Source organism: Lytechinus pictus, chromosome 14, assembly GCF_037042905.1.
Source record: "Lytechinus pictus isolate F3 Inbred chromosome 14, Lp3.0, whole genome shotgun sequence".
NCBI lineage: Eukaryota > Metazoa > Echinodermata > Echinoidea > Temnopleuroida > Toxopneustidae > Lytechinus > Lytechinus pictus.
In genome coordinates this window covers 18,717,517-18,789,605 of record NC_087258.1, presented here as the reverse complement: position 1 = coordinate 18,789,605, position 72,089 = coordinate 18,717,517, and the positions used below count along the sequence as shown (strand labels likewise).

At 35.5% G+C, this 72,089-nt stretch overlaps 1 protein-coding gene across 1 annotated transcript; it reads left to right on the top strand.

The window, feature by feature from the left end:
- Window positions 1-47,621: 47,621 nt before the first annotated feature.
- LOC129276523 (transcription factor HES-1-A-like) lies at window positions 47,622-69,207 on the top strand. The gene is made up of 4 exons (XM_054912902.2): window positions 47,622-50,438; window positions 54,879-54,971; window positions 61,814-61,907; window positions 66,914-69,207. Exons 1-4 carry the CDS (start codon window positions 50,373-50,375, stop codon window positions 67,876-67,878), a joined length of 1,218 nt encoding a protein of 405 aa, XP_054768877.2. The 5' UTR covers window positions 47,622-50,372; the 3' UTR covers window positions 67,879-69,207.
- Window positions 69,208-72,089: the final 2,882 nt, after the last annotated feature.

The following is a 72,089-nucleotide window of genomic DNA, read 5'->3' as shown; positions in this document are numbered from 1 at the left end:
GTCATCAGCCCACTCAATGCATTTTTATGACAACGAAAATTCATAACCTAAAATGCCATACGTATTTTGCTTATAATTCAATTCGTTCTTAATGAAATTGACAGTGTGATAGTTTTTTAATTCGAATATTATTCATTCAAAGTTCCAAACCATATTATTTTCAGCCTAGAGTAATTCTGTTATATAGAGAAAAAAATACAAATATTGTCATATCAACTGTGTGAGTAGTAAAACACCAACATCGTGGGATCAGACTATACCTGTTGATATGTATTTCTGACGATCTTATCTTGCATTATATTGATCTAACTTGATGCGTCCCGCCAAAATTCGATCGATTTCATGAGTGATATTGATTTTAATTTATCGATTGTGATAACGAGCGCAAGTCGGAATGTAACGAAATGAACAAGAAAGAAATATCGTCAGTTCTAATCTCAATATTTCACAATTAGTCGTAGTCTTTGGTATTTCCAATAATATCGATCACAGAGAAAAGATGTACCATATGATAATTGAATGGATTTGAATTTTAGATTTTGTTTTGTGTCATTGCATGAACTTAACAGTACACGTCGTGTTAAAGAATATTTAATAGAAGTGTGCGCTAAAAATGGGGAATACAACTTCTATCTTCCCATATTAGATTTAATTTGAAATATACAAACATAACATAGGCTAGGAAACCCGCCAAACAAAATACCGAGAAAGAAGGAGAAAAAATAGGAAATGTATGTGTGTGTATTTGAGTTTTGTCAGACGCGTATCAATCAGATATGATTATTTACGTTTGGGACCGACCTTTAACGTCACCATCCGAAAGACGTGACCGGGGCTCGAACCTCTGCATCAAGTTGTAACTTCCCCACATAGCTTGGATTACAGGCGCACGCCACAACGCCCGGGAAAGGAAAGAGAGGAGAGTTTAAACATGACCAATTTTAAAGATAATAGTATCGTTTATCTTAACCCTTCCGTATTATGTAATTTCAGAGTAAAATATTCAACGTCCAATCCTAGAGTACCCGAAGAAATTATGGGTTTTTTTTTTGGTAAGATTTATATAAATGTTCAAGGGTGGGGTTTCATAAAGCTGATTGTATAGTTACACATGAATGTACGAGCGACTGGAATATGTTCTTAGATACTTAGTCAACTACATAGGGATGTGTCATTTAGCACAAGAAAGGGTTACCAGTCTTGTCGAAAGCAACTTTTATCTCACGAACAGCTATGACGCACATTATTTCATAATAAAGCGCGGGAACTTCAATGTGTAGATGCAGATGTGAGCGGGGGGGGGGGGGTAGGAAGAAAACTCGTGAAAGGGAAAGAGAGAGAGAAAGATGGGGCGGTATGGAGCAAACTCGTAAGAAGTAAAAGAGAAAGGACAGATAAACTTTTGAATCTTGAACACGTTGAAAGTCTATTATAGCAATCAATATCAAATCAATACGCTTAACATCGACCAGCTGTATTAACTCGCGATATTCTAGACTATATTAATAGCCAATTGTATTTGAATACAATGGGGATAGGTCTTTTCTTTTGTACCGTCTTACGACATAAGCGTGGTGTGCGCATGACGAAGGGTAAAACAGATCGAAGCTCCACTTTGAAAGGCCTATTGTTCGATGAAAACAGATCGATATCGAATGCCCCGCCCTGTCCACACTCCTGCTCGTACCAGCGTCCAAATTTGAACATCAGCAGAATTTTGAAAGATACCACCAGAGGGAGGGGAGGGGAGGCATCACAACCCCCTCAAAAAAAAATCGTAATAATAATAAATAACTCTAATTTTCATACCTAAGAAAAATATGTCTATAGCTTCATTCAAGCTCTTTGGCATAATTGTGATGGGCAGTCTTATGTAAATTATAATGACAAAGCACGAGTGTGCGCACCACAAGTAAGATATCACAAATTCAGCTGTATGTTCTGATGGTAATAACTCTAACATCCAAACCATATCTCCTCTTTTCCCCATCAGATGACACATTGTAATTTGTACTAAAATAACTTCTTAGCAACATCACTGAACATCACAAGCGTGGCAAGTGACGCCATCTGTACATTTCTGCGTTATTCCTGTTACACGCGGCGTCGCGGCATGTTTTATTCCAAAAGCTACACTGTAGAAACGCTGTTTTAAAAGTTAAGCACTTTATTTAAGCCTGTCACTCCGACAAAAATATTGCTTAAACTTGTTTTAAATTGTCTTTTTTTAAACAACTTGTTTAAAACTTTAAAAGAGTTGTTAGAGTGATGAACAAGGCACTGGGAATTATATTTTAATAGGGGATGCTGGCTTGAAAACAAAATGACAACGAAACAAAAGAATTTTGTTGGATTTTTTTGTACAAGCAAGAAAAAAAAAGGGATTTCACTCCAAAATGAAGGTGATCGGATTAGATTGATACTTTTAGCATACCAATCTGATTTCCAGGGGGTGCTGCCTATATAACATTCGGTTACACGTCGTAATTCCGAAGGTTCTTTATTCCGAAGGTTCGTAATTCCGAAACACGCAAATTGCCTATACCTCGATGTTCGTTAATCCGAAAACGTAAAAGGGTTCATTAATCCGAACATTTGTGGCGTTATTCCGAAGGTTCGATAATCCGAAAACGAAATAAGGTTCGATGTTCCGAAGGTTCGTTCATCCGAAAACGAAATAAGGTTCGTTGTTCCGAAGGTTCGTTAATCCGAAAACGAAATAAGGTTCGTTGTTCCGAAGATTCGTCATTCCGAAAACGAAATAAGGTTAGTTAATCATTTAGTTTTCGGACTAACGAACCTTCGGAATTACGAACCTCATTTCGTTTTCGGATTAACGAACCTTCGGAATTACGAACCTCACTTCGTTTTCGGACTAACGAACCTTCGGAATTACGAACCTGATTTCGTTTTCGGACTAACGAACCTTCGGAATTACGAACCTTCGGAAATACGAACCTTCGGAATAAAGAACCTTCGGAATAACCGAACCTTCGGAATAACGAAGCTTCGGAATTACGAATGTATGCGATAACATTCACAGCACCCATGCACCCCTGCTCCCTATATAGGGTGATGGTGATGGGCCTTTTTAGCGTTTTTACAGTATAAATTTTGCCGTTGTAAACACGGGTCGTGTGGTCCAGTGGTTAGAGCATTAGACTCATAATCGCTAGGTTGTGAGTTTGAATCTCCACTCTGCCATTGTCTCCACTTTGATAGAAAGGCCCGAGAGTAATGTCCGTAATGTCCATCAAGTCAGCTACTATGACTGATTAACCTAGACGTAAAATGTTTCCTAGGTAATTGGTTATATACCAGCTTGGTGTTTACCAGTAAAACATGGAGCTATGAGTAAAAGCTGCCTTGACGAGTTCTTGCGGGAGTTACCATGAACATGATGAACAGATACAGAAACAATAAGAGAAAGTACAACGCTATAGTATTGCCACGTCAACGAAACAGACTCTACACCGACCAAATCTATTACTTTTTTTTAAACAAACAAGTTCACACCGAGTTACCAATAATGCATATAGCATTTCCATTTATTTGAAAGCAGGATAAAAGAGCATTAGATTAAATGCCTTGCTCACGGACATATAGCTGCTGCGGCCGGTGATCGAACCCCGGACTTTTTCATGTACAGCCAGGCGCCTTAGACCACTCGGCCACAGCACCTCCACGTTAGTTCAAATGGCGTACTATCGATCGATTTGGTATCGGTGCCATTGGTGTGATGACTGCACTGTAAAAAACGCTGTTTAAAATTTTAAGCACGTTGTACAATCCCGTCTCTCTCTCTAACAACTACTGTTTAAAAACACGTTGCTTAAAGTTTACAAACCAATTGTTTAAAGTTGTAAACAAGTTGATTTAATTTTTTTAAATAAAAAAGGTTAAAACAATTGTCGTTTAAACAACTTGTTCCTAAAGTGACGGGCTTAAACAACGTGCTATTTTTTAAGCATCAAGACGCACTACACTGCAAAAACTCCGGTGTTGATTTAACACCAGCCCGAAATCTATATATGTCCACACCACAGAAGTGTTAAACAACAACACCAGATATGTGTTTATACATCACCAATTAGTATTAAAACAACTGGTGTTATTTCAATACTTCTCTGGTGTGGACATATATAGATTCCGGGCTGGTGTTATATCAACACCAGAGTTTTTGCAGTGTACCAAGTGAACAGCGCTATGTCCCGTGCTATGTGAATACAATATTGCGTCGATAAATGTTTTATGTGACCCTCATAACGAGGGCTTTTAAACCTATTGTACCCCCACACAGATCCTATATAAGAAGAGGGAATGAGGTCTTCTGGGATCAAGCCAAATCGATATTTTTCGTTATCAAGAGGTCTTTCGATACTTGAAAGTTCAGCGACATCGTTTCGCCTTGAAATAGAATTTGCTATTGGTATAGATTTCGATTTTGAAGAAATTCATATTCTAATGTCCCTCTTCCCCTGTCTCTTTAAACTTTATTCTGTTGTTATTAGACAAATAGTACCGGCAGGAAAAGTATAGGACGGAATATATCTAAATTTGTTGCATAAATACACAAGTACATTTTGTGCTTTCCATGAATGGTGTAAATTCGATGAAAAATAAGTGATTATGTGTGCTTTTGAATTGTAGAATTGCTCTCCCAAGGACGAAGGATTGAACAAAGTCTTCTTCAATTCAATTCAATTCAATTTATTTTTCATTCGTCAACATAATACAAATAATTACATAATAAATTAATTCAATTCAATTCATGAAAATCGACAATATATGGCCGCGGTTCCATGACATTTGCTCCGGTGAAAATTGCTCAGCTGTAAATTCCACACATTGATGGAATGACTAACTTCAACTATTATATGCCCTATCCTAAACCATGGAGCTTTTAACACAGAGTAGATGTTCCATGCCTAAACCTAACCCTAATAGCTCCATGCTGAAACCATGGAGCTATTAACACAGAGTAGATACTCCATGCCCAAACCTAACCCTAATAGCTCCATGCCTAAACCATGGAGCTATTTACACAGAGTAGATGCTCCATACCCAAAACCTAACCCTAATAGCTCCATGCCTAAACCATGGAGCTATTAACATAGAGTAGATTCTCCATGCCTAAACCTAACCCTAATGGCTCCATGCCTAAACCATGGAGCTATTAACACAGAGAAGATGCTCCATGCCTGAACCTAACCCTAATAGCTCCATGCCTAAACCATGGAGCTATTAACACAGATTAGATGCTCCATGCCTAAACCTAACACTAAACCTAACATAAAACTCTATTTCAACCCTAACCCTATGTCTTAAGTAAAACCCGGAGCAATTTTGGCCAAAGCAAGTGCCGTGTTGGCGTGGCGGCATGGTGACGACACACGTTATGTCAGGCATGATACGAATATCTCGACAGCTCCCTTGTCGAGTATGAATTGAATACTGCGCTTGAAAGTGATTTCAATTTACTTGTATCTGCTTTAAATATACAGATTACACTGAAATGTTTGTTTCAGTTTTACTTTCTTATAAGTTAAACCCACGTTTCGCTTATTATCATGTATCCATTTATCATGCACATGATGTAGATGTGCATACAGACTAACAAAAGGCGGACCCATCCCCCAGACCCTTTGCTTTCATAAATATACCCCAATTATTCCACTAATTACCGTTTATAACCTTTTAATTTGTTGTCCGCTTTTCCTTAGCCTTTCGTGACCTGTTGCGTTTTATTTTCCTTTTCTATAAAAATCATTCTTGGGTGAGGGCGGAGTTTCTTTAGAAAGAAAATTCAGGCTTTGGCAGGCGCGTGGAATGAGCTGGCGATATGACCAAGGTTTTCTTTGATAATGATGATTCACTATTTCACCAAGGGCAGTACCAGGTTGGACGGGATGGGGGTGGGGAAGGTGACCTAAAAGTGACGTCACTTTTTCTCAAGTGGATAGTATAAATATTATAGGGTTACAGTACCAGTGCTTTGCTTCTTTAGAATCTTCTTTCAGAATCATCCCCCTTTCTTCCCGTTTCGTAGTCTTTATGACTTCCCTTTTTTTAACCAACTCTACAAGCCCCCTGCTAACATTTTCGGCAATCTTCAAACATTCATGATTGCATTCTATATACTGTAACAAGTTTCTAAACCGTCTTTACATGGCCCCATGTTGTGCCGCAAAAGACTAAAAAATTACCATTCTTGTTATCAGAAGAAGTGGTTTTAATCAAGGCGGTTACATGAAAGAAAAAGTGTCTATATGTTCTTGATCGAGAGACGTTGTTTGGATTGATTTTTCTTCTAGATTAAAGGATTACATCTTTGCAGATCTACTCTGATCTAAGTTCAATTCTTAGATGGGTTGACTTTCGGCAAGAGCAAACGCGCGGTGGAGTGTTCTTTTATATCAGTTTATCTGCCAGCGTCCCTTTCTTCTTGTTGGACAAACTCTTCGTCATCGTTTGTGAGGGAAGGGTTCTTTGAAGCATGGACAATAGCTGAAAAGCCAAGCCATGCTAAATACTCCTCAAGTTGATTCATTTCAAAGTGAACATGAAACTTGGATTTCGTCTTCCAACATGAAAACTTAGTTAAAACCATTCATGACAGTCACGATCATCATGATTATGATATTGTGATTTAATACCGAGACAGCGTGATTTTGAATCTTTGAGTTTCTTTTCCCCACTAACAGCGGTTTCAAGCTATCCGAAACATTAAAATCAAATTCTTAAAATGGTTTTGCACAGTAAAATCGCAGTTTAGAATATTGATACAATGCTGTTTACTATACGAACTTTACAGTAGTTTTTTAAAGAGTTTTAAAAGCGGTTTAAAGATGCAAGATACCATAATCAATGTTTTTGTCATCGTTTCAATCAAAATTTGAATCGAACAATATTTTATTCGAGTGGTAAATAAAACACATGACGACATGAGCATGGCGAAATCGAAATAATTATTTTTAGATAAAATTGAAAAAAAAACCCAGTAATTTGTTCGTGCAATATTCGCCATCCGATCATTCGAAGACAATTTATTGATAATTAACATCATTCACTGGTGCTTCCTTTTCATCGAAATCTAAGAACTTTCCATTGTTTTCTACAGACCTGCGGCATGTCAAAGAAATTTAGGGCAATTCTTTTCACCCCCCCCCCCTCAGCTTGAAATACCCCTAACATAAGATCACAAAACAGGTGGCACAAACTAAACTTAAAATAAAACGTCCAAACTTTCTTTGACGCTTTCATTTTCTGTCCCCTTGTTAATGCAACAAAAGAGCAAATCTTCCCAAGCCCTTAATTTTAAACGTTTCTTTCCCCAAAAATGCGAAGTCCCTCTAATCAACTAGCATTTCTTTTTCAATTTCAGAATGAATTGCAGCTCAAATCGGCTTTTTGGATCAAGTTGGGCCAATATTGTCTCTGAATTGATCGATAAATTTAAGGGTAAACCGTGGCTTATGGTGGCGAAATAAAAGAGGTATTGAGACTTTTAAGAAGGATGATTCGGCAACAATGAAGTTCGGAGCGTGGGGCACAGTAGATTATAGAGTTAGAGCTTCATAGATGGATTTTCATCCCAGGAGAACGCGGTGGACGAATAATGAAACGACCCATTTTTATTTTGAATGTATAGCGAAATAGACGCTTTAAAAAAAATGTTAATCTTCTGAAATAAGGATGGTTGAACACCTTTCTTATTGTGTATTTTCCCATTAATCATTTTCATGACATATCAGATTTCACGAAACACATGCAAACGGTTCTAATGCGAAAATTGATTTCCGCTCATTATATACCCTGTATCATGTATAATCGAAATCATTTAAAGGATTCCGTAATGATATACCATAAATCCCTCATATTATCAGCTTAGATATTTGGGATCTATTACGGATTAGGAATGTATCCCAGAAGAACAAATGAGATGAATTACTTGAAATGAATTGAAACCGTCTGATCCGTAAACACTTTTGGACGGAAATAGAATTTAATGTGTGATAATATGAATAAAAAAAGATATGGCGCGAAAATCTGGAATTTAACGTGGCTAACCATTTCCAAAACACAATGCGATTGAAATGAAGACAGATAATCTTTCCCCTCCCTAAATCACATTATACCCAACTATATCCCCCCCTCTTACCCCCTTTGGGAATTGTTGATGAGCATTCTATTTGTGATTGTCATTTTTAATTTAGTTGTTTATCTTTTACAAAGTAAAAAAAACCCTGAGCGATATGGCGTGCGTCTGCAGTCCAAACAAGGCATAACATATAAGGGGGGTATAAATTGATGCAAAGGTTCGTGGTTCGAGCCCTGGTCATATCTTCCGAAGGATGACAAAGGATGGTCATGGACAATTATATCTGATTGATTCCAAATTAAACATAAATAAACACACACAAACATGTACAATTAAGAATAAGAAGGCGCTCCTAACATTTCTGCTTCTTTCATTCATGATATTGGACATACAAGTTAGAGTCTTCGTTATTTTCTAAACCGAAGCAGAAATTATTGTTCTGGTTTGGTTCACTAAACTTTTAATCAAGCCATGAAGTACTTATGAATTATGGCAAGCCAAACGAGGTTTTCACTATATTTTATTCAATAAGCTTATAAATAAAATATAAAATTAATTATACAGATGTTAATAACCAACTTTCTTACTGTTCCAAAAGCGTGACTTTGCTTTGTCCTAAATTGAATGATGTTTAATATATGAAACACATTATGCATACCCTGCTAAAATAACATTTTACTGGACATCTGTCATCAAGAGCAATGGAACTAACTGGATCGACAGAATTTCAAAATGAAACCCATTCCTGTCATGACTAAACATTGTTCGAATTTCAGAAGTAAAAGTCAATTTTTTTGTTTTGAATAATGGAGGCCATGGGAGGATCCATGGTTATATAAAAGTCGTTAGGGCGTCAACACCCTACTGTCTATAACTGCAAATTATCTCAAAAGTACATTGCATTCTCAGATAATTGTTGTTGTTGATGTTTGTGTTTTTGTGTTTGCTTTGTTTTACGACGCGTTTTGATGTGTCCTTGTTACCAACGTGATGGTTTGTTTTACCGCTTTACCAAGTTTGGGCATAATTGGTACGTCCAAACGCGGCAAACTTCAGACATATTCGAGAACAATCGCGGCAACAATAAAGAGACGTTGATTGCAGCCCTTCATTGGTCAAAAGTAGGTAAACAGATTACCCAATCGCTTAAGCGCTTAAATCGTATTATCTGACAAGAACAATGTTCGCTGGATTAATTCTGACCCCATCATGCAAGAGTGGGTGGACTTCTGCGAAATCGATTCTGGAGCTTTTTTGTTCATTTTTTGTCAGCTGAGAAGACCGCATGTTAGTTGCGATTGAATATCCCTATTGAAATACTTGTATTTCATATGGCTTATATCAAAACTATCCACCAAACTATGAGAATATGATTTTTTTATTTACATGTAGATAACGAGGAAAGAGCCTTACAGAGTAACAAATAAGAAGTCAGATGTAAGAAATGAGAAGTAATAGGTAGCAAGTAAGAAGTAAGTGGTGAAAAATAAGAAGCAAGAAATATTAAGTTGAATAAGAAGTAAGAAATAAAAATTAAAGAGAAGTAAGGCATAAAGATAACTAAAAGTAAGAAATAAAAAAGGAGCAAAACGCAAGAGGTATTCGTAAGAAGCAGGTCTAATACTCATGAAAGTAAGTAGGTGATAAACTAAGAAGCACACACTGTGAAGTAACAACTAAGAAGTAGGAGACAAAAAAAAAGAAAGAATATATACGAAATAGAGATGGGAAATAAGAAAACTCCAATTAAAAGTAAGTTATAAAAATTAAATAAGAAATATAAACGAAGAAGGAATTAACCATCAGAACATGAAAAAAGGAAATAAAGACCCCCCCCCCAAAAAAAAAAAAATCAAATATGAAAGGAGGAAAAATACTTGAGGTAAGAAATCCAAATCGAAATTTTTACGAAAAATGATAAAAAAGATACATATATTTTACAGATGAAATAATGACAAATGAGGACGGGGGGGGGGGGGGGTGGATAAGAACAAAAGAAAATCACTCTATGCAAAAAATTTCTGCATATTCTAATGTTTCGGGGTTTTTTTAATTCTTATTTTGTAAGTTCCTCATGTACTTTGCGGGGCTTGCATGGATCATGTGGGTAGGAAGGGGTGGGGGAAGGGGAGGCGGCTTATGGTGGGGCCGGGGAAGAGAGGGGGGGGGGGGGCGGGGGGAGGAGGGAACCTGAAAGATAAGGAATTATTATTTTTTGTGGGATGTGCGGGAGCGTTTATTATTCTTTTTTTCTGTATAGTCTTAATTTCTTTCAGCGAATTGGAAAATGAATGGATTAATTTATAAATTCATGTATATAATATGTTCATGAATGACTTATTTACTGGTACCTTGATGTATTAATTATGAAGTTATTATGATGTATAATTTATGAAGTTATGAAATTTATGAAGCCAATTTATATCTGTATTCACTGAAAGAAGCAATAAAAGAATACTTTAAAACAAAAAAATCAACCTTTGGGTCACTTAAAATTCTCCGACCCTCTTTTATCTGCTTTTATGGTGTTGATCCGAGGCCATCGATCCTCTTTTTCTTCATTATTTGAAAATCTGGTTAAAAGTCGTGTTAACAGATAACAGATAATGAATGACCACTGATTTATCGCTCAGCAAACGGCTACCGTATAATCCTGTATATATAGCAGAGCTATATAAAACGCAAATGATTGCTGGCGGATTTGGTGACGATTTTGGGCTTGTTTGCACACAAAAAAACGCGCCAAAAGGAGAATAGATTCGGAAAGAAATGTGACATTTCCTAGCCAACATACATTACATGATCTGTATAACAAACACAGTTAAATGTCAGGTGAATCCGTGTAATTTCTTTACAATCTTAAACAACTTTTTTGGCCTGTAAAAACGATGATTACAATTTTAAGCAAGTAATTGTATAAGCCCGTCACTCTAAAAACTATTGTTTAAAGTGGTTAAAAAAATTAACAACTTTGTTGATAAAAGTTTACAGTTTTTTTTTTTAGTTTAAACGATTGTTTAAAAGTATACGCAACTTAAAATGTAGGACTTAGACAGCGTGACTGTTTAAATTTTTAAATGGCGTTTTTACAGTGTTTAGATAAACTAGCTACATGTAGGTTTATGAAATCGTCAGTTACTTTTATACAATTATGATATCACATTTCTTGTGAAATAAGATCTATACCATAGTCAACTAAACAATGCGAGAAAGGTGCGAATAGTTGTAGCCGTTTTCTTCAGATGATTTATTCATTTCATTCCATTTTGTTCGTAATTAGAATATGCTCTACGAGTAGACCAACGATAATTATGACGAATACCTCCATGTGGAACCGGTATCAAAGTTGGCATAAGTTACCATTGGCTTTGGGATATAAATCAGGGTGATTTTGAAGCCCAAATCACGATAAATTCCGACCTATGTAGATTTATCAGGTGCTTGTTTACTGCATCATATATACTATCAATTACCTTAATTCTTGATATCAGATTAATGACTATTATCTCAAAGGTGATAAGCGAGCGGTCATTTTGATCTATTGTTTAAAAACAAGCCGAGATCTTGTTGGCGCAAAGAGGAGCGGCGTCTATTCCTCTTAAATTGATACTGAAAAGAAAATTTAACATGGTCAATGATGTAATGATTCAACAATTTTGCGGCATTATGGTGTATGCGGGAAAGTTCTATTTGAAAAAAAAGTTGAGCGAAAATTCTTACCTTTTTAAAATAAAGTAAACTCTAGAAAGGTGTAAAAGGACACTTCACCTGTCCAAAGTTACGACATTAAACATGTTGCAGAATAGCCATGTAATTTACTGTATATCACAATCAAGAATAAAATAACGAAACCAAAACTAACGAATCATTTAGCAGCGTGGAAACGCTTGGTGATTTCTGCCCACTTAAAAAATTGCCGCCAACAAAATGAAATCTCACCTTCACACGTTTTATATACGATTGACAAATATTTTATTATTTTCTTATTTCATTAAATTTGACTATACTCTACGGGAAAAGATCCCCAAATGACAAGAAAATCATACTTCATGGTGTCGCCAAAACGCCGACCGCATCAGACAGAAAAAACAGTTGCAATTAAATCGCAATTATTCATCGAGAAAATACAACAAAATAGATCCACATCTGGAGACCACACCGTTTACCTTAAGGGAAAACGTGTGGAAAGAATGCCATAAAAAGTTACAGTATTATGGGTGACTAATTTGTTCGATGGAGTTAGGGGCGGCAGTCTCTATGCATTCATTACTGGGGCCAAGGGCTACGATTAAAAAGGGATCATTTACAATTACTTTTTTTTTAAACAGTCATGGCTCAAACTTAGACCTTATCGCTCACGTACAAAGCAACCCTTATATACCACAACAGTGTTTCATTCGATTCCATTCATCAATTACATAAATGGCAACAACAATGACTTTCAACTGGATAAAAATCTCGATAACCTTGATAGCGAGTTGCTTTCTAAAAGAGACCGACATTGGGCGATAAAAATCAAGATAATATTGCAAATCTGTAACCACACAATTTGGACGTGCGCGCCTTTTTTTTTTTTTTTTATTATTCTTTTTCAACCTGCTCGAAAATGAGCATAATTTCTGTGGCGTCTACTGATATTATAAGGGGCGGTTGCATTGAGCTATTAAAGTCAAATTAAAGTCGACAATTTTCAATGGATCTTAAGTAAACAGATAGAAATCTTTGTAACTTCACGAATATAAATATATATAAAATATTGCCTGCTTTGTCGTAGCAAGTGCTAAATAGTCTTTCATCTCTCGAGGATCTTGGATCCACGTTTGTGATTTATGTTTCTTTGAAAAACCAGTCACGGATCGGGGGGAGGGGGGTTGGAGCGCAGAGCACTGGTGTCCCACTCCTTGCCTGAATTTGATATGTGCCTCCCCTTATACTGGAAAACACCCCCTTTAGAAGTGGACAGCACCCACTTGTAATAATAATGAATATTGAGCAACAAAGTTCGGGGTGAAGGACGAGAGGAGGATCGCTTATATCTGTGACCCCTCTTAATTTGATATTAATGCCATAACGTAGTTAAGAAGCTAGAAACAAATACTATGAAACGTTTCTTATTGTTTCCCTCCACACTTAAAAAAACATTGTATTGGGCAACATACTGTATACTGTGTTGGGTAATGTATGTTGGTAAATATATATATATATATATATTCTGGGCAATTGTTGTCCAATTGAACAAATTTATTACCCAATTGTTAGTTTTTATTACCCAATTTGGACAGATTTTAACCAATAGTTGTGTGGACATTATGTTGCCCAGGGTTGGTTAATATTTGGGCATTTTTTGCCCAACTATTTTAAGAGTCCTTTTGAGGAAGGCAAGAAAGAATAATCACTATTGACTGATTCATTTATTAATTGTTTCGTTTTTGCGTTTTATTCATTCATTCATCCACTTATTCATTAGATAATAATTAAGCTAATTGCTTAGATCACTAGTTTACGTATTAATTCATTTCTGTATCCATTTTCTTCCTCTTTTCATATATTTTGTCTGGAATATGGATTATGTCGGTGTAGACTGCAGCGTACGTTTATAGACTCTAAGTTCTGTTCTAAAATTGTGATACATATTTTTAATCCCTTTACTAGTGTCCATTTTATCTCATTGAATGTTATGACGACCGGACATGGTGGCTCAGTGGTAGAGCGCCCGCCTAATGAGCGGGAGGTCGTGGGTTCGATCCCCGGCCGAGTCATACCTAAGACTTTAAGAATGGGACCTTCTGCTTTCTTGTCAGGCGCTCAACGTAGAGAATGGAGAAGGCTAAAAATAACATATTGGCCCAAATTCACAAGGGTGGACTAAAGTTATACCCGGGGTATAAAACGCGTCATTTGACGTCATTTTAATCCATGGACTAAAGTTAGTCCATGGATTAGTTAGTCCACCGTTTGTGAATAGCGCGGTGGACTAACTTTATACCCGGGTATTAGTTAACCCCTGTATAACTTTAGTCCACCTTTGTGAATTCGGGCTATCACGTTATGCAGGGCCCGCTGGAAGAACAGCTTACAGCTGAGAGTGGCTATACCCTGGATAAATAGTTATACTTTCTTTATTATTATTATTATTAACGAAGCAACTACAAACGTATTTTTTGGTTTTTATTGCCTTTTGTTACAATAACTCTGATCTGTTTTAATAAGTTGTAAATATTGCAATTTTACCTTTATTATGATTTTATGATATAATGAAATTTACAAATATAAAAAACTACAAACGTAATGAATCTATTAAGAATAACAAAGATGTATGGAATAAGAAAAAAATGTTACTAATAATTCAGGTCTGTCTCTGATGCATACAACGTTACTGCATGGTTAATAACATGCAGCAAGGAAGAGATCAGCAGTTCAATAGGAGAAGGGGCGTCAAATGATTTTGAGGATACATGAACGGACACCCCCTCCCCAAAAAAGAAAATTAAAGAACCTAACAACAAATTAACGTGATGAAATTACAATTCGTAAGGACACCGTCATTTGTCTTAACTTTCTTTAGCAATACTCCAGTTGTGGCGGCGGTAAATGTCGATTCGTCTATTGCCAGCTCGTCCACTCATCACATAGTCTACCTTCATTTAGTCTAATGCAATTCAAAATTTCGTCTAATAGGCAATTGGTCCAATAATCACTTCGTCTTATCATCAGTTCCTCTATGACAATTTCGTCATATGACCAGTTGGTCCAATAACCATTTTCTTTTCTTTCATTTCGCTCAATTAACACTAAGCCCAAATGGTATATGGACTAAATGACTATTGAACCAACTGGTTTATTTGACTAAATGGTGAGTGGACGAATTAGCAATTAGACCATGTGGATAGTGGACGAACTGATGGTAGGCCAAATGATAGTATACGAGTTGGCAATTGGACGAATTGGCATTAGACCAATCGGCAATAAACCAATGTGAATCGGAGAAAGGGGTCGGGGCAGAAAAAATACAGAAAAGTTGTGGTTGCCATAACGCGAATGAAATATGAACTGTTGGTGCAAGACAACACTTGGCCCTCAAACGAAGTATATAGACTACTTGATGGAATAATATTTTTTATTGATATAACAAAAAAAGTTTCATCTATTGAGCCAGTTCGGAAGTACTTCTGATAATTGATTGTAATCCTCCGCCACGCAATTGAAAAGACCTATTTAATGGTTTCCTTTATAGCTGTAATTTTCTTATAATTAAATTAAATTGCATTTTTAAATGATGTAATTTCCTCTTCGTAGAGCAATAATTGAATACCCATCTTTAACCTTGTTAATGATATATATATATAATATTCCCACGAGAAACGTAGATATCCTTAATTCATCTCGATTTCATTCCATTATTATACATTTCATTTTCAATTTATTTCGTTTTTAAAAGACCAATTCGAAATCAATTTCCTCCCCTAATCGTTCTCGGTGGGAAATGAATGCATCTTCGTATGTTGTTCCCGAGGTTTTCTTATTCCACAAACTGTGTTTTGATGAGGCTGGGTTAGCAAACAACCGCATTTAGCAACAATGAATATCATAGCTTAACAATACATACCCCCATTCATCACCGTAATATCAGAGGGTAAATTAGCCGTGACGTGGACCCTTGATGATGTTGATTGGGTCATTAGGAACGGTCCCCATTTCTTTTCACGCATTCACGTCCGTGCATTCCAATTAACGCGCGTGGATATGTTTTTGGCGGACCTTTTTTTTTTTTTTTTGCAGTGCCTACTGCTACGGTTAGCTTGAATTCTTGGCTTATCTGCTCAAAAATCTTTTAGATAAAGACAAGGAGCGCCTGAAGATAAATTGCAAATTAATTTGAAGAAGAGGAAAAAAACTGGTGGAAAGCGTTCGTATTTTGTTGGCATTTGATTTGCAATGGGGAGGGCAGGGGTGGGGAGGAGAGAGAGAGAAGATGAGAAAGCATATCAGAGTGAGCGAGAAAAAAAGAAAAGGAGAACGAGAGGGGAGAAATAGAAAGAAAGAAATAAGAGAGGGGGACAGAGAAACAAATATGAAAGAGAGAGAGGGGTCGATCCATAGGCAGAGAGTCTTAAAAGGGATGTATTTGTAAGTACATTAAGTATAAACTTAGAAGTTTGAATTTGAAACTATTTCTTCTGACTGATTATGATACACCGAGTCCCCTCCTTGTACATAATGATTACTGGCGTTTTTAGAATGTCTACAAAAGCGAGAAATAGTCTATCAACTTTATGCTTTGTCGGCCTCTACTACCTGCACCTAGCAGGGAGAGCGCGTGGCTGGCCAGCGCATCAGCTTCATTTTATTCGTGTAGCGATAACTTGATCAGTTGATAGATATTACCTTGATAACTGATCACCTTGCTTACAAATCTCTGGTTATTTCTATCTGACCTGCCTAAATGATTGCAATCAGGGGCGGCGATCCGGGGGGGGGGGTGGGCAATGCCCTCCACTATTTGAATAACTGAAAAGTGCCCCTTTTTTACGCAAGAAAAATGCCCCCCCCCCCTCACAAACGTGTACTGTCCTCCTTTTACCTGAGAAAGACCCGTTTTAGTTGTTACCAAGTGTCCTTTCTCGAATAAGAGCCAATATTTACCAAAGCATGCCCCTAACGGACGTGTTCTGTGCCTCTTTCACCCGAGAAGGACCCATTTTATGTGTTAGCAAGTTCCATTTCTCGTATCAGTGCCAATTTTACCAAAAATGCCCCTCACGAACGTGTTCTGTGTCCCCTTTCACCAGAGAAGGGCCCGTTTTAGGTGCTACCAAGTGCCATTTCTCATAAGTGCCCCTTTTTACCCAAGAAAAGTGCCCCTCACGAACAAGTTCTGTGCCACTTTCATACCTGAGGAGGACCTGTTTTATGCCGTTAGCAAGTGCCACTTTTGTCTTCTTATAGGTGCCATTTTTTTTATAAATATATCAATGCCCCTTTTTATCCAAGAAAAGTGCCCCTCAAGAACGTTTTCTGTGCCCCTTTCACCTGAGAAGGACATGTTTTATGTGATAAAGAGTGCCCCTTTGCCTTCCCATAGGTGTCTAGCTGTTCTTCATAAAAGCTGTTCTTAAAAACCACTCTTTTCGTGCCCGATGAGCGCCCGGTTTATTTATTTAGCGTTCTTCTTACTTCTGCAAGTGCAACCTTTAATCGCATAATCCCGTTCAAAATATGACATGTCCCTTTCGCTACTTGTTTTTCTTTTTGATAATCAAGTTCATCCCTTTTAACCTCTTATGCCCTTATCTACTTTTGATAAATGCCCCTTTTCTTTTCTAGTTTGTTCAAAATGTTCAGTCTGTTCCTTTGGAACAAGTGTTGCTATTATATGATTATGGAAAAACACATTTTAAGTTGATGAATTTCCTGAAGGAAAAAAACCTGTAACAATAATCCTACGTGCCTTAAGTTTAATGAGTCATGTGAAAGGGATAGATAGGTCATTTCCCCCTTTGTTTTAAGATAGTGCCCTTTTCGAAAGGAAATTTGCCCTTTTCCCCCTGTGCAACCCCCTATACTTTCAACTTCGCTCCACCGCCCCTGATTGCAATTATGACTGAATTAGCAGCTGAATTTGTGGGTTACACTTCGTAATTCCGATAATCCGAAAACGAAATAAGGTTCGATGTTCCGAAGGTTCGTTAATCCGAAAACGAAATAAGGTTCGTTGTTCCGAAGGTTCGTTAATCCGAAAACGAAATAAGGTTCCTTGCTCCGAAGGTTCGTAAGTCCGAAAACGAAATAAGGTTCGTTCATCATTTAGTTTACGGACTAACGAACCATCGGAATTACGAACTTCATTTCGTTTTCGGATTAACGAACCTTCGGAATTACGAACCCCACTTCGTTTTCGGACTAACGAACCTTCGGAATTACGAACCTCATTTCGTTTTCGGACTAACGAACCTTCGGAATTACGAACCTTCGGAAATACGAACCTTCGGAAATACGAACCTTCGGAATATCCGAACCTTCGGAATAACGAAGCTTCGGAATTACGAATGTATGCGGAATTGGTTATTTTCATTTTAAATCTTGGACACAATTACTGCCTTTGGTATAGAAAACGGTTGTTTTTAAAACCATACAGTTACTCCTCAAAAGACCTTATAATTGAAAATAGAAATCTTGTTGATGGAGTTTTTTCGAAACGGTTTCCTGTATATTGAAAAAATATAGTTTGAGCCGAAAAAGACAGTGATATTTCTCATGATGTGGAAAGCTAAAAGTCCACCCGATCAACGTTTAAAAAAAAGCCACACAACAAAGTCAGAATATCTATTTATCTAATCCTGTATTTTCCTATTCTCATTTTTTTCCTCCAAATACATTCATCCATCTATCTGTCTATCTATCTATCTACCTATTTATCTATCTATCTATTTATCTATCTATCTAGCTATCTATCTAGGCTATCTATATTTATATGAAAAGTGGTTGGAAATTAATTATTCAGTTTATTCAACAGAGACTGTTTAACTTCAAATTTAATTAAATTAACAATATCAATTTAACCATCTTCAATACTGACTAGTTAGTTAGTTCTATTGGCATATTTTTATATACGAGGATAAATAGATAGAGATTAGATCAAAATCAGCTCTAATATTTTTATTCTTTTGATTTGGTTATGTTCCAGATTCTAATCTTTTCATAAATCAATTATCACAGTGAGAATGATTAGAGAATAAATAAATACAAAATCGCGGCAAATGAGGCTTGCAATAAAATGAGAAAAAATTCTGAATAGTGCAAAGGGCAAAAAAACTTGTTTACGAATTTAACCTAAAAATCCCTTTCAGAGAGTCAAAAAGGAAGAAGAAGAAAAAAGGCAGTATTAGCGTAATTTTGCGCTCTATTGCCTAGATCTATTGACAAAATCTGAAGTGACTTTTGTCATCTTTGCATAGCTGGCATAGTTTCAAACCAGCCATGGCGCACGGGCCTTTGTTCGGGTCGGTGTCATCCTTCTGTCGGGTCTGCGCCGGGTCGGCGGTGCTTTCGAAGCCGCACGCCAGAGCGTGGGAAACGGGAGGGTGCTTTTCAAAGCCATACAATGGAGGAGACACGCGAATTGGAGGTCGCCACTTTTGGTATTTATTCCCGCAAACAATCCACCTTTTTTAACATCTTTTCGTCACGTCTTTCCACTTTTAAAGAGAAAGTGGGGGAATTTGCCACGGTCGTGCCATCCAACTTTAATCGGTTTATAAGTATGCGAGAAGGTTGTCTTGATCTACATAATAATCTCAGAAATTGACGGATAAGACCTCAACCTATTTTTGTTAAGAGGGGAGGGCACAAACTTCTTTTCTTTCCATCAAATTCTTCAAGAATCATGTATTCATAAAAGTTTGGAGCATCTACACTATTAATTCTGATTTTGCTTAACTTAAATCTTCAACATAATTTCATGCAAGTGTATATCAAAATCATTGATCCCCATATCCCTTCATAGTAAAGGACATGAATGTTTGCCTGATCAATGATTAATGGACTTCGGTAAAAAAATAATAAAATCTTACATTTGCTCTGTTTTCTAAATATAATTATCTGCTAAGACATGAAATTATTAGATTTCCCGACTTATTTCTATCTCTTAATACATATATTTTTTTTATTTATAAAACGAAATTAGATTTAAGTAAATTTATTGCGACACTATATACAATCATATATCAAATATACAATAATCAATCACGGATATTGACATAACTATACCAAACTTGTCAATATTTTTTCTCAATTTAAAAAAATTTTTTATCCAAGAATATAATATATTTAGAACGAAATTAGATTTGTTCAGTGGTGAACTCAATTTGTAACCCCTGAAATGTGTTTTTAATCAGAGCTTTAAACAAAAATGACAAAGAGGATACTAAAATGAAGGGAAAAGATAAAAATGAAATACAAGGTAAACAACGTCAATAACAATAGACTGGAGAGATCCCATACTCCTCTCTGTAAATATATGCTTTTAAGTTCCGATCTATTTATTGGAATGGACAAAATAAATCCCTGAATAAAGATTATCTTTCCATCTGGATGGTTAGGTCAGCAAGAGGACAAAATAATCTTTAAAAATGCTGTATTATTCTACTTTACTTTCCATGGGCGCCGATCCACTTACGGGGTGGGGGCGCCACATTTTTTAAATATTTGAATATAAGGGTAGGTGCATGTCATGGCGCCAGTTGCAGAAAGCTTTGCGTTTAATCGCAACTAAAAAAAAAAAAACGAGATTCCCAAATGATCCTTTCTGATTGGTTACAAGAAAGGTGGCAGTTGATTCTAGAAGAGATCCTCTAAAGACCCACTTAAATTAACATATCCAACTAAACGAAAACAGACCAGAGATAAAACATTCATCGTTGCATCCTCGATGGAATGGAACAAACTCCATCTCACATTAAGACAATCCCTTACAATTGAGTCATTTGAGTTCTAGGCAACTGCCTTCATTTAATATGTTATTCTGATTTGTTTGTTTGAATTTTGAATTTGAATTTATTAACAAACTTCATTCATATGGCATGAATATTTTGTTTTAAAATATATACAATGATAACATAAACAAAAACATTCATAACTGTACATGTATGTCGTATAAATCAGTAATACATCAATACATAGATTTCCAATTATTATAAAGATATACATCTATATATACAAAGAGAAATGACGAATTGAAATTTAACATAAAGAAGGTGTAGCATAATGCAATATACATAAGTTATCTAATTATCGAATACAAATCATGAAGTAAATAAATGTATAACGTTAGAGATATATCTTTGGTAATGGTGGCTTTGGTGGATTTGAGATATTTTGAATGAAATTTAAAAAGAAAAAATGTACTTGATGTTAAAACTCACCCCTCTTATTTATAATCGCTTTGAAGAACTTACAAACATTATCAATTATGTTTTCATTATCAAGTTTCATTATGAATATAAATTTGTCTTCATCGCTAAGGTTCTTAAACTGTTTATACACTTCAGCTATTTTGTCAAAATTAGTTAAACTTGTATAAATTAGTTAAACTGAAAATGTGAGCGCTTTGGGTCATGTGGGAAAAGCGCGTTATGAATATTGAGTATTATTATTATTATTCTGTAAGAGTTGCGATTAAAGGCAACTTTTTCGGCCGCGGCCCCTGGTTCCTCTTACCGCTGTCGTTTGCCAAAGGACCAATCAATTTTAATTGTTTCTTAAGGTTGAATGTTTTATCAAAGTAAATCTGAACATTTTTGTTAACTGCTGTATTGTTATTTTGTTATCATTTCACAAGGAGAGGGTCGAATTTTCCTGAAAGGGGAACATTAATTTGTGGAAAAAGAATAAAAACGTGTGTTGCCCAAATTATTTGCTGGTATCAATACTTAAATAAAATACAAAGAAAAAAAATCACATTATTAATGTCATTTTAAGAAAGTATAGTCTCGTTTGATAGTTTGCTAACATTGCCAAAATTATCCATAATTTTGAAATCCCTGAAGAATGTTATATAATTAAGAAAGACCAATCGTTGGTTTGTTTACGAGTTTTCTTGATTTATGTATTAACTTGGACAGATTCTTTAACCAGTAGTACGTAATTAGATGTTGTTGGTTTTTTTCAACGGCTAGAACCGATGCTAACATTTATTTTCCAATTAATTTGTATGTCATCGTGACGTTTTATGTGAATGTCTTTGACGACAAGCTCAACCTTCACTCGTATAGGGATTTAAAATAAACCAAGGTGGGCTGTAGTTAGGGACCAATCGAATTATGGATAAAGTTTCAATCATAAAAGTTTATATTTAAATCTCGAGTGATTTGAATTTGAATCATTTGAGATTTAAAATGAATCTGTACGATCAAAACTAAATCCAGAATTTGATTGGCCCCGAACTACATACACTCCATCTGGATTCATTTTAAATCCCTGCCATTTCGAGTGTTGCTAATCGATGGGTTGTTTTTGTCAAATCATTCAGGTGACGCTTAGCTCAGGTGCTTTTGTTTCAGGTAGAAATAATAGAGGACCACCTGGTTTCCAGGTCGTTGGTAAACAAATATCGATGAGAAAATTATGATTTCATAAAGGTCAGATATGAATCAGGCTAAAAACAAAAGGGATCGGGAGTATTTGCTTTTGGTTGGGACGCTCCACTGGTCCTAGTTCCTGGTTGTTTTATCAGTTTATTTCATTTCAATTTCAGAAGCTATTCATGAAATCCATTAACCAAGACAAAAGCATAGTTCGGGTTGTAAGATAAACAGTGGTGGAAATGGTTTCTCATCACAATGATAACATTAATCCATAACATTTCTCTTTGTGTCGTATTCCTTTGTAAAGCATTTTTTATCGTCATGATCATGTTAATTTCAAACATAAAAAAGAGCAATGGGTAGAACAACTGTAGATTATGTCAAACTTAAAGGTCAAGTCCACCCCAGGAAAATGCTGACTTGAATAAATAGAGAAAAATCAAACTAGCATAGTGCTGAAAATTTCATCAAAATCGGATGTAAAATAAGAAAGTTTTTCACAAAACAGTGATATGCACAACTAGGTGAGTCAGTTGATGATGTCCATCACTCACTATTTCTTTGATTTTTTATTGTTTGAATTATACAATTTTTCATTTTTTATAGATTTGACAATGAGGACCAACCTGACTGAAACATATAGTACTAAGCAATGCTAATTCCACATGTTCAGGGAGGAATTAATCGTTGTATCAATTGACAATGAGGAGAAAATTAGAATATTTCATATTTCATATAATAAAATACAAAAGAAATAGTGAGTGGATGACGTCATCAGTCTCCTCATTTGCATACCAGCCAGGATGTGCATATAACTGTTTTGTGAAATTAAGCGAAACTTTAAAATGTCATAACTTTCTTATTTTACATCCGATTTTGATGAAATTTTCAGTGGTATGCTTGTTGGATTTTTCTCTTTTTATTCAAATCAACTTTTTGTTTGGGTGGACTTGTCCTTTAAAGGGGAATCCAGCCTTGGTCATAAAATGTTGTGTTGGAAAGAAGAAAAATGAATAAAAAAGAATGGTGAAAGCTTGAAAGAAATCGGATAAGCAATAAGAAAGTTATGGCTGTTTTAAAATCGAGATCCTTAATACTATCATGACTATGTAGATTTCAAATTGGAAACTGAGTAAGAAAATTATGACAAGAGGCAAGGACAACTTTCACATAGGCCATGTACTTAATTATCAGGGATTTGTGGTTTTCTCCTAAGTACCCATTCCCCTGGGTCAGTAATCTAAATATGACACAGGTAGCATATTGTTTTATGTCCCCATGAAAGAAAATTACAGTTTGAAGTAAAAATTTTGAAAATAATGACATTTTAGCCATTTTATGTATTGGAGTACATGGAAGAGTAGTCCTTGCCTTACATCACTATGCCATCATACATGCGGCCAATTTGAATTCTCAATGGGTATAGTGATTACCAATATTTACAACTTTAAAAAAATCATAACTTTCTTATTGTTTGTTCGATATTTTTCAAACTTTTACCTATCAGCTCGTCTCATTTTTCTTTTTCCTCTAAAACAAGTTTTTATTTGGGTTGGATTATGTTATGTTTCATATTATACTTCAGTCCCATTCATCATATTCATGCTAAAGTTATACTGCAAATAATATTGTTACTCACTTACGTATCCCCCGTGCTTTTAATTTTGTACTTTATTGTCGTGATTGAGGTTTCCGGGGGAGATTGAAAAAAAATAATCAGATGATACATCACCTTTATCTATCATATATGTTTTAATGATAACTCTAGTTCCGTTTGTCTATTTAACATGTTTAAGCAGCTGAAATAAAATTAAGATTAACATTTACTTGCTAGAAATCAGAATTTTAGATCCCACATGAAACCATGCAAGGACATGATGAAGTGTAAACCTCGGCTTAAATTGGAAGGATAGATCAAATCGATCATGTTTTTATTATGTTGCGAATAGCATTTTGCCGACGCCATCAAAATAACATTTTGGGTTCAAATCCATAGTTCAAGAAAAGAAATAAGAGGCTCGTAAATACCTTTGAAATCAGAAGAATGCAAATACTTGATAAATAGACAGTGTGATATTTTTATTGTAGTGTAGTACGTGTGTGTGATACCTGTAAACCAGATGTGATGAAAAATCAAGTTCAGAAATTGGCACAAACAAGCCCAAAATTCCCAGACATAAAAAAATAAAGAAAGCTTCCATGTTTGCTAGTAAAACTGTTTTTAAATGTTGGAATAATGCTAATTGTTGAAATTGTGAGTAGGAGTTTATTGACACGCGGAATAGATGAAAGCGTGTTTTGATGATCTGCTTGGAAGCCCTCTAAAAGGAGCCCTCGAAAAACATATTTTTCTTCTTTGTCTGAGGTAGCTCCTAGCTTTTTTTCCTCCTCTTCAATGCAATTACTGTGCACACACAGTTGCAAATGTCTTTATAGATAAACAAAGAATAACTGGAAGTGAAAGATTTCACAGAATGGTTGATTTATTTGTCTGAAGCTCCGTGTTTGTTTCTGGGATATAAGGGTAAAAAAGCTGGATGTTTGCCCGAAGTCATTAGACTAACATATTTTATCAAAAATTATTTATTAAACAATGAACAAGGTCATAATTGAACGTACCATTTGTATGCCATGCAAACTAATTCCGGGCGTGAGTAAATAGACGTTTTTCCATTCATATATCTTCAATTATCTTTTAAAAAAATCTTTCAAAATTGATATCTCGCTGTTTTACTAAAATATGTTATTCTAGAATAAATTATATGATCGGAAAAAAACACACTATAAGCCCAAAGGTGAAGATGAAGAAAAAGAACAAAAAGAATTAGAAAAGTAAGTATAGAGAAGAAGAAGCAGAAGGGGGGAGGAGGAGAAGGAGGAGGAGTAAGAAGAGAAAGGGGAAGAAGAAAAAGAAGAAAAAGAAAGAAGAAGAAGACGATGTTGAAGTAAAAGATCAAAAGGAATTAGAAAAGTAAGATGAAGTAGAAGATAGAGGAGAATGAGAAAGAAAGAAAAAGAAGAACTAGAAGAAGAGGAGGAGAAAGAGGAAGAAGGAGAAGAAGGAGAAGAAGAAGAAGAAGAAGAAGAGGGGAATAAGGAGGAGGAAGAAGAAGAATGTGAAGAAGACAAAGACGCAGGATAAATAGAATACGATTAAGAAGAAGACAAAGAAAAATTAGAAGAAGATGAAGATGATAAATAATGTAAAGATAAGAAAAGAAAAGATAATGTGATGATGAAGAGCGAGGGGAAAAAGAAAACGACGAATATGACGAAGAGAGGCGTCATTCGGTGTTGAGCTATCGAAGTCAAGATGTTGGCAGTGGCCGGCTCTCGGGAGCATTTTCATGAAACAAAATAGTAAATGATTTGTCGCAGAAAATCACTGACAATATGCTTCATGAAATAATCTCCTGGTTTTTTTTTTCTTTTTTCTTTTCCACAACATCAACACCATCACAAACAATTGACTTGAAATAACCAACCGCATGACACGAACATTAAGTTCTTTTTGTCATGAATATTGCGAATCGGCATATCCCTCTAAATAAACAGTGATGTCTGCATTCACACATTAATGGCATAATACCATCTATATGATAATCTAGACTTTGACTATGGTAAGCCGTCTGTGTCCGGAACCCGACATGCAAGCTCTGACGTCCATAAAATAGTTGTTAATTATTTATTTATTTATTTTGGGGGTGTTGAGTGACAAAGTATACAGTGTACGGGAACACGGCCTATCCAGGAGAGGGGGCGATGCAGTTGAGCTGTACGCAAGGACGTGTTTTTTAAAAATTGAAATATTTTTGATGTTCTAACAGGGGGAGGTGCCTAGCTTCGAGCCTTACAATTGAGGTTGAAAGTTGTTTGGCTTATATTTTTGAGTGAAAATTTAAAAATATGGGATCAGTTAAATTTTGAAGAAATCGGGCTTGTCTTTAAGCAATCCTTTGTTCGATTCAGTTACTTGACATTTACATGTATTTTAATGGTACAGCTAAGTTTCATCAAGAAAAGACGTGGAAAAGATAATTAATAACGTGCATTAACTCCACCTGTCAGATTGCTAGTTTAGACATGTAACTTTCAAGAAATAAGTTCTTAACATAATGAATATGATCTCATTAACCAAAGCTTATGCCACACAGACTTGTTTTAGTCGGCTTGCCATAATTAAATCGCTGTTTATCATGCTCATGCATCAATAATTTGATCCTAAGCTCGTCGTGCGTATGGACACGATGGGACTACGGCCCAGTCACACGAACGAAACCGACTTCAGACCGATCAAAGCTATTACGTTATTTCCAATGAGATACTATCGGTCGGTTTGGAATAGGTTTCGTGAGTGTGATTGTGTCATCAGTTTTAAGGTACAATTGCACAAACGAAACGATATCCATGCAAAACAAAGCTGTTACGTTATGCAACAATGACGGTCGGATTTGAGTCGGGTTTATTGGTGTAACTGCATTTATTGTCACACAGATTGACATTTGAAGTGCAAATAGAAATCTCATCTTTCATAAAACTGACATGGACAGCTAACAAACCGTTTTAACTCTTTACAGACCAGGAGATTCAACACGACATGAAGTATTGATTTAGATCAGACTTCCGTACAAGATTGTTTGATCAGAATCATCTTAGGAAAGAGACAGAGAGAGATAGAGCGAGAGAAAGAGATGGAGGGGCAAAGTTGGAGAGACAGGGAGAGAAAGGGGGAGAGAGATGTGACTAGGGAAAAGGAGGGAGAGAGAAAGACAGACACATACAGGGAGAGAGAGAGAGAGAGAGATAAGGGGAAAATGGAGAGACAGAGAACAAGGTCAAGAGTTTGGGACATTTAAAGAGCAATCAATCAATCAAAGTTAAAGATAAATCTTCTTCATTTCACATGTCATAATCGAGCTCATCCACGTCATATCGTTTTGATGATTTTGAAGAAACAAGCATCGTCGACGATCTTCACGTGACCGACAAACTAAAGCCCGCCCGCACACTGCAATCCGACTTCAAATCGCAATTTCCATTAAATATGAATGTTTAAAAAAGAGAGAATGATTGTCTTTGAATTTCAAAATAGTGCTTGGAATACTAAACTATAAATTATCTTATTTCCCATGATTACACTGAGGAGATTGATTGGCCAACAAAACGCTGCACGTGGGTGCCTGTTTAAGGTGCGGGGGGGGGGGCAGGCATTGTCCCCTACTTTAGAATATTTTTCATACAGTATTTTCAACTTGTTCACCTCCACTCCTTAAAGATTTATTTGGTTAATTTACAAAACAAATTGGAAACTTAAGTAGCAACATAATTGTGAGCTGTAGTCGGCACTGTGAACATTTTTTGTTCCGTTGCAAGGGCCCTTTAAAGCCCCAGTCTTCCCTACTCCCTCTGACTTACGTAAGGGTGTCACTCAGAAAACTCGAAGGATCAAATAATTATTCACCTGATGTTTATGGTAAAACATTCTTGAAGGACAGTCTACTTTATAAGCCGATTCTTTTGTAGACCTGTTTGCTTGAGATCTGCTATTTTACGACTTGGCCTTCGAGTCGGTATTTGCACGTCGAGATTGAGTGTGTACAGATTACACCTTCTAATTCGTGGCACTTACGACTATAGGGGCGTCGATCTATATTTTGTTTTATATATAGGGCGGCAGGCGATTCGAGAAAAGGAAACCCCTCTCTATTATGTTCTAGCAGTACATTATCAAGACTATTTCATTAAAATCTTTGAAACGTTGGCGATGTCTGAATTATCATCAGGGTTTCCACATAACATGCATAATCGTTTTCGATAAATCATCAACTTTATCCGTACGAATTCAGGGGGACCCAATTACCTAACGAATGATTTGCAAGATTATAAAAAATAGAGATATCATATCAACAATCGGTGCAGTATACATAAATAAACAAAACAAATATTTATAAATTATGATGACATACAGGGCCATGCAAACTATAGGGGTTTGTAGGGTTTGTGCTAACTCCCATTAGAAAAGTATGTAATCAAATTTGGAAAATGTTGAATATTTTTGGAGCTGGTACCTTTTTTATCTTGTCAATGAGGTAATTATCGGCTCTTGTTTCAATTCATAACCTTTTTCCTTGTTAAATTTACTTGAAGTAAAGTCAGTTCCTGCTTTACTCATATCACTTGACATTTCTTCTGAAAAGATATTTTTCTTACGAATAAAAGATAATCTCTACCTTTGTTAAGGTGCACCTATTTTCTATGTTAGACATTGCAGGGTATTTAATTAGACACAGATCGTACTATGAGACTGATTTTCTTTTTTCTTTTTGATTTATAAAAAACCAACAAATTAAAACAAAAAAATATATTAAACGATATTGGATGGACAACGAACACCTTTTAGACCTTTTAGAGAATCAAATAGGCCAGAAAACAATTATATTTCATCCTTTCTGAAATAATCTCCTGTCCGTTTTCTTGCATTGTCCATCATGACATCTCGCCCATGCAAGAAGGATATTCAAATAACTTATTATCAATATCCTTCTACCTGAGCAGACAATAGTGAAAAAAACCTTGGAAATGAAAAAAAGAAAGAATATTCCCTTCTTTTGATTCTGAAGTTCGCAGTCTGGCGCCCGGTGCACTCGGCACTCGCCGGCGCCACCGGACGGCCACGCGATCGGCTTTGCGCTGACCTCGTAAACATCTACAGATCGGGCACGAGGGCGCCACTTTTTGTTTTACTCTTGTGGAGGGGTACAAGAAGTCAGGATGGTCTCGACATTCCGGTACATAGTACACCTTAGTCAGACCAATCAGGCAGCCCTCGATCACTTCGCTTGTTTACCTTTCCCACGCTCCAGCCCTCTGATAAGACTGGAAATAAAACGCAAAGCAAACTCTTTCATTTTCGAAAATAGTTACGAAGTATTTTGGTTAGCATCTCGTTGTGAGGTTGATAAAAATAGGAGCGGTAATTATAGAACATGGGTGTGACACCGAGCCCCCGGGTTAGGGACCGCTGTTGAATGGGGAGGACGTTCTGTACCCCCCCCCCCCTGAACAGGATTCTGATACACTAAAAGTACAGGGATCGGTCGGGGAAGGGTAATTATGAATCCCTTCGTCATGTTTGTAGAGATTTGGATTTTGTTTAGTACACTCTTAAAAATGTCGGGCAACATACTGTCCACACAACAATTGGTTAAAACTTCATCCAATTCTGGGTAGTTTTAAATCAATAATGTGTGCTTTGGGTGAAAACTACCAGAGTTGGATACATTTTTAACCATTTGTTGTGTGGTGTGTGGAAAGTATGTTGCCCAACATTTTAAGAGTGTAAGGGAATAGCTTCGTTGATAGCCATCATGGATTTGATTAAAGCCCGCGCTTTGGAATATACTTGTGAAATGTATTTTAATAACGTTGTGCTACACAGACCACAGATAAAAAAAAATGTACACAGCCCTGTTTGGAACCCTCAGACTGCAACCCGAACGTCATCAACATCAAATAGTAAAATATGTGCACTAACAGCGTCGGAATTGAATACGCACTCTGAGTGTTTCATAAAATTTGTTTTCAGAAACAGTTTGTTTAAAAAATTGCGTTTGATCAAAACTAAAAAAAGCTATCGCAAGTCCCGAATGCGCGCTTTTGATTGATTAGAACTTAAATTACAATTGAGTTTAGAGTTGTGTTTGATTGCATCTCTTTCTGTAACAGGCCCCTGATCCAAAATTGTTTCTGTAATCGCTATTAAATTGGCTGGTTGCGCAGTTATCTTGAAAAATATATTTAATATGTTTTTTTTGTAATTTCTTTATGATAACTAGGCCTACAGTGAAATATGACCCTGTTCTATCCAACAGCTGACCCAATTATATTGAAACTGACCAAAGTTCTGTCGGGTTGTTTGAATAGATCATCTGATACAATTGTGTAATGAGCCAAAAATGTCGAGGGGACCAGACACGTAGCGTATGGGGGGGGGGGGAACCACTGCCAGCGGGCAAAAATGTTACCTTTTAATACAAAATATCTAATTTTGTGGATATTTTTACATAATATTTAGTCCTTTCCTTTTAATACGAAAGCTGATTTTAGGATAGATTTTTTTGGCAATAACTTCAGATAATTTCCTTAACCTTTCTTTCTTTTTCCTCTTTTTTTATTGGTAGTGGAATGTTATTGGGAACCATGATCCCAAAGCCCCCCATATATATATATATATATATATACACAGATCAATGAAATAAAAGTAAAAATATTTGGAATTGGAATTTGACTTTATTTTACATATTTCACAAATAAACATAATACAAAAACGATCTAATATCAGAAGACTCAACACGCTATTAATTAGTCATGACATGATTATTCATATACGTTAAAGAACAAAGCGATTTGAAATCAAAGACTATTTCAAAATATGGTCAGATATGAAGGAACCTGCATAAAAAAGCTTGTTGAATCTGCAGGATATTGGCTTGCTCGCTTCGCTCGCTCACGACTTAAAAAAACCTGTTGTCCCATAGGCCTACACTACGATTGGTCCCCTCAAAATTTTTGGCTCATTACGCCACAGCCCCTGCATTGTTCAATAATGATTATAGTCTCTACATGAGGGAAAAAAGAAGAGGTCATTTTTTAGAGATAATTCTCAGAGTGAAGAGAAGTAAATATATATTTTATGTCTATCGGGACCAGACGATTGAGACCTATGACTCATGGTTTGTAGATCAATAATAGTTCAAGATTCGGTCTTAATCAGGGTGTGTCGATCACTTCAAAAGGGTTGAGTAAAAATTTACCTGATATTTGGGTAAAAAGGGAGCATGCATGTTGGGGGTAAGATTTTAAACCATGTAAGACATTTTGCAAGTTTTATGGGTAAATCTAATGCATCATTTTATCCCCAGTTACCTTTTTACACAATATTGGGAAACTTTGTACATGTCTTGAATTAATCATTCTAGTCATGGTGCATGTTTGACGATTATCTCTTCTGATGAAAATTGAGTTATTGTTATCAGGGGCTCATTTTAAGAGTTTACCACTATTTGTAACCACTGGTGTACATGTGTGTGTGTGTGGGGGGGGGGGGGCTTGGGGGCATTGGCGGCGGAAGCCAAACATTTTAGGGGGACCACACAAAAAATTGACAAGCAAAAAAAAAAAAAAAAAAAAGTTATCAACAAAAAATTTAGGGGGGATCGTCCCCCACCTAAAATTTAGGGGGGACACGTCCCCCCGTCTCCCCCACGCTTCCGCCACATATGCTTGGGGGCATCGCCCCAAAAGTTTCACGACCAAGAAAAAGGGGGGAAATAGGAAAGGAGAAGAGTTAGATATTATATCACTGTAATTATTATTATTTGAACTACTTTTCTTATTTTGTTGTCGCTTATTCGCTTTATTTTGTTATTTGTAGATTACTTGTTTTAAGCTCGTCTTCCGTGTCCGTCTCCATTTTGGTAAATAGTTTTATATATAGTTTGTTTATAATTAGTATTGAAAGTAAGTTTAGGGACTTGCCTTCTATACAAGCTTTGCTTTTCTTGACAAGTCCCTCCGCTCATTTCTACAATCTTTTCATAGATAAAATAATTGCAACTCACTTTTTATTTTGTTTAATTTATCTTCAATATTTTTTACGAAATGTCATTGATCTGTCTGTATTATACTGAATATGTATTGTTACTTCGATTATATTTTGAAAATTTTGTTGAACGGAAATAAATAAATCCATATCATTTTCTGAATATCATGCCAAAATCTATCAAAAAATAGATTTTGTATTAAAAATGCAAAAAATTCTCTCGCTCGCTTCCTTCGCAGCATCTTTTCGAGAACGTTTGCTCCACCCGCCATATCTAGCCCCCTCAAAATTGTTGGCCCATTACGGTACTGATGCATGTGTTTGTAGTCATTGAATTATCCCAGTCACGATGGTCACCAATAATAATGTTTTCCGTAACGTGCCTCTTTTCATGAAAATATTGAATTTTTGAGGCTAGTGCCATCACATCGGGTCATCGCGCCGGGTCGGGCAATCGCGAAACTCGACGATTCCAGAAAAGGGCTTCCTAAATTTTCGAAACGTCGGGTCCAGTTTACCCGACCATTTGAGAATTTGGCTATAGGCCTATATATTTCACAAAAAATCGGGTAAATTGGACCCGCCCTTTCGGAAACTAAGGGGGCCCTTTTTCGAATGGTCGGGTAACGTGATTAACCGACCAGACGCGATAACCCTATATGTGACGGCACAAGTTTTTTGACATCAGAGTGTTATCAATCGACTTGGATCTGTTTTCAAAAACAAACAAACAAAACAAACGATCACAATAAACTTTGAACCAATTTGCTCCCTTTCTCAGAGAGGACCATTCGAGAATTTGGCTATAGGCCTATATATTTCACAAAAAAATCGGGTAAATTGGACCCGACCTTTTGGGATTTTAGGGGGCCCTTTTTCGAATGGTCAGGTTACGTGATTGACCGACCAGACGCGATATCCCTCTTTGACGGCACACATTTTTTGACATCAGAGTGTTATCAATCGACTTGGATCTGTTTTCAAAAACAAACAAACAAAACAAACGATCACAATAAAATTTGAACCAATTTGCTCCCTTTCTCAGAGAGGACCATACAAATCTTGAAGTTTCACTGTAAATTACAAATTAAAAGTTTTTGACATCTCATTTGTTTTCTTCAAAATTTACTCTTCATAACATGATTTGAAAAATATATATTTCAAATATTTGACTTTACTCTTAAATTATAATTGTGCGGGGATTCTCTATATATTTCACATGGACTTTTTAATATGGCATTGCTTTCAAATTATATATATATTTTAGTTTATACTTCTATTCATTTTGTACAACATTGGTGACTATACGATAGATCGGCCTATCTTTTAGAAAAATTGAATTATTATTCGGACATGTTCCAGGAAGTGCTTTCCAATGCGAAGTCAACCAACGGGAACTGATTCCATAATCCAATTACAAAATGCATCCGAATTGGTTATCAGATGCCAAAAAACTCATTTTATATTTGAAATAGGAGGATCACGCGATTTATCGTAGCAATTTAAAAAAAGTGACAAATATTAAGAAAATTGACAAAATGTTGACATATATTAGAGTCCCACTACTGCGGTTTATTTTTCCTTAGGAGGTGGGGCTGATAATTGAATACTCTTCACTATCAACATGATCAATGAACGAAATCTGATAAGGTGAAGTGAGTGGGCTCAAATCAATAATAATCAATAAAATCAATAATGTCGTAAAATATGATATACCCATAAGAGTAATCTAACTACCCAAATGATAGGAACTTGGATGAAAAATTTAATTTTTAAAAAGTGCAACAGAATGTCTCAACTAGAAACAAAAACATTCTGTGACATTTCCTTCGGACGGGAGCCTCCAATCCACCTCTGCTCAAAAGTGGTCCCCCCTTTTTGTTATTACTGCAAATACATATTTTCCCATTTATGCATAATAGCATTTTCACCTTTGTTGAAGTGATCAACTAGATTAGGTCCGAACAAATTCCCTATTTTTTTAAACAAGGACCACACCTAGTTTCCAAGAGTGCATATAGCATTTCCATTTATTTCAATACAGGATAAACAACAATGTCGATTAAATGCCTTGCTCAGGGGCACAGGTGCCGAGGCCGGGATCTAACCCCCGGACTTTCCATTTGTAGTCAGGCGCCTTAGACCACTCGACTACGGCACCTCTAATGTTCGATGAAGTCGAACATCAATTCCGATCAAATCCGATCTATATATTTTCAGGCTGGTTGGTCAAGCTCAGTCATGTAATCGGTATATATTGTCAGTCAACATCTATCGACATCGCTCTCATTATGATATATTTTGAAAATATTGAGGTAGGTATAAGTCCTATCGACCACCTCGGTCAAGATGTGGCGAGGTGCCGTGGCCGAGTGGTCATAGGCGCTCGACTACACCATGAAAGTCCGGGGTTCGATTCTCGGCACGGCCCTTGACCAAGACATTTCTTAAACAATCTACATCGATCTATTTTTCTATCTTGCTTCAAATAAATTAATAATGATAATAATAATAACTCTAATAATAATATTAATAATGATAATGATAATAGTGATGTCGTATTGAGCGCACACACCGTCCAGAGACGCTCGTGGCGCTATCGCAGCAACAGTTCCTTTGGATATACGTCAAATAAACAACTTGAAATATAAATGTAAATTAAGTCAACAAAGAGGCTTTAAGTTACTACAGGAATGATTTTGCATCACCCACTGGAATTTCTATAGCTACACCCTGGTGGGGCCTGGCGCCCTCCTGCTTGCTGCTCCGTTCACCCACAATTTAAGGGGCAAGCCCGGTAAGCTCAGTACTCACAGGAGCTCTAGCAAATAAGGGTAAATGTAAATGTTTATGCATTGATACAAAGATGAACATTTTCACCCCGAAGACCTTGCCGAAGTAACCGAACAGGTACATGGAGATCACTGTAAACCGATCTAAAAAAATGGAACTTAAAATCGATTTTGATTCTGAGCATGTTTCATGACTTTCTAAAATGAGATTCAAAGGGTTAGAATTAATCAATTAATCAGATGAAGTAGTTAAGAAGTATTTTAGCTGAATTATTATTATTTGTTTATTTATTTATATCATTATTATTATTTTTTTTTTTTTTGGGGGGGGGGGGGGAGGGGCTCATCGTCACTTTAAACCGATCTAACAATTTATACCGATTAGTGTCCTTATTAATGAGCATGTTTCGTGAATTTTTATGAGATTTAAAGGTTTAAAATTGATGAGATGAAATGATTCACAGGTATCAGTTTTAGGCTAAAGATTTATTATTATCAAAATCGATATTAGTTGACGAAACATCTCGATCGATGTTAAGGATCGACATTTCGAACTTGGCTCGTTCCAGTCACTTATCTTCGGCATGCATGCACGACGTATTTCAATTTCTTCGTTTTTTTTTTCTTCCCTCGCACCCGCCCAATTACGGGCCTGCGGGCCGATCGTCGATTCCATTGTGCGCTCAAAGCCGAATCATTTATTGCGATTTCACGGGTATTTTGATGCCATATCCAAGTAAAAGATTTAAAAGTAATAATGACATCAAAATGATTTATGATGTTGACACTGCTCCTATATGCGATCATGTTCATAATTGAGGTCTAGTCGGCGGGCATGCATGTCGACTGCCATTATGCATACAGCCGAACACTCCTTCATTGTTAAAGATTGCTGCTGCCATCTTTCCGAGGAGGTGTGACGTTCCTCGGTGGTCTCGAAATGCTGAGACGCGGGTTCGAAGCCAAACATTAGTTCGGATGTTATTCGTTAAGGGTGAAGTTCACCCAGAAAACGTATTAGCTTTTATAAAAGCAGACAAAATAGAGAAATATATTGGCGAAGGTTTGATGAAAATCAATCAAAGAGTAAGAAAGATTTTTTTTTAATGTTTTTAATTTGTGACGTCATATTCCAGTAGCTAGAATATAAATTCCATGATTTTTTTTGATGAATAAAATATTGTTCTCACATAAGGGGTTTATGGAATAACACTGCAAAAACTCTGGTGTTGATTTAACACAAGCCCGGAATCTATATATGTCCACACCAGAAAAGTGTTAACACCAGTTTGGTTTTGGTCTAACACCAGGTAGGTGTTTATACAACACCAATGAGTATTAAAACAGCATTGGTTTGATTCCAAACTGGTGTTGTTTCAGTACTTCTCTGGTGTGGACATGTATAGATTCCGGGCTGGTGTTAAATCAACACCAGAGTTTTTGCAGTGTAACTAAGCGTTGTGTCGAGCACCATAGATCCAGCTACCAATGTAAGTTAGTTACAGATTGAGATTCGAGATTCAAGTCCTTCGTATTCATAACAATACTGTTTGTAACCTATCCAGTGCAGGGGCGGATCCAGGATTTTCCAAAAGGGAAATATTTGAAAGGCAAAAAAAAAAAGGGTTTTCAGCTAAAATTGAAGGTCTTTTCGTCAATCCACGTAAATTTGAAAAGCAAACAAAGAAGGGTCCTCAGTTGTGTATGAACGACATATTCCCATTAAAAATCAAGGCTGTGATTTTCATGGGGGGGGGGGGCACACCTGTGTAAGAACGGCATATTTACATTACAAATTTTGATTATGGCTCTCAAAAGGGGAGGGGGCAAGGTCCGTGCCCCCCCCCCCCGGATCCACCACTGATCCAGTGCATTTTATCCCGATTGTTTGCTGGTTTACATGGCTTTAGTCATGTTAGTGATGTATATACGATTTATTATCGTACAATCAATATTTAACATTGATTTTAATTCTTCTTAAAAGTGTACGCACATCATAACATTTACAAATAATGTCTTAAAGTTGGTGATAATTGAAGAATAGATTTGTTGACGACATTTACCACATTTTCACGTTGAAATTGTCCTTTATTTCTCTTTTTTTAATCTCTCATACATTGATCATCACGATTGATAATTTGAGTATACATGAAACACATTTATCATAATTTTGGTCAAATCTACCATTTTCTCTCTCATTATTATACATTGTCATCAAAACTATAAACTTATAAGTCAAATTCTGGGTCGTAAACTACACTCTAAATTTCTCCTATAAGAATTAATCTAAATATTTTGTAGACAGATATCGATAAAAGATTGTGGACATCCTAAGAAATACGATTGATTTATAATTTTTTTCCAATTTTTAAGCTGATTCTGGATTATTCCTTACTACAATAATTTCATATTAATTCCTTACCTCAGGAATTGAAAGTGTAATACTGATATTAGGAAACTTTTGGAAATAAAGTATAGGTACCTGAATGAAATAAGAGCTTAATTTAATCGTACTCTAAACATGTTGATATGAGAGAATCGAGTGCATCGGAATACAAAAATAGATTTATGATTTCAAAGTACTTGGGTGTCGACACGTGCTAATCGTGACCATTTCATATTTGACAACCCTCCATCCTTTGTTTCTACCGATTTACATGGTGTATGTATTAATGGCGTGTGCCAACTTTATGGGACACAGCTAGGCGTGACTCTGCCCTCTAAAAACGCAGTTTAAAATTTAAAGCACGTTGTATAAGCCCGTTTCTCAAACAACTATTGTTTCAAAAGTTTCAATTAAGTTGTTTAAAGTTATTTAAAAAAAGTTGGTTAATAAGTTTAAACAGTTTCAAAACTTAAACATCTGTTTGAAAGTTTAAACCACTTGTTAGAGTGACGGTCTTAAAGGGATGGTCCGGGCTGAAAACAATTATATCTAAATAAATAGAGTAAAATTCACAAAGCAAAATGCTGAAAACTTCATCATAATCGGATAACAAATAACGAAGTTATTGAATTTCAAAGTTTATCAATATTTTGTGAAAACAGTTATATGCACATCATCATGAATATTCATTAGGTGGGCTGATGATGTCACATCTCCACTTTCCCTATTCTAATGATATTACATGAAATCATGAATGTTTAATTTTTTTCATACATGGGTAAATGACGTGTCTCCATTATGAAATAAGTTGCGGCAGTAATAACTAATGCGCTTAATCAGTTGTCAATCTAATTTTTTAGTTCTTGGTAGATTTTTTTTTGAATAAACCTAATTTCATATAATAAAATACAAAAGAAAGAGTGGGGATATGACATCATCAGCCCACCTAATGAATATTCATAAAGACATGCCTCATGTGCCTAGAACTGTTTCACCGGAATAATGCAAATCTTTAAAATTCAATAACTTTGTTATTTGTTATCCGATTTTGATCAAATTTTCAGCATTTTGCTTTGTGAATTTTACTCTATTTATTGAGATGTAAATATCTCCAGCCTGGACCATTCCATTAAAGAACTTGTGCTTAAACTTTCTAACAGCGGTTTTACAGTGTGTAAATCATGAACCATAATTTTTTTTTGAAATTTATGCATTTTATATTACATAGCATATAGCTGCTTGTATCTCAATCTTAAATAGATTCTCCTCAAACCTTCACCAATATTTTTAATTACCTTTCTGGAATATTCACAACAAACTTTTCGTTAGGGTGAACTTCCTCTCATATGATCCTCCCTTTTATTCCTCGGCGTCGGGCTGAATAGACGAATAGAAGGAAAGACCGCTGGGCAACGTCAGATCATTCAAATTGTCAGAAATTTATGAAATTTGGGCAACAGAATATCATGATTGATAGCCAAACAACATTGAATAGTGATATAGGTTTGGGGATAGAACTTTGATTTTAAATGTGAAGGCCTGCATGTGGATGTAATCTGGTTTGGGCATCGCCCATCATAGAAACGTAAGATGATGATATCTCTGGCACCGAAATCATGAAAAAAAAGTTGCTTTTATTTGGGATATTTGGGTCATTTGGAGCACTTCAGTGATGGTGGAACTCAATGGTCAGTATCTTGCCGGAGTTGAGGTCCAATTAAAAGCTTCGCTTGGTAGCATTATTGAGAAAAAAAGTGATGTTGGATTTTGGCCAGCCAAAATGGCAGTCGATGATGGCCATATTTTGAAAAATATACATTCGTTACTTTGACCAAACTATGGATTCTGGGGTTTTCGGGGTGAATAAATAAAGGTCGGAGGTAAATTTTTAATGATTTTTTTTACCTTATCTTGCCCTTGAAATCTAAGATGGCTACCAATGTTGAGGTCACATTCAAGTATGATTTTTTTTACTCTGGTAATCTGTGCTTAGTGATTGAAAATAATAAAATAAAGAACCATAAAAAGCGATTGCTTTTGATTCGGGTAATGGGGTTAATGTATAGGCCTATTGATAGAGTTTATGTACATTTTCTCAATGATGTAAACCTATTCATAAATCACGTAAATTGGTATTTCTCTCATTAACTATCATTGTTTTTTATTACAAATAAAGTGAAGATTTTCTTGAAGTTGTTTTAATTATTCAAGTTTGTTACTGGTTGAAAAAAGATGCAAAGATGATCGACAACCTCTACATAAAATGTACCTAAATGAAATATAAAAAATGTGGGTTTTCCTAACTTTTAATAACAATGTAAGGATGTTGACATCAAACTGAAACATACATACATTCTGGATTGATAGAAATAGTTGTAAGCGTTTTCAATGTCAGTCAACCTCTTGTCATTTTGTTGTTATCCCCTTTATCACTGCAGGTCGAAGTACGCATACAAAAATATTTGTGCAAAGGAACAGCACCACATTTTTCCAAATACCTTTTTTTTTTGTTTCCTTTTCGATACCATACACAAGTATGGCATATTTTCACAATTATGTTTGTAGTTCCCACGACAGATTAGGTGAGGATTTGAAGAGATTAGTCCCACAAGTCGACCAGAACACTACCGATCAATCATAATTTCATTTTCTCTTTATTTTCTGGGGTTTTTTGCCTTAAAATTGTGCAATCGCATCGACATACCTCGGTGAATATTTTGCCTATGATGTTGTCAAACATTCAATTGTTTACCTTAGATTTTGATAATGTAACATGATCAGGAGAAGACGAAAAAACATTAATAGTGCCAAATCGAGTTCAAGGTGTTCGAGGGATTTAGATTTTGATTATGTTCCCACTGCCGAACCGATCACTTTGATCAAACGTGATCACGATATTTTTAAACTGCATTGCTCTGCAGGGTGAACAGAGTCAATACTCTGATCGGCATCAGATCAACTCGATCAAACCCGATCGAGAAATTCTAGCCTGGTCGATCTCGATTGGCAGCGTGATCGGAGTAATACTTCGATCAAACGTGATCACGATATTTTCGAACTAGGTCGGTATTGCTCTGCAGGGTGAACAGAGTCAATACTCTGATCGACATCAGATCAACTCGATCAAACCCGATCGAGAAATTCTAGCCTGGTCGATCTCGATTGGCAGCGTGATCGGAGTAATACTTCGATCAAACGTGATCACGATATTTTCGAACTAGGTCGGTATTGCTCTGCAGGGTGAACAGAGTCAATACTCTGATCGACATCAGATTAACTCGATCAAACCCGATCGAGAAATTTGAGCCTGGTCGATCTATATAAATTGGCAGCGTGATCGGAGTTGACCCTGATCGGTATCAGATCAACACGATCAAACCAGATCGTGATATTTTTGGCCTGGTCGGTCTATAGCATGGCAGGGTGATTAAAGTAAATGTTGGAAATGGAAATAAACTGAATAAAATAAATGAAATTGAGGGGATTCTACTGTGATTTTAACTTACGTCAGTTTGAAAAATTACCCTAAACGCCTGACAAACCCTAAGAGTTGTTCGTAAAAGCGCTGTATGAGTCTTCTTGCATTTCTCAATTTCCTGCAGACTACTTAATAGTTTTCAGATTTCTTGTTTTATTTTCATTTTCATTTTCTCATTTCTGGATGTAATACATGGCAGGAACATTAGGTATATAATTAGAAGAATCAAAGTTTCTTTAAAATTTCAATAAACCTTCTGCCCCCAAAATAATTTCGTCATTTCATATCATGCTTTTAAACTTCAAGTGACGATGGTGATTTTTTTTTTGGTGGCATTAGGGTCGCCTGAGGTGGACTGGATCGTGCAGGGTAGATGTTTGAAAGGCTAAGTTAAGACTGAATAATACATTCTTGTGTAATGAGCGAATTGAATACTTTTCACAATCCAAATCTAATATAGAAGTTGGTATAACCAGTATCACTTTCAGGTTTGGGGTTGAACTCATATAATGCGGTGATACCGGTGAAACCGACTCATGCCTAGGGCCTGTTGCAGAAAGAGTTGCGTTTAAACGCAAGTCAAAATATCAAGCGCAAGTCCCGAATACGGATGCTTCATTGGCTGAAAATCAAGTGGCGCAAGATTTTTTGGGTTGCGTTTGATCGCAACTCTTACTGCAACGGGCCCCAGATCGGCCAAACGATAGCGTCATTTTGAGTTACCCAGTATTGGTCTAATTGAATTCGTTTTTAACGGGTCGTGTGGTCCAGTGGTTAGAGCATTGGACTCATAATCGCAAGGTTGTGAGTTCGAATCCCAACTCTGCCATTGTCTCCACTTTGATAAAAAGGCTCAAGAGTGATATCTGTCGTCTATTACGTCAGCCACTATGACTGATTAACCTAGACGTAAAATGTTTCCAAGGTAATTGGTTATATACCAGCTTGGCGTTTACCAGCAAAAAATGCTGTCCTGCCGAGTTCCTACGGGAGTTACCACAAACAGAAACAGAAAACAGAAACAGATCTGTATGGTCGCACTAATGCAACTGCGACATAAATAAATTCACCACCAGCTCCACAGTTATTGTTTATAAAAAGTATAATGAGCCTTGAAGAGGTCACCGAAGGTCATCATGACGTCACACCAGCCATCGTTCAAACATGGCCTATGTGGTTTCGACCCCAAAACGTGCATATTCGTAGAAAGCTATTGTGTGGCGAACATTCATCGACGCCACTTTGATCGCGTCGCCAGTTTGTGACTTTTCTGCGGCGATCACTTTCTGCAAGCAATTTATCAATACCAATTATAAATGCCCGTCATTTGAATTCGAGAAAATGTCGTGATAACCATCTTTCTCAAACTAAATCCCTTTGGATTAGATATGCCTGATTAACGGTTGGGCTAGTTAGTCTACCCCTTCTTCTAAATTCCCCGGGGATCAATAGTGTCACAGATGATAATCGGCACTGCTTAGCTTAAAAAGTGCATTAAGTATCTTAACCTTATATCCCTTTCCCGTAAGAACCTTAACTAAGATATCAATGTCGCGAGCGTGTTAGAATACTTTCGGTGATGTAATAAGAACAACCTGATATTTGAAAGAATGTAAATTTCAAATCATTTATAATCAGACTCGATTCAATAATAGCTCTTTCAATCAATTCATAAACAATATACGAATTCATATGAACCCTCATAAGTGCCATGGACGAATTGTCTACATGTAAGGCTCCTGATTACAAAAGTTCGGGGTTCGATTCCCGGCACGAAAGCTATGCTCTGCGATATTGCCGTGATGTGTTACTATTCTGATACACATTAATATCATTCACTTTTCATAAATGCTATGTATATTGCGCACGTGTTTCTTTATTGGCATTCTTATACTATAGTCTAAAATGTATATAAGGTATTCAAAAATTATTTGTCACAACCATTTTTCCTTCATTTCAGTTTCGTAAATATAACGGCGTAAATTCATGAAATTATTTACAAGTTTCTGTAAAACGTGGCTGATTTATTTTCTGTTCTATATACTTTCGTTGAGTTTATTTCAGTTTTACACCAAGTATTCAATATGCCAGCAAATTTTCGCCCACTTTCTCATGTAGTAATAACGTGAGCGCCTAAGGTTGATTTATGTAATGTGGGCTATAGTTTTTCAGTTTAGCTGTTTATTTTATTCTGTTGCTGATTTATTTTGTTCTGAATGACTGTTTTTTTTTAAGAAATAAAAGGTGAGATGAAACGATAATGGAGAATATCGGAACAATTTTGAACGATATTACAAGAAAGTAAAGTTATAACAATTCAGAAATCAATAGAAAAAGAATGAATACTGGGAATTCCAGTTGAGCGCGATTAATGGTAGTTTGTCACAGTCATTAATTCTATCAGAATTAATTGACGTCTAGGTTCATTAATTAAATGATGATTTCCATCATATATTCGTGAATCATTTATAATTTTTGGAAGATAGTTAATCGTATTTCTGAATCAAAATTGATAGGGGCGTTGCTATTGTGGGGCGTACGTGGGCGACCCTGTGGTTTTTTTCAAGTGACGCAAAGTGGGATGAGGGCTGAAGAACATGAAAAATAATAAGGAAGAAAGAAAGCAGAAAAGAGGAGATATTATTCACTCTTAAAAAAAGGTTTACCCAATATTGGGTAAAATGGTAACATGCATGTTGGTTGGGTAAAAAGATACCCAATATTTTGTAAAGTTTACACAATGTTGTGTTGAAATAGCCCAATATGGGGTAGAAAAATACCCAGCAAACATGTATGTTCCCTTTCTACCCAATATTGGGTAAAATTTTACTCGGTGTTTCTGGAATGTTCTGACTATGGAAATGAGATGTTTGGCAATGTAGTACTTCTGTTCTATTCCGTGTATTGGGTCATCTTGTACTCTTCCTAAAAATACCCAATCTAACTCTGAACTGAATAACAAACTTCTGAATTCTGCATATCCTTGTATTCATTCAATTTACCTAAAATCAAAATAGATTACGTATGGACACAGGATTACTTTCGTTTGAAATAACCAACTGTCGATTTTGCCGAATTTCAATATCTTTATTGGATCAACGTGATTAATTCATCATTTTCTTTTTTATAGACCATCATTTTAATTTTGTTCTAAGCAAAGTTTGACACGGCCATTAATTTTCTCCCATCAGTTTGACGTCTGGGATAATTGTGGTTTTCGTCATCAGTCACTTATGAGTAATTGTGGTGTTGCGCACTTCTTCGAACAACTTTGATTGATTTCTGACGTCATCGGTCAAAAGGTGAGACCATTCTTTGTTCGTGATGAAGCCGTCAGTAGCATAGTTTATGATGATATTTCTTTTTGGTAATAAGAAATGTCATTCCAAAACTTTTGATGGAAAGATTTATGATGATTAAAAAAAATATCATTTTCAGTGTCTCTAATTTGTCTTTTCCATCTTTCTTTTCCTTTCTTCTTCTTCCTCCTCTTTTTGTCTACTTCTTCGTCCGTTTTTTCCTTCTTTTCTGCTCATATTCAGCCACTGTCCTCTTCATTAATTCTCCCCCTCTTCTCCTCCTACTTCTTCTCTACCTTATTTTTCTTTCTTATCATTTTTCTTTTCCATCCATTTGTCAACTTTAAAATACCCTGTTTATACCCTATTCTTCTTATCCTCCTCCTCCTCCTTCTTCATTTTTCTCCTTATCCTCCTCCTACTTCTTTTTCTTCTTTTATTTCTTCTTCTTATTATAAATATCAGTCCTCCTCTTCTTCTTCTTTTTCTTCTTCTAATACTTCTACTACTACTTCTTCTTCCCATTCTTCTTCTACTTCTTCTAATACTGCTACTTCTACTTCTGCTACTGCAATACTTCTCCTTCTTCTTCTTCTTCTTCTTCTTTTACTTCTACTTCTTCTTTTTCCACTTCTTCTTTTTTTCTTCTTATTCTTTCTTCCCATTTTCCTTTCATCAGTCTTGACAAGCAACCGGAATACCAAAGGCGTTAGTTCGCACATCGACCTTCGACGGAAACATCAGGCTACGAGGCAATCACTCGACACTACTTCTACGTCTACTAAAGATAACTATAGTGGAATGGTGATTTTGATTAATAAAAAGAAGCAATTATCATATTAATGAAACGTTTCTTGATATGCTTGCTCCTTAACATTTAAAAGAATTCGTGGAAAGAGTTTTATTCCACAATATTCTAATAACACCGATATTTTCAGAATTACATTTCGTAATGCTTTGTTTAAAAAATGTAAATTTTGCAATGATTGTAAGAAAACTGAAATTACATGTAATACTTCCATACTACGATATCCCGTTTCATTTCTATTGGAATCTCAAGTTGAATGTACAAGTTGTATAACTCTGAGTGAAAAAAGATAAAAAGCATTCTTAAACTTTAGAATTGGTGAAGAATATACAGTCATAATGTTGTCTTACTGTTAAGAGAAAAGAATAGTGATTTGCTTGGCCCATCGACTTCGTATCCAAATTACTTTCTAGATAAGCCTTATGGAAGGAAAAAGTAAAATTAACAAAATTTCAATAATTGTTTAAAATAAAAATATCATCAATGAATATTTATGGATTACGAATGTAAACCTGTTCTGTGATCAAAATCAAATAAAATGCAGTGCTATAATTTTATAAATTTAACATAAATTTAAATGTCAAGTCCACCCCAGGAAAATGCTGACTTGAATAAATAGAGAAAAATCAAACTAGCATAGTGCTGAAATTTCATTAAAATCGGATGTAAAATAAGAAAGTTATGACGTTTTAAGGTTTCGCTTATTTTTCACAAAACAGTGATATGCACAACCAGGTGAGTCAGTCGATGATGCCCATCACTCACTATTTCTTTAATTTTTTATTGTTTGAATTATACAATATTCCATTTTTTATAGATTTGACAATAAGGACCAACTTGACTGAACCATATAGTATTAAGCAATGCTAATTCCAAATGTTCAGGGAGGAATTAATCGTTGTATCACTTGACAATGAGGAGAAATTTAGAATATTTCATATTTCATATAATAAAATACAAAAGAAATAGTGAGTGGATGGTGTCATCGGTCTGCTCATTTGCATACCGACCAGGATGTGCATATAACTCTTTTGTGAAATTAAGCGAAACTTTAAAATGTCATAACTTTCTTATTTTACATCCGATTTTGATGAAATTTTCAGTGTTATGCTTGTTGGATTTTTCTCCTTTTATTCAAATCAACTTTTTGTTGAGGTGGACTTGTCCTTTAATGAATTATCTCAATTTTGATAAAATAAAATGGAACCTTAAAATCTCACTGCCTGTCAATCAATGAGAAGTAAGCCATTACATCAAGGACTACCTTTATTCCGCATGTTTTGTTACTTCAGCTCATCTCGTTTCGAGTGTTTGATGTGATACCATCTCCGAACCAGGTGAGCACATGACAAATAAAGTAATTAATCGATAGCAATTCAGTAGATATCTGTCCATCAAAGCATTGGAGAGACGGGGAAGGAAGAGAGAAAGAGGGAGAAGGGATGGGGGAGAATAGAAAAGGGGGAATATTTTGAAGCGAGATTACATGAACTGAATTAGAGGCCTGTTTCATAAAGCTTGTTATAATAACGAATTTACGATAACGGTTAAAAGCTACTGAATTTCTTCAGATTCTGATTGGCTGATGGTAAATTTGTTATAGAAATTGTGCATTTGTTACTAATACAAGTCTTTATGAAACGGGTTCCTGACCGAAAGTTGAAGGGAAAATGACGATTATGAGGAGAGAATGTTAGAAGGAATCTGAAAATATGTACATGTATGTGGGAATTGATGCTTACGATAATTGCACGAGATTGTATTTTTTGTCTGTGCCATTATATTTATGTGTTTGCATTGTGTGTGATTGTGTGTGTGTGTGTGAAAATGCTGCAAAGTTACGAGTAACGAGCTAAAATTTTCGTAAGGGAACTTTGAGATCTTAGTAGCTCTAAATAGTGTGTGTTTTATGAGTGTGTGCGCATGTGTGTTAGGGTGTGTGTGTGTGTGTGGGGGGGGGTCGTTGGTGCGGAATATCATATAACGCACCCTACAGATGTCTGTTGAACAAGCAAGGAGGGGTTTGTATGAAGACAGGGTGTGTGTGTGGGGTGTGTGTGTGCGTGAGAGATGGAGAGAGAGAGAGGAAGAGAGCATAGATGTGGGGAAAACTTGTGTGTTTGAAGGAGAGTGATAGGGGAGAGAGTGATAAAGAGAGAGAGAGAAGGAGAGATAAAAAGATAGGTAGAGAGAGAGGGAGGAGACATTAGATGAGCAAATATTCGCCCTTTGTCTAATAAAAAAAGATTAACACCTTTATTTGAGACAAATATATCAAACAATGTACACACCTATATGCTGCCTACGCACTACAAGATACAACATTTGTGTGTGTATACTTCTAGATCTAAAGTTCTCGTGCGCCAAACGTTTGAGACTGGCGTCACAACTTTATCGACCAATCAGGTTCAGTGCTTCGCCTTTCGACATTCCATGGCACTCGGCCTGGATGCGATGTCTACAGATGAGAAATTCATTTGAAGGTATATACCACATACATGACAAACATTGAATGGTAATAATTCTATTATTGGGGAAAGTAATTTGATTACATCTTATTGTCTACCCTGACTCATCCTATATAGGGAATGACTAAAGAAAATAGATTAAATAACACCAAAGGTTATTGCGAACATTGCCCTTTTGGCCATGTGATTGACACCTACTATTATATCTCATCGATCGGTCACTGAAAATTAATCAATTGCAAGGCAACGTTGCTTAAGTAATTGTCTTTTATATGATTTTCTTTACGGCATTGGCTCCAAGACATGGTGTTTTTGGAGTCTGTTTCACGATGCGAGTTGTCATAAGCTACTGATTGCCATGCATCTGATTGGATGGAAGTAGATTATTCAGTGAAAAAAAAAGGTTTTCACAGAAGACGCCTAATCCCTGAAAAAATAAATTAAAATTAATCAAACTTCAAGGACTTTTGGGGTGATGATCCTATAGATCCAGACATAATACTAGTCTGTCTGGGTCTGTTGTTATGTCTATCAATTATGTGTATCAATAATTAATGCGGCTGTATAATCATATTCTTAAAACGTATGCACGCGAACATGCATCCTTCCTGTAGTTAGACACGTGGGCTTTTAAGATTGTCATAATTTTTTATACAACTTTTCTTTTCAAAAAGCTCTCCTAAAAGTAGAATGGGAAATTTAAGAAAATTTGTTTTTGCTTCAAGATTTTCTCAATGTTAAATTCAAAGAACTGCACATTTTGATCACAGCAACAGGTATTTTGATACAATTTGGCAGAAGGGTGCCGCAGTTATTGTCAAGGCGCCATTTAAAGTAAGATTTTATACACTTAAATTAAGTAAGAAACACATTTCTTGGGTTTGCATTGAAATTTAATCAAGGAAAAGGATCGGTAAAATTTTGTCGTCAATGTGAATCATTTTTTTTTGCTCTTAAAAAGACATCATTTAACATTGGAATTTACATTGAATAAGTATTGCAAACTTTTGATGACGTCATTTCCATTACGACAATCTGAAAGCTAGAGTCCAACATTTAACACGAAAGGTGTTATCTTGGACACGTTTGTTTTGATACCCACGTTCTATTTGTTTTATCTATCTTTACATTCATTTTCTTGTATGTCAACTCCTAAAACATCCCCCAAAGAGGCCTACGTGTCATTATTGTCTAAATGATCAGTTTCTTTTTTATGCCAGAGAATATGGAATTAGAAAATAAGAAAAATTACTTAAACTACTTAAGCATCTCGTTTTTTCGGCTTTAAAATGATATCAAACACATTAATTTACATACAATTCACTGACATATAAACCCTTTGACATGCTATCAAGAAACACCAAGCATGTTACCAGAAAGCTCACGTGGGAGTATGACGTATAATATTGAGAATGGAGAATGTTCGTAAATGTAAATCAGTTAATACCATTGATTATCTAAGCTTTTTCTTAAGGAAAGAAAAGTTGTTGCGTATTTTCTCCTTATTTATTCAATATAGATTTTTTCATCCACTGACGGGGTTGATTATTATTTTTTTTACTTCTAGCTCATCTGATTATTTCGCACTAAAAATAAACAATTAGGATTCATATCATTAATTGAAATAATTTTCAGATTTATCTATTCCGAAAGCTCACTGGCCTTGTGGAGCCGAATCGAGGTTAATAGATAAAACCCAAATGTTTCTTAATGTTCTTACACCAAATATCCAAATTTTTTGTTAAGGAAAGACACATTACAGGCTATTCTGCTAATTTATTTGTGAATTAAATTTCGTTTATAAGCTAATCATGCTAATAAGGCTAAATGTGTTTATTCCATTATCGTGTACACGTGGTATGAAATCTTCTTAAGATGAGTGAGACCTGCATCTATCTGACTAAGTCTTAAATTCTCAGGATACTTAAGTATCATACTTAACATCTGTTGGCTCAAGTACAACTTTCAATTTTAAGCCTTAAAACTGTTTAAGGAACAAACATCCAACGATTTGGGAGAGCTTTTTTGTGTTGAAACCATCGACGGTTTAGATCGTGGATTCGACACGTGGGCCTCGCGCCAATCCTGTTGTACCTGTCGCTTGGCTGGTGCGGATTAAAAGGGGTGCGGATTGAGAGGATTGTTACCAGGGGTGCGTGCTTGGTCCCGCTCTGTGCCTCTGTTGGGGTGCGCGCGCGCGCTGGTTGCGGAGAGGTGCTCGCATTGTTTCAGGAACCCGTATGTCGTGTGGGTATGCACCTGAAGCGATCGATAGATCGCTTACCTGTCCGATGCCCTATTGTTTGCCTCGCCCTCCTCAACAACAGAACTAAGGAGAGAGAGAAAGAGAGAGACACGCTTACTCTGGAGTTCTTTGCAACGGAATTCAAGTGAGACAACCGTGGGAACGAAGCCCTCTCGGTCTTCTCACACCTATTGTTACAAATACCTCAGCGCATCGCGCTAAGACTATAAAACTCGACGAGGTTAAGGTATTAACTTTTGAAAGAAGAAGCGAGTCGGGGCCTTTCGTTTTTACCTCGATCTTTTTTATGTTATTATTTATCTCAAAGCATCGCCCTCACAATGCACGAATGTGGTCTTTTATCTCGGAGCTCGTGAAGGTGACTATTTGGGGCAAGGTGAATCTATCTAGGCTTCTATCGATGGCCTCTTCGTAGCCTACAATGAATAGATCATCCAAGTAATCGAATAAAAGAACGATACCTCGTCTGTCATTTTATTTTATTTTGATTGCTTTGTAAAACGTCGGAAAAAGCCTGACAATTAATTTATCATAAACCGCCCCTTCGGAAGCGAGAAAAATATTTTCGACACCCGACAATACCTTTGTGAATTCTGATGAACAACAACCTTCCCTGTTCGGCGGTCGCCCAGGAGTCTTTATATATTTTGATGAGAAAAACAACTTTTGATAATTCTCTCTTCAACCTCGAATACAGATAAAGAGAAAGAGAAAAATAAAAAAAGGCGTTGTAATTTGCTAGGCAACACAATTTGTGGACTCTCGAATGGATATCGATAGCTATCGGAATGCGGATGTCTGATCTACTTTTACCCCGATAATCAACCAGCCTTGCCTAATAATTTTGAATAAAAAAATACGCTTTTTTTTTTTTACCTTTGGAGAAAATTCTTGAAAGTTACTAGACAGGAAAGGAGAAAGCAGTTTCATTATTTTGCACGTTTGAAAGAAGGCTTTGGAAAAGTAAAAGATTGGCTGGAGTCGGTGACAGTCTGAATTGCCAAGATTGGTCGTCTGTTGCGAGTGAGGTTTAATCGGTTTTTGGGCGGGCGCCGCGGGTTATCCCGAGTTAAGTCACTGCCATCACCGGGGATGACACCAACAACAGATGAGATGTCGTCTGCTGAAAAACCAGTTAGAAGCCATGAAGGACGAAAGGTAAACTCTCTGGTTTCCCTCTCTTCTCCATTTCTCATCCACTCTCTCTCTCTCTCTCTCTCTCTCTCTCTCTCTATCCATGCATTTCTCTCTCTCTTTCACACACACACGCACATACACGCGCACACACACACTTCCTTTTCTCTCTCACATGGAGTAAAATGATTGTTTTAACTCCGCTTTTCACTTTTTCTAATCCATTTTTATTAATTGCATTTACGTGTGTTTTATGTTCATCGATATTTTTTCTAAACTTATGTATAAGGATGTATTTTCCTTTCATTAAAATGTTTGTGAAAACGAATGTTTTATCCTCTCTCTACTTCTCTCCCACACTCTTTTTACCATTGTTTAATAATACACTTATTTCAAGAATTAGTTACAAATAAAATTTTACCTGCGTTTATCAGATCGAATTGTCTTACACAAATTTTAAGAATTAAATAAACAAAAACACAATATCAGCATCAAAACCCACACTCACCCACACACACACGCACTCCCGTTTTGTATGGTTAAGCAATTGAATATGTTTTATTCTTTTAGATACCATCTTTTTCATTTTCTCGAAAAAGCAGACAAATCTAATTTACAATTATGCATATTTTCCTCGATATAGTACCTTATATATGCAGAAATAACCACGAAAGACATTTTAGTTACGCGAAATATAAAGATCGCATTCAATGCGAATTTTATTATTTTTCTTAATCTATCTATACTTGAAATTAAATATAAATAAAATTTAATGCATTATAAAACGTTCCAATTATACAGTTCCTTCTCGTACACTCTCTTTTTCTGTATCTTTTGATTTTTGTTCACCCCTTTCTTTCATACCACACTTTAACTCGACTCTTCCTTGTTCTTATTTACCACTGTGTAGTAAGTCATTTTATCTTAGCATAAGGAAACTACAATAGACATGGACAAGACGGAAATGGAATCGGATAAATTGTTTTCATTCTTTGGGTTTCATTTAATCAAAAGCATTTTTTGGGGGTAATAAGTCCGTGTTTTAGTAAACAATTTAACACCCACCCTGAATGTAAAGCAAAAATAATCAAACATTGATTTGATTAAAAAAAATATGTTTGCCAATTTACGTACCAATCTCTTCGTGTTTGGTAACAACATAATTTCCACCAAAGGATTGTATTTTGAAATGAGAAATGTCGCTCTTATTTATTTATCATATCTTTATTTGAATCTTTTTTCTTGAAAAGGGTGGCTTTTATAAGTGATTTATAATCATGATAATAGCACGATGATTTACAAGAACGCACGGAAATAGAGACACTGTTTCATTTAGGTCTCATGGTTCAAAGAAGATTCATTCTATATAAACTCGTTTGATTTTCTTTATCTTAGTTTAAAGCATGATCAAGTTCAATAAATCGATTTGATTCATTTTTGATTAAATTAGTGAAGGAGTCGTATCCTAGACTTATCTAGTCAGTTCTTTGAAAATATCTCCGACAACGGCACAGTTTATCTTCAGTAATACGATACATATCGTTTAAACAATCTTTACCTTTCTAAAGTTTGTCTTACCACTTCCGAATTCTTTATTATACATGATTATATAATTTCACTAGTAAAAACATGATTCTTCTTATTTGAAAAGAAAACACAAAACATTTGATATATAATCATTGTGTTTTCATTCATCTCCTGCACTATATAAAAATGTTGTTTTCTTGATCTTCCCGTTATAAATGTTACAAATTCTACCATTCATGAAACGTTTTATTTTTATCATGTTTTCACCTTTTCACTTCTGACATCGTGTCAACATGCAATAACATATTTTGACATTTATGACCGTGATTTTTATTCCTTGGCCCACAAATAATGACATACTCGTAAATATGCATTTGTATTTTCTTGATTTTATATGTTATTGTAGACATGCCATTCTAAAATTGAGATATGCTTGTAATTCATCATGCTTTTTAGTAGACAAATAAGAGTGTTTATAATTATACATACTCTTTAACCACATTTCTCCGTTTTTCTCTCCCAAAAGATAAAAAAATATCATTGCCAAAGAATAAAAAAAAATGTTTAGCCTCCCTTAATAAAAATTGTTTACAGGATTTCTGATAAAACTAATTCATATGACATGTATGAGGTATTTTGATAAATTAACACGATTTGGTTCAGTTATTTTAAGTGCTCTAATGGCACATCCTAAGCTTTAAAAAATCTTAATACAATTACAAGAAAAGGAAAAAGATTGGGTCTCAAACATTTCTAAGAAAAAAATGAAAAGGGAAAGAAAGAGAGAGAGAAAGAGAGAAAGGAGGGGAGCAGAAAAGACGAAAAGAGCAAATGGTGCAAAAAGAACCCCGCATAATATTGATCCATTACGTTTTGAGCATTCATTGAATACTATAAACCTATACGTATTGGAATAATGAAATGAACTACATTTCAGTGTTCGATATTTTCTTTTTAAACTTAAATAATTAAAAATAATTAAATATAAAACTTCAGGTTTGAAACTGCATACGGAATGAATGCATATTTTGCTTATAATGACATTTTTTAAATCGCATTCTACTTATATTCGGGCAAAGCAGAGGTCAAATCTATATGTACTTGACTTAAGAAATGGCGCCTTAATTCCGTCGACGAAATTCCCCTTTTCCTAAATTCGCTCGAAGTGGTTCTACATCTCTGAGTCATCAAGTTTATTCCTCGACGACAACCAGAATCATGATTCAACGTTTGTTATGATGTAGAATGAACCCATTGTAGCCCTGGGAATTGCGACACAACATTATAACAATGAGAATTGTTCTATTGGTATGTTTCCGCATACTGATTGCCACGTAGCGCTTACCAAAACTTGTCAAGACATGTCTTTTCAAAACTTTGGAATAATATCTGTCACCACGATCTTCACCTGTCTTTTTGTTGACATTTAAGGCTTATGTGGTGATTAAATATATACAGAACACAAAACACACACAAAATTATTTTCATTGGGTTGATAACAATCATCGTGATTTGATAATTAGCTATCAGCTAACATTTGTAATGTAGGAAATAAAATGTACACATACTTTAATATGAGATACATATTTTGTCTTATATTTATATACAGTTGTGCTCAAAAGTTAGTGAACCCCACCACAAAAAGCACCCCTCCATGCCGAGTGTTAAAAGTGTACAACGACATTAAAACATTAACAGTATTCAGCGAGCCCCGAAAAACAAACTTTATTAAATGTGACATTTTAACCATGGAAGAACTTGGAACACTTTACATATGTTCCTTTTCTGATGGCGGTTCATGAACTTTTGAGCACCACTGTACAAATGAGAAGAATTCTGTGCAAAAAGGCGATCAAAATAATAAGGTGTTGTAAAAATCATACTTTCTTTTTATTTATTATCAAAACATAGTACATTGTGTAGAAATTAGAGGATAAAAGGGGAATGTAAAAGTTTGGAAAAAATGACGATTTATTTCTTTTGCACCGGTGAAAGGACCCCAAGAAATGGATCCGAAAAACATGAGACTGTTGAAAGGGCTTGAGGAAGGGAAGCTGTGTATTATACTAAGACTATATACGATCGAAGAAGAAGCCCCAAAGAGAATAGATAAGATGACAATGGGTGTGTTATAGCACACCCTCTCTATCAATGCTCCCACCAGACCGGGCCCGATGGGGGCACAATTGTACCCCAGCTCCTAAAAGAACCGACTCTATTGTTGGAAATATTGCATGAAAGAATGAAAAAAGCAAGAGTAAGAAGGGGGCAGCTTTGCACCCCTTGAAGATTAATGGGTGGGGATTCTATTTGGGGTCGCTTTGGCGGGGGACTATAACACCTCCTTAAGGCTCTCAATTAAAGTCGCCTAGCTTGATGCTTTGGGGAGGGGTTGTATAGAAGCAGTGGAGAGGGGTAAACAAACATGGGATTAAATAAGATTGTTTCCCAATAGACAGCATAATACGAAAATCTAAAGGCATAAAATGCAATTTAAAGAACAAATAGGCTTGGAGTAATGAAGTCGTGGAAGGTTATTTCACAGTGTTACACCGCCGCTTGTGGCATTTACTTTCCTCTTAAAGTATATGAGTGTGTGGGTGTGGGTTTTTGTGTGCGTAACAAAGATAAACCGATAAAGTTAAGAGTGGTAAAAAGCATCTCTTCGCGTTTCAAATCCGAAATAGTTCTTTAAAAAAAACACATTTCTATCGGTCATGGTTAAGGCATATATAATTTTTTTAATAAATATGAATTATGTAACAAATGAATTTTCGTCATGCCTTATTTTATTATTCAAACTATGACAATACCAATGTTATACTTTGAAAATATGAAAAAGGGTTGATTTGAAATCATACCCAATGATAAAATGTAGCAGCTTCAAAGGACATTATCTTAATTCTTATTTTTTTTTGTTTTTTTTTTGTTGTTTAGTCTTCCAAACCATTGATGGAGAAAAGGAGAAGAGCGAGAATCAATGATTGTCTGACAGAACTACAAACTATCCTGGACACTTTAAACCCAGAGGTAAGATTTATTCACATTTTCATTTTGAATGAAAAGTGTTCATCTATTAACTCATTTATTTATGATACATATAGACACGGTGGATTAACACGAGTCATTCATGATGGCAATTATTGGAATAAAATTAAAACAAACGAATCATGAGCAAATACACTAGATATGGAGAATCCTCTAAATAGTATTTCAGTATTGTTGCTTTTTATAAAAACAGACACTTTTGAGTAACATAGCATGTAAATATATCAATAAGGCCCGAGTTGATATTTTCATTTTCTACTGGATAACTATCGAGTTGAGTTATACATTTTTCATTCTTAACCAATATACATTTTTTTTTGGGGGGGGGTGGTGGGTGTTGGGGTATCTAGAAATAGCGTTCTTTTTTCGTATCCAAGTGGGTCCAATTACATGAATTTAACAATTTGGAAATGATAAGATCTTTATTACAGCTTTACTATTTAACATGGCATTTTATAGCACACATTTCAACCACTTATGGTGAGAAAACATTATCGTGTTTTATATTGAGCAACACCATCCTAAAAAAGATTTTGATTTAACATGGTAACGAAAATTGAGCTATTAAATGATTAGGCCCTACATAGGTACTTGGACAAGCAATGTGTAAAAGGAATGGTTATCAGCGGCTATAAAATTGAATGTAATTAGGCGCAGTTCATGTTATTTAGGGATAAACCTTTCCTTAATTTGAAATTACCTTGGTAAATGTACAGTAGGCATCGAATTGGTTGAAAATAGCTTTTTTCAATAGGTATTCTTCCAATTTTAACCAAATGCTGCAAAATATCCTTCAATATCAAATATCTGGAGAAAACACAAAGGAAAGCGAAGATTTATTCATTCCAAAAATGTCAATTACAAAAGCTTCTTTTCAGGAATCATAATTACAGGGCTTGGTAGTTACATCTAGAAATGTATGAATGGAATTCCGTAATAGTAGAGTTATTTAAGGATCTATATTCAAGGGTGTCTTTTTATTGAATAGGTTTGATAAGTAAGGCCAATGAAAATTAAAATACTTGAAGCGCTTAAACCAATAATCTAAATACTTGGGTTTGCGTGTTTTTTAAATAAAACTAAAATTGAACCGTATCTCTAAAATCCTATCAAATATTTCTGGGGAGTGGGCAGAGTTGATTTATTAGTATATAATTTTATGCATACAGTGGAGAGAAAGACATTGGGTGGGTAGATACAAGTAGTCTTGTATTAAAGACATTAAAGACATAAAGATAAAAGCGGTAGACGTCATCAAATATTCTCCCATTGGCCACTAGCAAACGGTAGAGGAGCGAAAATATTCTTTCGAAACATTGCAATTCAATCGGCAACTCAAACTATAGAAGTCCCAAAGAATAAGTTCTGAAAGAAAACCGGCGATGTTTAAAGTTTTCCTCCTTTTCATGGTATTTCGAGTATTTCAAGTGTTTATTATACCACTGGTCCAGCCTTGTTGACTCTGTCTCCTTTTCTTCAGAATTGGCCGGATTTAAGGGGTAAAAGTTAAAGAAAAGGTAGTGAAAAGGGGTAAACACAACAAGACTTTTCGATTGAGGAAATCTGGTAAATGGAGCTCGACGGCCAATTGAGGAAGATAGTCGCCGCATAATAATGGGTGTTTTGCCAATTGGGGTCGGATGACCATTCATCCGCCCTTTGATAGAGAATGAAGGGGGTCTTCGGTAAAAGAATAAAAGACTGAACGCCACCACGTCTTAAAAGACTTTTAAGAGCCATATCATGCATGGCCAATTTGGGTTGATTTTATAAGGGCCCACTAAAAAAAATGGCGTCGGTCGTGATTTAAGATTGACAGATGGAAAAGTTATTCCCCAAAGGTTCTTTATTTAAAACTCGTTTTGAAATTTATATCTTGTCCTAATTAATGAATAAAAAACTATACATTATTTTTGGAAATCCATTAATAACAAGTTTATTATAACTTCTTACGTATTATAGCATAAAAAAACTAAGAATATCATCAATGATTAACATATAAAGAATTAAAGCAAACAAGTGAAAATGACATTTAAATCGTTCTTTCTATACGTGGGGCGGAGGCTCTAAACTGCATATAGTGAGTCGAGAACAAGTCATGGTCCACAAAAGGTAATTCTATTTCCCTGTAAAAACACACCAAGACATTCCACACATATCACTGATTATTTCCTTGTTTTGTTCTTTAGATGATTATTTACTTCAGTTATTGTCCAATTTGAAAAGCGTATATAGGGATTGCTAGAATATAGAAAAGAGAAGACAAAAGATTGGGTTTTTTAAGAGATTAAATTAATTTTGAGTATTAATCGGGACCCTAACATGTAAAAAATATCCAACTTCTCCAATTTCAGATTTTTGCAGAATTGTTAGGCACTTTTACTCATTTATAAACATTAAAATGGAACTCCTTAAATTCACGAAAGACAGAACTTTGAAAAGGCACATTTTTCTTTTGGAAATTTCTACTTTTTTATTTTTTCCAAGATATATCCCTTGGAATAATTTACTAATATATATATACATATATATATATATATATATATATATATATATATATATATATAATATATATATATATATATATATATATATATATATATATATATATATATATATATATATATATATATGGCCAAAGAGTTGTAGTAACTCCTTGATATAACGAAGGCAATGGAAATGATGTTTGATTTATTATATCATATCAAAGAGTGTCTCACAAAAGAGATTATGATTTCATGTCATAGATACATGACATCTTTTTTGAAAGTCCATATTTCAAATAAAACTAAGATATAAGATAATTTCATATTTATCTATTTGGCCATCCCCTACACTTTCCAAAGAGATCACTTTTAAGCAGATATCTGAAATGTGCTGGAACATTAATAAAAAGTTAATATAATAGAGTAATCAGTGATCGAACATAAGGAATGTTTTGATACATGGAAAGTTTGATGAGCTTTATGACCTGCCGTAAACTTTTCTAGATGAGATCAAATTTAAGCAGAGTTTAACCGTAATGAAACCTTCATAAGATGTTAATATAATAGAGTAATCAGTGATCGAATATAAGGTATGTTTAAATATACAGTTTGAGATCTTCCAGACAAGTTATTCAGAAATGTTAGTGAGTTTCACATTCTTACTCGAAATGCACAATATCGATCGAATCTACATTTAACAAGTCTCTTTGTCCAATTTTGATATCTGCCAGCATCGCAAAGGTTATAAGATTGCATTCAATTTGTAGTATATTGTTCATATCGGCATTTTATTTCATTTTACGACCACCTTCTGGTCAATTTCCTCGAAGGGGTAGGTTGCCAAAACATCTCATTACTCCCATTGTTCCTTGGTGTATAGGATAGACTCAGTAGCTTTTAAGTGCATACTTTTAAGTGTCCCGCAAACAAAACACTCGAAGAAGGGGTACTACTAGATGGCCCAAGTGGCGAATTTGGCGCTCATAAACCGAATATCTCGACAATTTTGAAGTGCTGTATTTTTTTCATTTGATTATCAGGATGACAGGATATCATCTCAAGCATGTTATTTTGCTGTTACGTTATAAAAAGCCGGTGTAATCTTACGGAGACCACCATGTTAGAATCTTCGAATTTACAGGTTGTTTTGTAATCTAGCCATGGAGCGAACTCATGGCATGTAATATGAAAGTATCCTGAAAAAGTTAAGAAAGAATCACCTAGAATCATGAAATTATCAAATTTTCAAATGCTGATTTGGACATGGAAATTTAAAGACTAAAATTGTCATTTTTGTATAGAAAATGGATTAATGAAATTACATCATCATGCTGATAACTGTTTTGAGCTACACCTCTAACGTATTTTTTCAAGATGTCTTCTTGACTATTCGTTAATGAATTTGCTTGAAGATTTATAGATACATATTCCATGAAATCACAGAACTCTACAGGGGTTATGATCACCGCTGTATATAGAATGATTAAATAGCCTATATAAATAATGACAATTAAGAAATGTTATCAGCATGCAGGCCAGACTGAAGATGGGTTCACTGGCGCCAACAACGTCTTCCTATCAGCACCGGCGACTTTGAGGAGATGGCATTTTGTTTGGCTAGGGCCAAGCATGTAGTCCCACTGACTTCTGACCATGTAGGGTTTGATTACAAACATCTGATAGCATTGTGTTCAGGTTGTTTTACTCGTTGATAACAAACCAGATATAACAACGTTCATTGGAGCATCGCGAAGAGTCACGAGGGAAAGACGTATTTGGAGATCGACGGAGGATAAAAACTGATAAGATGCCTATAAAACCTGCAAATGAGCAAATTTTTAATCTGAAGTAGCATTTGGGAAGAGAGAAAAAAAATCCTCCTAAATACTTACGTAACACTGCGTACTGCAAGGCGAATGGATATCGTCATTAAGTAATGCGCGCGCGTTTGCACTCACGCGCACATACGACCCTCACACTTTCTCTCACACAGACAACGCACACTTACAGCCCCCAGATACGGCTCTTGCAACTACCTATATGCGTAATGATCATACATTGGCAGCTCGCATGCAGATGATCAAGGAATAGTTTGTGATAGCTTTCTGGGTGACGCAGAGATCACAAATTATAAGTGGCTATTTTGCTTTATCAACCAATATTTAATCATTTTGATAGGCGATAAGGTATCAGTCCCGTCTTCGTAACCTTGTGAACTCCAATTATTTCGCATCTTTGTTTGATAAAAATATAAATAATTAAGTCTAAATTGAAGTGAACGTCACTTGCATTAATTAATGGATGAAATTTGTGGTTTTAGTGTTGAATTGATATGTCAATGCCAAATGACCCGTATATCAGCTCCGGTATTTCTATTGTTCCCCAAATCAAACGCGTGTCAGTTAATGACCGAATAATATATTTTCCGGCCTAATCAGACTCAGCAAAATAATACCAATTGTTTAGTTTCTATTATCGTTGTGAGAGATTATTTTTTCATAAATTCCAGGTTTTTTCTAGTACAATAGAAACAAATTTGCTTTTACCCTTATGTACATTGGCATATTAATACGTTATTTTTTATTGAAATGCCATCATTGACATATGAATGCACTTTATGTGTTATTGAAATGCATACAGACGGAAAGTTATATTTGAATACTTTGTGTCGTAAACGCTTACTTATTATTAGAAAGTAAAGATAAATCACAGAAAGTATGTCATTTTTTCTGTTAGATTTTATTCAATTTTTATGATTGCGGAAAATTTTGCCTTTTCACATGACCATAATCCAGAAATATAAAATTGACAAAAACATGCTTTTTTGAGAGAAAAAAAAAATATTGTGTTGTAATTACTAAATATTTTCGTCCTCTGAAAATGCTCCTTAATATTGGGAAGTAAAGATAGATGACGGAAAATCGATTATTTGTCTCTATTAGATTTTATTTAATTTTTATGATTGTAGAAAGTTTTGTCTTACCACTTGACCTTGATCTATACATATAAAATTGACCCAAACCTGCTTTTTTTCGAGACCAAAACGAATAAATGTAGATCACTCACCATTGTGGTCCAGGGACCCCCAGACTGATGGGTTTAATCCTGAAGAAAAATATCAATTGTTTAGCCAAAAATAATTTGTATACTACTAAATTTCGGGTTGTTTATCCACCTCTTCATTTCACACAAGTCTTTTGATAGAAAAGTACATGTCCACGAGCACTTTTCTTTCTCGCCAAGATCTTTTAACAACTCTAAAAAATAGATGAAAAGATAGGTTTGACCTTATCACACCTGTTCGATAAAAATAAAGTCAAGTTGACCATATGAAATATAAATACTTCGAATACAAACCGTTGAGAGCTCCCAATTTAAAGTAGATTACCAAATTCTTAATTTCTTTTCAAAATTTTTGTTGGATGTAAGGAAATAAATTTTTGGATGTGAAGTAGATCACTTGGTTTTTTTGTGTATTTAAATGAGGAAGTATTATATGAAATTGAGATTTTGATAAAGTGCATGAACTTGTGCTGGTCTTGTCAATCAAAAAAGTCGGTCAAATATCGTCAAGGCCGTATCGAGCTGAAAATTTTCACAAAAAGTTTGATAAGCGCCTGACGCCCGGATTTTAACATGTAAGCTGCCAACTCCATTACAGATAACTGCAATTTTATGTACCTGAAATAGTCATATTTACTAAACATCACCGTTTCATGTTTGCTTAAAGTATTTAATATAATAATACTGAAAACAAATCAGGAATTTGTAATATTGGGAAAACTTATGTAAATAAGAAATACGAATAGATAGGTTATACAGGTACATAAAATACGTAAAGTTCAATGATGCAAGAACAAGACAAAATATACATCAAATGTTTCACCTTCTCTATCAAAATTATATGTATTGTATTGATTTAATTGCGTTTCCTTGTATATACCCATGCCATTTTCTTATCATAATGTTATGATAACATAATTGTAAGCAACTTGAAAGTTCATTTCAGTTTCTTTTAGTTTATTACGACACGGTACACGTACATCAGCCAAAGGCTGTTCTTCAGAACGTCACTTTATATGTATCTATTATTTTTCTTGCTTTAAAATAGCTATAGTTGTTAGTTGTTACTTAAGAAATATGAAAAGTATGATTCAAATATTGCCACATTTTGTAGTTTTTGTGATTTTTACACATTCTGTGGCTAGAAGCAACATTATTTTGAAGCAAGATAAATAATAGATAAATTTTTGTTATAATATTCACTTATAGGTGTGATTAATTGCATGTAAAGACGTATTTATTACCTTATCTTCTTCGTTTTTATCTTTGTAACAGAGCAATACCACGAGGCAAAATAAACGCGAAAAGGCGGACATTTTGGAGCAAACTGTCAAATTGGTCAAGCAACTTCGACAACACGGGTTACGAGGTGAGACCGAATTTTCGAGACACTTTCAGAAGTAGACATCTCTTGTCATAATCCCCGACTTCGTGTTGAAGTCACGTCTCACTCCGACTCTGAAATTTCTTTCTTACAGCAAATTATTGTGGCAGGTATTTTGCCGACTCCTGTATATTTGCTTTATTCTTATGCGCCCGTCTCTCGTTATCTGTTTTTGCATTTTGAAGGTATCCTCGAATTAAAAGAAAAACTGAAAGCATTTGGATTTGTGAAAGATGGAAAATTCGAAGGATTGCATTCGTCAAACTTAAATACTAATATCCATAAGTTAAGAATGATAAAACATGGTCCAGAATAAAGAAGATTTTTTTTCCTGCATTAATTCACGATACCATTGTCAAAGCACACTGACAATAGACAAACCATAGTATATTTTGCTCTTTTTGTCTGTATGCCTTATTTTTTGAATGATTTTTTTTCTCACGAAAATAACGTAAACGTTAGCAAATGAATCGTAAACTATAGTGGGAAATTCTTATCAAATACAACAAAAACCAAAGTAAACCCTGAGTCGTTATCCTATTATTTGAATAATCAATAAAAGCCTTTTTTCAGTTAAATTGAAAAAAAAATCACTGTCCTTTTAATACTTGTTGTTATCATTTCTATCTTCTATTCTCTCCCACTCTTTCTAGAGTTAGTGGGCGAAGTAATAATCTCGCAAAGAAAATTAACAGTTTTAGGAGGAAAAAAAGATAAAAGCTCGCCCCCGCGAATCCTGTCATATTTCCATAATCTTTTACCTGAAATATTGTGTTTTTAGTGGCCCCAAATTGCAAAAATTGTTATTGTATTTTTGAGTGATTCTGATGCGATGTCTTAGCAAATAGGACCAAATGTCAAATGCAATTGAGGTTTAATCGAGCTTTAATTCTATTAGTTTGGTTCTGTCAGAAGTCACAATGATGGCAAATAAAACAGTGTCATTGATCTTGAAGATGTGTTTTATGTTCCTAATAGCATTACACCTGCTGTCAAATCGAAATACATTCCCTGCATTCTTTACCAGAATTGACAGACAAACATTGACTTACCCACTGCACTTTTAATGTCAGGATTTCGTCAAAACAATTTTTGGGAAAACAAACCACCATTCAATTGAAAATCAATGAAAAAAAAAATGATTTTTTCCCCTTTTTTGTTTAAAATGAAACATTTGACAGTGACGTCATAAATGAATACTATGTATTCCAGATTTGTTATTACTTTACGTCTAGATTAGTAGTTCTTTTAATCCTAATACCGGGAGAACATTTTGCGGAATAAAATTTCTCGTCTTCTTACAATAGAATAGTGAAAAATGTGTACTTTTGCAATTATTCCGTGTTTTACATATTTTGAGTGGTATAAAAAGTTTGCCAAATATTCAACCATGCTGCGAAACAAAGTTTACCGCTTTACATAATGTCCGACTCGTATTTCATCACTGTAATCTAAGTGTGAATCCCGATCATTTTACGTCATCGAAACAACTCCCATTTAAGCGAAAAATCGAAAATTGTTTTGGATTTCCAAATGATTACTTAATTTATATCAATCTCTTCTTAACTGCCTCGCACGAATTGGTTTTCAGTAAATTGAAACCTGCTAATGTCTTCAATCCCATTTTAATCTTAGCTCTCAATTAAAAGTACATACTTCATACTACTTCGTCAACCTCGTATCTAATTCATACGTGGATGATTTAATTTAGTAAAGTGACTCCGAAGCGTATAAAATCCATTACCCCTTTTGAAAGCAGTAACTGGATCAATGATTATCTTCATTAATTAATAAGGCATCTTCGGATTAACCCATCCTTGGGTCAATATTTGTCATTTTGTTGGGTCATGCAGATGGGTTCCAAATTAATACACCCCTCCAAGTTGCCGAACAATATAATAAATAAACAACTTTCAAATATCACTTTATGACAATTCCAACAGGTTCACATATTTCACCAGTGGCCAATGAGCGTGTTGAATTGTCACTTTAATCACAAATATTTTAGGGGACAGAAAACTGTAACATAGAGAAGATTTCTTTAAAAGCCTTGGCCAGACTGTATACAGGTTTTGTAGAACATTTTTCTTTGTTATTTAATGACAAATTGTTGTTAGCTATTAAGTCTAATTCTTCTAACATGCCATCTGCAGCCAGAAATTCTGGATGATATGCTTTGTTAGACGATATGATTGATTTTTACGTCTCGTAATTTGTCAAATTTTCCACGGTCCTGCCACAACTCGTCTGGGTAGCTCTGGGTCCCGTCTTACAAAGAGTTACGATTGATCCGATCAACCTCATTTCTATGGAAATCCATCTTTGTCATAATATTTTCGCCATGAAATGGGAACAATGTCCTTTGAAAAAAAAGAGAAACACATTGAATTTTCAAGAAAACAATAAATGTATGAATAAACATCATATAGTTAGAAAATATTTTGAACAAACATGCATGATAGATGTTGACGTTGTTGGCTTTCCATAGTTGTGGTTGATTGGAGCACTCAGCAATCGCAACTCTTTGTAAGACGGGTCCCTGATCTGTATACAGAGGCCGCAAACACTCCTTTTAATCCTGCTCATGGTCGCATTATTGATCTCCTTCCATAGTAAAAAGGACATCGAAGGTCACAAAAAGGAATAAGGTCGTTGAAGATAAACATGTCATCCAGACCTGTCGAATTTTTCAAAATCCTTAAAGGAGAAATAAAGAAGAAAAGAAAGGGCATAAAAATACCCCATACACGCCTAAAAATAAAGCCGTTTTAGTGAATATAGATCAGCCTAAATAAAGAGTGAATAAAAGTTAATTTGACCTGACCCTTAATACATTTTTTTTTTCGAACAGTAATCGATTGTTTAAAAATTTATCTTTAAACCATTCTTAAAAAAGGGCACTTTTATCATCAACTATTGACCCTCGTTCTCCCTTGCATGGCACTAGCTACCCATCAAATATGTTCACAATAAAACAATATTTTCCAAACCTGTTTATCTCATATTTCATGATTTCACAAACATACTCTAAATGTTAAATAAGAGATTAATAACCCAGACTAAACAAAACCCCAAGTCTTTAAAGGTTTGGAACTGATTTCAGTGATTTCATGGCAGAGATTTCTTAAACAAATTTACCTCACTGCTTCGGATTCAGTCTCACCACCGAAACCGGCTCGAAACGGTTGACGATATACAATTGAAGATAACGTCATAATTGTGATCGACTTCGATCGATATCATTGATATGCCTGTATTGTTAATTAGTATGGCATTCGGAGAGTCCAAGGGTTAGCTCTCTTTTTTTTTTTACATGGATACGATAGACAATTTAATTGATTACTAGCAATGTGTATCTAACACTCTAATGGAGTCTTTATGATACCCAGTTTTGGTTTTTTGTGTTTGTATTTCCCATCATAGCCGATGTACAGAAGAAGAAAGAAAAAAAAGGACCGGTTCTCACGTCCTTAAAGGCTGGTCACCATAAAGATATTTTGTTTTGAAAGATTATATCATTACTTTAAAGATGTCTGTTCTTTTCGATTTTAAAAGATTTTATCCTACTTTACTCGATACTTGTATTTGTCCTTTAGCTATTGCACATTAAGTTCATTGAAGTATAACACGAAAGGAAACCGCGCAGTTTAGAGATGAATTAAATTCATGACAATTTTTTTCTTATTTATTCAATGTTGTAACAATGTAACCAAAAAAATAACTATTTATTGATAATAACTTCATATGCATCCTGAAGAGGGAAAAAATACACCGTCACTTAAGGGTGATCATGGTGAAAAGCCATTGGAATAGATTGTATAATCTGATAATACGTTGAATGAATATTATCATCTTAGAATTATAAAGCATTCCTGCATTACACTTTCAAATTCCAGTTATTAAATTCGGCCGATTTCCAACTTGAAAACAAATTTTCATACATTTTAAATACTTCGTTCAGTAGCAGTTAAGATATAAACACATCAAGCAAATGTGTTTTAATCCACCCAAGGTAATCCCTAAAACTCCTATAAGTATCTTCCCTTTTGGTTTCATGTGATGAATTGTAGGATGTCCAAAATTCAAAATAATGAGAGGTGAAACCCGATAAATGATTCTCAGTTAACAGTATTTTGACTCGGTACCTTTTGAAAGTGTTAAGCCTCTGTTTTGCCCGTTTTTAGTTAAGCCGGTGGAAGGACATTCTGTGTAATTTTACAGGAGATTTACGTCTAAATGAATTCTATTTTGCATTGTTCAGGACGACCAAAATGCTGATGATCATTTTAAAACCATCCTCATGTGACAGAACCGTTTAGGAGTAAAAAAAATCTCAAAAAAGGCGAAAGAAGGAAATAAAAAACAGCCTTGTCTATTTCCTGTCCGAGTCTTTTACGCTTTAAATGAAAAAAAGATAGCAGAAATATTTCGCGATTGAATTTTATCATACACTAGACAAGACTACAAGGTCATTGATTATTCAGCGCAAATGTTCAGTGCTGAATGATACGCGCCGTATATTAAGCTAAAACAACAACAACAACAACAACATTTGTAAATCTAAGAGTAAAGTCAATATTCGCAGTGCTAATTTTAGAATAAGAATTAAGTAATGTTCGTTCTTTCAATTTCATTCGAGAAAAGTTTGAAAAATCGCAATGTTTACAAATTGTATTTGTATTTTCAGAGTGCTGCCTCATGCATATTCTAATTAGCTTGTGATTGAAAAAACACCCAGTAATTTTCTTTCCATTCATTTGAATATTACAAGTTGTAATGACTATCAGAGTTGCCCCTCATTATGTTGCTAAAGTGTGATTAAAATCAAACCCTCCCCTCCCTCATGTCCCTACCCAGCGAACACCTTGGTAATAATTCGAATCTTCGAGATCCGCCCTCGAGAAAAATAAAAGAAACACAATTTTATTATTATTTTTCTATTCATTCAATAAACTTAATTTCATTTTTATCTCATATTTTTGTCTTTATAGGCAACCATCCACCTGATCCGAACTCTCAAGTGCAATTTAGGGCTGGATTCAATGAGTGCATGGCAACCGTCACCCAATTTCTTTCAGCCAATCAGGGCTCGTTGAATGGAGAAGCCAAGGCGGGGCTTATGTCTCACTTGGCAAACTCCCTACAGTGCAACAAGGTGTACACCGAACGCTTGCCCCACCCACCGCGACGACGCCCCGAAGAGGCAGCCAATAGCGTGAGCGTCTCCGCGAAGCTGCCGCCAACTTCCAGCCAATCACAGGCCGGCGAGTCAAGCGGAGCCAGCTCTATGAACGTTGTGCATCCGATGCCGGCTGCTGCACCTGCAACAGCTGTGACGTCATCTTCTCCTCACTCCACAGTCTCCGTGCCAGTGAGCGTACCATCTGCGATGAATGGCGCATTGCCCGGGGTCACTGCCAGACTGGAGTTCACCCCCAACAGGGGTAATAACGTACAAAATGCAACTCGACTCGTGCCAATACATATACCAATAAAAGTGCAATCGCCCGGGCAGATCATTCTCGTCCCGTGCCAGTCACATATGTTAAATGGCAACCAGCTAACTACGCCAATCATTCCTGTCATGAGTCCTCCCAACGCTAACCTAGCTTCCAGTCCGCTCTCGTCGGCCGGGAGCTCGGGCTCTGTGGCAATATCACCAGCGATCCACCACCAATCCCCGCAAAAGTCCCCACCCCAGCCGTTAGAAGTAGCAGGTCCCTCCACAGCAGGTACCATAATGTATGCATCTTGCCCCGCATCTGCAGCCACGCCCAATGCGGCCCAGGCAGGTGGCGCCAACCTTATCCACCAAGCAGCGCCATACCCTGTGGCATTCGTTGCAATGGGAGACCCCTCCGAGATGCAGAATGAACAGTTCTACCAGAATCTACCGAGGTTCTTCGTTCCTGCGAACCCACCTAATGGCTCCGACCCTGTCTGGAGGCCGTGGTAACACCCCACCGTGACTTATTAGAAGAATCCTAGATTTAACACATTGGACAATGAAACGCCCATCATGCCTATTGTGCAATCAACCGCCATGGACATTGTAGCACATCGTAGGATTATCATGTATAGAGACAACACCAACGGCACACTTTGTGTCGACACGATGCAGAAAAGTTCAAAGTATGCGATATTTGAAGAAAAAAAGATGGATGTAAATTATCACAAGCTGTCAGTTAAAGATCACTTGAAAAAAAAATTCAATTCAGCTCAGTTCAGTTGATATCTTTCATCTTGAATGATTACATTTTTCGATCGTAAAACTCCTAACGAAGGGACCCTCGAAAAAAAAAAATAGAGTGTGAAGTTTATTTTCGATTTGACAAAGAGCCAAAAGAGAGTCGATGTACTTCTAATGATTCAAATTGTATTCAGCAATTACCAAATGATAGCCTTGGATCAAACACGTGTGATGTTAAATCTAATTGTGTGTGCTGTGATAATGTGTGTCGTTTTTCTTTTCTATCACTCGCTTAATATTTCATTTTTTTAAAGAGTCATTTGACTTTTTGAAAAGGAACGCAAAAAATTGTTTTCAAGAAGGTTCGTTGCTTTCATAACTATGTCAAGTCTTCCAATTTTCATGATTTTATCTTTTAACGAAAAGATATATGATGAAATAAATGTTTATTCAGTAATTTATATTTATCAGCAGGGAAATTACTCTTGAGCAGAATGCAGTGTTTTAGTACGCCTGGGTCTTCCAATCAAAAGTCTGGTGAAAATCTGATATTACCAAATATATGGAAATTTTAATGTCTTCCGAGTCGAACATTTCTATAGAAATCATTGTTATATAGAGTATGAAGATTAATTTTGATAGTATGGAATATCTACTGTATACTTATATCACATATAATTTGAAAGTTGGGACGATGTCAACCTGATAATATTATATTATGGAAACATGAGAAATCTGATTTTTTTAAAAACAATATTCAGAATCAATTCTCTTTGCTGTGTACAGAACACAGAAACTTGTGTCTAATACAAACGCTCATAGAGCCTATCTAGAGTTAAATCTATATTTAAAGTATGATTTGTATATATGGAATTTCTATTTCTATAAAGCTATCGGGAGTGAAAGAAATGTCTTTAAAATATTTTTATTTTATTATTCATGAAAGCATTCCTATATGAATGATATACCATCGAATGTGATTGTTTTTCTGTACTATCGTGATTATCATAAATATATATAATTTATGTTAAAGTGTTTTTTATTTATAGACTTGAATAAATTAACTATAAGCTACTGCTTAATTTGCTCCAGAAATTTAAATCTCACTTTTGATAATTTGTATCACTTCATTTCTTTCAAAACATTAATTAAAAAAAGTCAGGGATGCGAAAGTAATGAAAGGGGACAGAGTGAAGGTTCGAAAGAAGGAGAAGGGAAGAGGACCCCCCCCCCCCCAACACAACAAAATAATAAAGAGGAAATAAAAAAAGCCTTAAGAGGAAAATTCGAAAGAGAAAGAGAAAAGATATTGAAAGAGAAATATCAGAAAAAGCATAGAAGACAGATGTTTGGAATATATTATTCTAAGATAGAATAGAATAAGGAGTTAGAGTATTATGAAAATGAGTGTGATGTGAAAAATTGTTTGGAACGAACTTCAATTAAGAAATAGAAATGTGGAAAAGGGAAGACTAACGAGAAATAGAGGGAGGGGTGGAAGTAAAACAGAAAGAAGGAAAGCTCAAACCAAATGGAAAGAAAATGAAAAAGAGAATGTAAAAACGAAAGAGAAATAAAATGAATAGAAATACGTAAGTAAAATATTGATTGCGAAAAGGAGAGGTAATGACATGAAATTGCCTTTTGAATCAAATATTTGAAAGGAATAAAGGTGAATACAAAAAGGAAACTGGTATATACCGAAAATTCAAAAGAGAAAAAGAAAGATATTTCGAAAATTTGACAAAATATGAAGTTTTTCGAGCGAGTCAGATGACTTGAAAATAAGTGTGATGTAACACTATTTTTTAGGTGATATTCAGCTCTCTCTTATCAGAAATAAAGACGTTTATTACCAAAGGCAACATAATGTCTGCTAAACTTTGGCTAAACTTAGCATTGCTTAGAAAGAACTTATACCAATTTTTATGACCCTACTCCTTTCGACCTTTTTTCTTCTTTTTCTTTTTTTTGTCTCTGATCTTCGGTATATTTCCCCTCTCTAATCTATTTATTTTAAATATCATTTTCACAGCTTATGTAGTGTTCTTAAAAATGAGAATGATATTTAAAAAAAAGTTTAAAAAGGAAAATGAAGTGAATAAAATCTTATACATTCCCTCTTTCTTTCCTTTTTTGTCTTTTCCTTTCTCTGCTTGTCTTCATACTCATGATCGAAACATTCAGTCTGTATACTAAACACACATACACTCACACACACACTTTCACGGGCACACAAAATGAAAAAAAAAACACTCACATAAAAATACACACACTAACTCATGTCCTCTCTTTATCTCACTCACAGACATAATGTACACGCACACACGCACTCACACCGTGACTCATGCCCTCTATCTCTCCCACTCTCATCTCTCATACACATTAAACCACTTCATTGCATGCACATACATACATCTATCCAAATCCTCTCCCTTTTCTCTCTCTCTCTCTGCCTCTTCCTTCTCTCATTCCATCTCTCTCTCTCTCGTGATTCCTGCACTCTTGTAAACAGCCCAACCCAGTGGAGTGAAGCTCCAACCGGGGGAGTGTTTCACAGGCACATAGTCAATGATTTTTACAGACTCGTTTGCTCTAAGCCAATAAGATGCACGGATTTCAGTAGTTTATAACAGTTGTCAGTGAAAATTACTGACTACGTGTTTCCATAGAATACTATCCAGGTAAAAGCCACACCTGGAATAGCACACCGGGCCACTTACCGTGCCCTCTCAGTTCCTCGTGGGAAAAGCAAAGTTGATGTCTTCAACAAATACCAATACTTGCTTTACTCTCCCAGACAAATATAATTTCGGTCAAACAAAGGCCGAAGATGAAAAGGTTATCAGAAAAAAAGAAAGAAAAAATCCCATACCCAAAATAAAAGGCACAATGGCAAACAATGGGGTCACTTTTCCAAACTAACTTTAAACACCAATTCGTTTATTAGCCACCCATCGCGTAGTTGTTACCGTGAAAAGAACGACAAAAATGCGCATTTTTGTCTGTAAATGGCAAATAAAAAGACGCTGCTGACCCGAACTAATGCCGTTGGTACCCCCCGTCCCATGGGGTGTCGAAAAAAATGCCCAACGCAATGAACTAGACTGGATTTGCTCTTTCAAAACCACCACAAGTCGATTCTTCGGTGTGTTTACGGTAGGAGGGATTATCCACGGATTTTACCTTTGCATCGTCGAGCAAGGTGTATGGGGGATAAAAAGTCACCCCTGTCATTCTTTGATGGGGCACTGGTGGTGCAGGGCGGGACTCTCACTAGGGGTGTGTCAAATCCCCGCTAGGTGATGACCCAATTCCTCCACCATTTCTCGTCTTGAAAGTGGTGCCACGCTGGGGTTTGGTTCGCTGACAAATTACTCCTTTAGATATGACCTATAAAATGCAGAATAGGTGTTGATTCTCTCTATATCAGGCGCAGCCAGTGGACTGTTTATGCCTCTCAACAATAAGGTTTTATCTGGTATACGTGATTACTTTATTTATGCATTTACTTCATAAGTATATATTTATGTATATTATTACTAACTGTTTAATCATGCATGAACACAGAGACTGGGAGAGAATCGGATAACTATAACCAAAAAATGCTTTAAAATATACAAGAATATATATATATGTGTGTATATATATGTGTATATATATATATATATATATATATATATATATATATATATATATTGTGTGAAAGAAATGGATGAAGAGAACAATGGTAGGCGTATATATATATTAACATTATTTAGAATGTGCAAAAATAGCAAGTCTCCATGTATGATATTACGACCCAAAACGCAAATGTTTTATACATATATGAAATTCACATTCTAAAATAATTTTTAATCTGCAAAATTATATTTCAGAAATGTAGTGCCATGTTAATGCGAAGATTTTGTCCTGTGACTTATGAAACACAACTTTTTACGAACTATGCTATTTTTTCATTGAAAACAGTTTACCAA

Excerpts from the sequence above, each read along its gene's own strand:
- LOC129276523 (XM_054912902.2), top strand. The coding sequence starts at position 50,373 with ATGACACCAACAACAGATGAGATGTCGTCTGCTGAAAAACCAGTTAGA. Across the intron at positions 54,972-61,813 it reads TGGACACTTTAAACCCAGAG|AGCAATACCACGAGGCAAAA; the intron begins GTAAGATTTATT and ends TCTTTGTAACAG. Across the intron at positions 61,908-66,913 it reads TCGACAACACGGGTTACGAG|GCAACCATCCACCTGATCCG; the intron begins GTGAGACCGAAT and ends TTGTCTTTATAG.